The sequence below is a fragment of the Zosterops lateralis genome, assembly GCF_965231275.1.
Source record: "Zosterops lateralis genome assembly, chromosome: 1".
Lineage (NCBI taxonomy): Eukaryota > Metazoa > Chordata > Aves > Passeriformes > Zosteropidae > Zosterops > Zosterops lateralis.
This window is the reverse complement of record NC_139762.1, coordinates 127,420,418-127,485,909: the sequence shown is the minus strand read 5'-3', so window position 1 is coordinate 127,485,909 and position 65,492 is coordinate 127,420,418. Positions and strand designations below refer to the sequence as shown.

The 65,492-nt window shown below is 38.9% G+C and overlaps 1 long non-coding RNA gene across 1 annotated transcript; it reads left to right on the top strand.

Annotated features, from left to right (window-relative positions):
* The first annotated feature begins 7,993 nt into the window (after window positions 1-7,993).
* Window positions 7,994-33,417, top strand: LOC310913345. The gene is made up of 2 exons (XR_014590795.1): window positions 7,994-8,193; window positions 33,106-33,417. It is a non-coding gene; the product is annotated as an uncharacterized lncRNA (long non-coding RNA).
* Window positions 33,418-65,492: the final 32,075 nt, after the last annotated feature.

Here is a 65,492-nt window from a genome sequence, read left to right as displayed (position 1 = left end):
CTAGAGGTATCTACAATAATCCAATTAAGACAAATGTCCAAACACTTGCAAGTAAATGTTTTAAGTACAGTGAAATCACCATGAGTCATTTTCAGGTTTATACTGCCTTGGCAACTGTTTTATTTTTCCTATTTTGTAATGGTAGTGGGTATTTAACAGTGGCAGGGCAACAGTAAATGCTGCCAACACAAGAGAAGGTAATAATTTATCTTCTCAAAGAAGTCCTGTTATATATTATAAGCATTAGATACCCAGAAAGAAGTAGTAGTTTTGTGCCTAAAAGATGTCTGAAGCCATGGGCTAAGGGTCTTCAAAGCATTTCAGCACCCAATTCCACTGAGCACTTCTGATGTTTTCCAGTGCTTTTAAGGGGTGATTTGTGACCTACTGCACCTGCATTACTCAGTCCAGTGCCTAGAGAGGAACAGAAGGATCAGAATAGGAGTGCCATGGTATCTTCTGCAAAGCAGCAATTCCCTCATCCTGATTCCTACTGATTTCTGAACTTGTCAGCTTTTGGGGATCTTCACTGGTGATGAATCAAGATACTGTGATAAATGTATCATGCCTCTTGGAGAAGTACAGTCTCTTGTTAAGTTGCCTCAGGCATGCTTCCCTCTAGTTTGGAACAAAAGAATTAGAATTTTATATACTTGTCTTGAAATCTTGCTGAACCCTAATTTACCTGGATGTTGTCATTTAAATGCAGACTGCAGAACCTGCTCAGAAGTGCACTAAAATAAATCACAAGTGAAGGCTGTGACTGTATTGAAATATTGGACTGTGAACCAGACCTGCTCCCTACTATCATCTTAAATTACGCAACCTAAACCATGTGGAGGTCGTTAGCTGGAGCTGCAATGTAATTCAGAGTAAAAGCACTGTTTGCTATATATGGTTTCACTTTGCTCTAGAGATCACTCAGCATATGTCTGAGATGATCCTGAAGAAAGTAGTGCTGACACATTTTGCTTGTACTCTTTGTACTATGTACAGGAAGAGAGAAGACGCGTGGAACAAAGAGGTCAGGAAACTGGGTGCTCATATATATATATACACACATATATGTATGTATATATATATATATGAGACTGCAGATTAAATAGGCTCACAGCTTTGTGATCTCAGGCACACAGGAATTTTGGACTTCAGAGTCAATTTCTTAATCTGAACAAAGAACCTCAGCAACAGTGCAGTTTTAATCTGTAAACCAATTTTGCACATAGGGTTTTGTGGGGCACCATATCTGTGTGCCTGCAGGTCAAAAACCACATCTCAAAATCTTGTCCTTGCAAAACCAGCCTGAAAGTCTGGTCTCTAAAAGTGATTTTGTGAAACTAACTCTGAGATGCTGCACTAGTTTTTTGCAGGGAGGAACACCAAGAACCCATACTACTTATTCAGAAATCTGCATCTTGCACAAATATTCTTCAGCTGCTCTTTGGAAAGGCTGAAATTTTGCAATAAAAATTAGTAGCAATAAAAAAGGTTTTTGATCTTGTGTCAATATTATTAAAATATTATCTTCATATGGATTCCAAGAACTCTGTGTTATGTTTAGATTTGTGTCCTCTGACGTATGCTTAACAGTTTTGGGATTTAATAATAAATGAAAATACAGATGGCACCCACTCTAGGACTAGATGCATTATCTCATTGTAAGATATTGGAACTGGAGAAGATAAAAGCAAAACCAGTTGTATTTTATAATTACATTATAATTTAATTTTATATAAATTTAAGGTTTATACCATATGTTCATATATAGATGCATTAAATATCTAGCTCTTAATTAAATAATCTCCAACTTTTTTAAAGGCTTAAGAAAATGCTTAGATGAAAAAACCAGTATGCTAAATATTTCAAACTGGAGGGATGAGAGAGAACTTTCCCACTGTATCTGACATCCTCCCCTTGCTCTGGTTAAACCAAAAACCCCCCTCATTTTCCAAGTGTATTCATGGTTTTTTATCGAGGGTTTTAGATCTCAAAAATCTAATAGAATGCAGGAAAACTGCTTAAAAGTTTCCCTTTACAATCATCTTCATAGGTGGCAAATAAAATGAACACATATTTAGTCAATATTAATAGTTAATAAAAAAGAGTAGTAGAAAATAATCCTCTGTCTCTTCCTTCATCTATCCTCTCCTTTGAATACGTGGAGGAAATTCCAGGTAGCATTTCTGGAAAATTTCAAAGTTTTGATTAAAAATAATTGAACTCTTAACACAGCAAAGAGGTCAGTATAGCAAGGTAAGTTCCTGCATCTTCACAGAACAATGGCTTAGTAAAGTAGTTGCAATATCCCCCTAAGAAAAGTATTTTCTTAAATGGTGTGTTAAATCAAATATTTTTACTCATTTTACTATCAGAATAATGTTCACTGGAGAAAGCTGCTTACGAAATTATAAAAATATATGGTGTTACGTTGTAGGGTGCAGAAAGTGCATCCCTCTGTCCATCTCTTGAAGAACAGAATGTTACCATTTCGATCCGAATAAACGAAAGAAAAATGCTCACTGAAAATAAAAGGAAGTTTTTAGGTGGCATGGAAGCAGACAGGCAGCTTTTTGTACAGCACTTATTTTGAACATCTTTTTCTTTCCCCATTTCCTAGTCTCAAAATGGATTCTTTGTATTGGTGAGGTCAATATCTGGTTTTGGTGGGGGTTTTTAAAGGACTTTTTTTTCTTTTAATTTCTGAGGATTAGGAATCTTTTTGAACTCCCATGACAGCAGGAGTTGTTCCCATCTCTCCAGTGGAGCTGCTTCTCCTATGGCAGTTTGTTTTCCTTTTGTAATGCTGTTTGTCTGGCTTTGCACTTGAGGCAGGGGAAAAGGCAAAGATCTGCTCTGCTGCCACATGCACATTTGCCTGTAAGAAAACAACCTGATTCAAGACTGACAGTGGGAGTTTAATAAAGGGGTTCCTTTGGGATAAAAAACTGCTTTATATTCTATCTGTATTCTTTATATTAGCTTGACTTATTTGTGTGCACATCAGTAATCATCTCTCTTTAGAATTAAAAATAAAACTCTTGGCTTGTTAGGCTTGTTAGGAGCTTCCTCGTATTGATAATCAAATTTGGCTAATTGACAGGAGAGATTGATTAGTGTGCTCAGGACAGGGACTTATAGTACACAGTTTCTAATCTCCCTGACCACCTCTTCCCAAAGAGGGATTTGTGCAAGAAAACAAATGATTGTTGACCTTGTAGTCTGTAGCAGGTGCAAGAAGTAAAGGGAATCACAGCAAAATTTTATTTTTCTGCTATTTGATAATTTTCAGAAATTATTTATTACCAACAGAGCTGAAGAGGAGCTGTACAGTTTGTCAAGTAGGCTGATAGGTCATAGTTATAGTCATAGTTAGCTGAGAAACTGCAACTGTAGCTAAAAATTAGAAAGAAAGTAGAGAGAAGTAAAAAAGAAAGAAGTAAGAAGTAAGAACGACAGAAGTAAGAACAAAAGAATTAAGAAATAAGAATAAAGAAAGAAGTAAGAAAAAAGAAAGAAGGAAAAAAGAACTAAGAAAGAAGAATGTAAGAAAAAAGAAGTAGAAAAGATAGAAGTAAGAAAGAAAGAATTAAGAAAGAAAAAAGTAAGAAAAAAAAAACAAAGAAAAAAGTAAGAACGAAAAATAAGAGCTAAGAACAAAAGAAGTAAGAAAGAAGTGAGAAGTGAGAAAAGTGAAAATGAAAGAAGTAAGGAAAAAAGAAGGAAAAAAGAAGTAAGTAAGAAAAGAAAGTGAGAAAGAAGTAAGGAAGAAAGAAGTGAGAAAAAGAAAGAAAGAGTAAGAAAAGAAGAAGAAAGGAGTAAGAAAGAAGTAAAAAAGAAAGAAGGAAGAAGAAAGAAAAAAAGTAAGTAAGAAAGAAGGAAGAAGTAAGAAAGAAAAAAGTAAGAAATAATAAGTAAAAGAATTAAGAATGAAAGAAGTTAAAAAGAAAGGAGAGAAAGAAAGAAAGAAAGAAAGAAAAGAGAAAGAAAGAAGTATAAAAGAAAGAGAGAAGTAAGAAAGAAATCTAAAAGAAAGAAGTAAGAGGTAAGAATGGAAGAAGTAAGAAACAAAAAGAAGGAAGAAAAGAAAGAAAGAAGAAAAAAGTAAGAAATTAAGAAAGAATGAAGTAAGAAAGAAAGATGAAAGGAGAAAGGAAGAAGAAAGGAGAAAGGAAGAAGAAATAAAGAAGAAAGATTTCAGAAAGAAAGAGAAAAGAAAAAAGTAAGAAGAAATAATTAAGAAAGAAGTAATAAGGAAAGAAGCAATAAGAAAGAAAGAAAGAAAGAAAAAGAAAGAAAGAAAGAAAGAAAAAGAAAGAAAGAAAGAAAGAAAAAGAAAGAAAGAAAGAAAAGAAAGAAAGAAAGAAAGAAAGAAAGAAAGAAAGAAAGAAAGAAAGAAAGAAAGAAAGAAAGAAAGAAAGAAAGAAAGAAAGAAAGAAAAGAAAGAGAAAAGAAAGACACTGTCCCTTGCAACCGCGTGGATCTGTTGTATCATTTTGAAGTGCTCCTGTGCAGGGTCTGGGGATCCCTTTGGGTGGGCCTTTGATGGGCCTTGATGTGGATGGAGCTTTTCCTGGGGTGAAGGGGCCCCAGAGCTGAGCTTCTCTGCACAGCAAAGGGAGGTGTTTACTGCCTCTCACCAGAGGCCTTTTCACAACACACCCAAGACTTCTCTTCCTCTCTCCCCACTTTGGTGCCAGACTGTATTCAACCCTGGCAGGTGATAGCCCCAGGGCTGTGGTCTCTAACCTGAAGGTCTAAGCTTGATACCTCTGATACAGGTTGACATGTGGCCAAATTTTTTAAACCACATGTAAATCAATCCCTGAGGGTCCAGCCCTTGCAGACTGCCTTAAAATAATTTGAGTGAGACTGCTCTTCAGAGGTGTTTTGTAAAGTAAAAGATTTAATAAATGAAAATGTCAAAATAACAAACCTTACAGAAAATAAAAGCCGTGCACAGGTGTCCGAGAAAACCTCTGACACCCTGCTAGAGACAGTAAAAAGCCTCTTACTTCTTTGGGCTCCTTCCTAAATACTGAATGTTCTAGGAGGGATAATCTGGATTGCTGCCAAAGAAATTAACAGCAGGTTTTGAGTTACACTCTCCGAGCCCAGTCCATGCTCTTGTGCTGGCGCTGAGCCAATTACAATGATGAAAACACAGAACTTTCTAAACTTCCTAAAATGTCTAAAGGTAAATTGAAACTCTTTCCCTATTTGGAAGCACCTGCTGGGGGTGTGGGGTGCATTACTACACCTCTGTGAATGTATTCTTCTTCCCCCAGCCCAGACCTGAGTCGTTTTGTTATCCTCATAATTCAGGGCCTCAGCCAGATGGCCTATTCAGGGTGTGGTGGTCTTCTCTGTAGCTTTTTTACAGCTCTGCTAGAAACAGCAAATGTCCTTCACAAAGATGTTTAAGCCATAAATTATAACATTCGGTTCCTGACACACTCCCATGATAACTCGCATGATAAAGACACACTCAGATACTTATTTCATTTTAATAAAATTTTACTTATTTTATTTTGAGGTATAACCCTTTATGCCTCAAAAGGTCTTACTGCTCAGGATGCTTCTGAAATTCACATTCCCACAAAACTAAGATGGGTTTATTTACAAGCAAGGAGGCCCATCCTTCTGTGGAAAGAAGGGTGGACCCAGAGTAAATGCTGTACTGAAAGAAGGAAATCTGAGGTTGAGTCTCTCTCGTGTTTTGGGGGAAGTGTCTCTCAGCTTTTGTTCCTCATCTGTAGAGATTAGTTCTGTTTTCTTATGTTCTATGTGCTTATGTTGTCTCCTTGTGGCAGTGTGGTCTTGCTCACAGTGTAAACATCTACAGACCCACTCTGGAGGGATTCTGTAGCTGTGGGAGGACTCCAGGCACTATAAGAATTATGAAAAATAATAACAAGTATACAGAGATCTCTAGATGACAGGGATTTGGTGATTTGCAATTTTTTAGAATAAATAGAGGAAAACTCTCTCTGGAGGAATAAGGATTATCTTTATGTTTCATTCCTTCAGTGTGCAAGGAACCTGCTCTGTTTTTAAGTAAGGAAGGGATTGATGCTAGATGTTAACCTATGACAAAATTGCTTGTAACAGCAGGGCTCTAAACTCATGTAAAAGGATGGGGGAATCCGTGTTTAGTCTAGTATGATTGTGATTTTTCTGTGTTTGTACATAGAATGTAATCACTGGCCTAGAGCTCTGCAGCAGTGCAATCCTGCAGAAATATGGTAATTGTACTGCCTCCAAAAGGAGATACCAGCTCTAAATGCATGCTATGAAATATTCAGCATGCCTCGCTACCGCAGGGAGTTTGAAAGGCTTGCTGCTAACGCTGGGGTAACAGTGTCTGGTTTGATTTCACACTCAATACGGTTTGTGCCAGATGAGGATGCCACATGGACAGCTGATGGCTGTCAGTAGTGGCTTGGGGACCTAGAGTGCTGAGTAAAGGTAATTGAAAGAGTAATTAGATTCTAATTAGTAGCTGTTAAGGCATCTGCTTTCTCTAGCTTGTTTTTCCTTGCAGTATTGTGCAGTCTTCCTGCCTGACAACCCACAAACAGATTTAATAAGTGCTGTGTGTTTCAGAGGACGAAACTTCACAGTTCCACGTTTTGTTGACTTTTTACAAACAAAAGTATTTTGAGGTTTGGCTGTGACACAAAAAGCACATAATGAACAGTGTCAGCCATGTGTACAGCAGGATGCATATTGATGGTACTAACACCTCTTACATAGTGCTAGTTTTTTAGTCACAGGAATATGAAAGGGAAATGCAAACAGCTGCCCTAGCCTGTGTGATTTCCTGCTGTCAAAGGTCATGCTGTGTATGTACTCTGTGGCACAAGGTGCATGTGGTACTATCTGCAGACCTGGTTCTGTATTATCTCTCCAGCCTTTTTCTGACCTTTCTGCACATGCCCAGTAATTATTCCTGTAAGACATTGAGTGGTTTCAAATAGCTCTAGACTTAATGTGGGTGAAGTAACCACTTTGGGAGGTCAGATCCACAGTTACATTATTTATTACCTGGGCATGTTGTGTGGACACACTGCATATTCCAGTGCCTGAAGAAACGGGGTGCCTTTGTGCTCATAGTGAGAAATTTCTTGTGTAAAACACATACCTGATACTCATTAACACCTGGCCAGAGTCTAACAAGCCAGGTGCGAATGTATTAGTCTCTGAGGGACCAGCCATTGCAGAGAAGTGGCTATAATTAATTTGAGTGAGACACTCTGGAGGTGTTTTGTAAATCAAAAGGTTTAATAAGTAAAAATATCAAAAGAACAAACATTACAGAAAACAAATTAAAAAACCACAAACAGGTGTCTGAGAAGTCTCTTGCACCTTGCTACAAACACTCTAAAAAGCTCTTACTTCCTTTTGTGCTCCTTCCTAATTACTGAATGTTCTAGGCTTTGAATTACATTCTCAGAGCTCAATCCATGTTCTTGTCCTGGCGCTGAGCCAATCTCTGCTAACAGAGTATGGAAGTTTCTGGGTTCTTTACCTTAAGGGGTGAGTCTTAAAATTTTCCCTATATGGAAAACACTTGCTGGGTGTGGGAAATGCATCTCTACACATACCCTTCATAAAGCCATGAATATTTTTGTTTTCCAAATGTCCGAAACTGCTTGAGGTTCCTGCAGCTTCCAGTGCTCGTACTGATCAGGATTATCAGACTATCTGCCTAACAGGCTAGGGGCTTTAGGTTAGTACTAGTTAAAGTAAGCCTGTGCTAAGAAGCAATGTGCCTAACTCATGTTGTTTCTGGGCAGTATGTAGCATGTTCTGCCCTGGGCTCAGCTGGGCTGGGGTGTGTGTGTTTGTGTGGTAAGACAGATGGAGATAGTGCTAAAGGCAATCTTGCCTCCAGTATATTGCAGCTGTGTTAATTAGCAAAGAGTGGGACCAGCCTTGCCCTCACAGCTGGGTGTGATAAAAGAGTGACTTAGTTGATAGAGAGTCACTTGGAGTCTGCTGGCTGTGCTGTGAGGAGGAAGGGGCAGGAGGTTGTGTGAGGGACAGATAAGGTAAGATACTGTACAAGGGACAGACAGGGTTAGGCAGCTGTGCCAGGGACAGGAAGCAGCGAGCCAGGACTGCAGAAGGACGAGAGAAGGAGAGAGAGCCAGAGCTGTGGGGAGCTGCCCATAGGATTGCTACATAGAAAAGGTATGAAAGACTTCTACATAACATAGTCCTGAAATTTCAAGCCCCCTGAAATTTTTATTGAAGCGTTCTGAGCACATGGTCCTCTTGACTAGAACACATGTGCCTTCCGTCAGGGTGCACTGGAGTGACCCTCCACACCATTACTCTGGCTGAGCTCACCTAACTTTAATTGTCTGGTTGTCTTGGTTCCCAGCAGAGTCCCACCAGTGGAAATTCAAGTACAGTTTATCTAATTGTATAAAAGGTATCTCCTTCAGGAGGTAATGAGGCAGTCCCTGACCTGTTCCTGCCTAGTTCTCTGCAGGGCTGTGGAAGGATCCTATGGTGACTTGGCCCAGATGTGTGCTAGACATAACTCATACCTGAAACACTGAATCCCATCATTTGCTGTCTGGAGCTTTGAGATCTGTAGAGTAAACTTTTTAATCAACATCAAAGACATGAGATCTTGTTTCTGGGCTCAGCTGCTGACATCACAGAGTAAATGTGCCACTGGAAACGGAACTAGTCCTGTTTCCTCTTTAATCTGACTGATTCAACCTAATTTCTACCTACGTTCCAGAACCCTCTTTTTTCTGCCAATAGCCTTCAGCAATCTGAAAGACAAGGCTAGACTGCCATCATCACAAGCAGGACCTCTTTGATGTTCTAAGTAAATATGTTGTGCTGTTTATGTTTCACTAGTCTACTCTAAATAGAGCCAATGTCTCTAACAGAGGAAGCTGTCCTGAAACTTTACTAAGCAGAGATATTGCTTGGCAATTTGTGCAATTTCATACACACATATTTCCTAGTCACTCAGGATAGAAATTGCTCAGGAATTAAGCACATATGGAAAAAAATATTCCATATGTAAGAAGGAGAGTAGAAATAATACAATAATAATTTAATAAAAGGAAAAATGAGGTATTTTTCTAAGCATTTTCAAGAGCATTGTAGTGCCTTTCTTCCATATGATAAGTACCAAATCACTTTTTGGTCCTTAGGAGACTTTTAATTTTTCCCTTCTATTTCCATAAATACAGCCTTATTCTGTTGCCTTTTAGCTGCAGTGACAAAATGAATATTGTAGGTAAATGTATGCTTTGCCAAGAAGTTGTTCTTGCAGGAGAAAACATTTTTTTAGAGTCCCTCTGCTCTCTTCCATCGCTTGGACAGCTTATCAGTTCATATGCTCCTGTTGTTTATCAGTGGCTTTTAAATCTCTGCAGGTCACATTCTTGTAATAATTTCAGCTTCAGCTACCCATAGCTTGTAATATTTGCTTATGTTGGTATTCATAAAATAAACACGTCTGGGAATGTTCTCTAAGACCAACTAGCACAGAATAGTCCGTGTTCAACTGTTAAACTAGTTTAACTTCCAAAAAAAAGGATGATTGCATCCAATCTATGTACGGGGAATAATCATGGTAGGAGCTAACTTCTGGGAGGTGCTTGTAAATTGTTTGTGAAGGTGTTAGTTGGTCCAAGTCAAAATAATGTTTGTGACTTTCCTAATGGCAAAACATTCAGAAAATTGATTTCTATTTCATAGAAAAATTTCTTGATGCTGTTTAATATTTGCCAGTAGGCATATAACTTGTTACTGTCAGTTTTTTAAATTTATTTTTGTGAGGGTTTGTTTGTTTTCAAACTGCAGCACTTTTTCTTTCTACTAGCAAGGTGGTATCTAGGTTTGGCCTGGATTTTGTTGTTTGTTTTTTTTTTTTTTTTTTTTTTTTTTTTAAACTCAATTGTACATTGCATATTGCTTTGGACAGTATTGTGAGAGCCTTGTCCAGCTCTCATCTGGGAATATTTCTGTCTCTGGGTCATTTTTGTGTGGTTTTGTTTATTTGTGGTGTTTGCTTGTTTGTTTTGGGTTTTTTTGTTGAGGTTTTTTGTTGTTGTTGTTGTGTTGTTGGTTTTTTTGTTGTTGTTGTTTTGTTTTGTTTTACTTGTCTGATTTGTTGCTGTTTGTTTCTTTTTAAGGTCACTTTTAGCACTTCTGATTCAAAGCGGTGTGGGTCAAACCAATATCACTCCTCTTCATTACCTTCTGTTTACATATGAATTATGCTTATTGCTTTGAAAAGCATAAGATAACTTTCACTGTGGATTAAAACTACATATCAGAACTTAATTTCAAGCTCATGAGACTTACTCTCTCAAAAATCTTACCCATTATTTTTTTACACACTGTAGGAATCCAGTGCCCTGATTTGTCCATTTCACAGTTCTTTATGTCAGTAATTTAACTTTTTTTCTCAAATTTAGTCTTTAAGTACATAAGTTTCATCTTTTACTTCAAGATACAACTTTAAAATTGCCTTTTTTCCATTTTGAATGTTTTCTGTTCAGCTCTTGTGAGTCTCCAACAAGTACAGCTTCACTGTTTGCATTCTCCAGTCAGCATGATTTCAGCAAGACTATTACAGCCTTGTTAGAATAAACATCAAAGATTTTCTTGAAGGGAGCAGCAAAACAAAGTACCGTTTCTGTCTTTGGGTGGCTTTTAAAGTCAGAATATCTGTGAGTATTTTTCAGGATGGATATGCCAAATACTTAGGAGAAGGAATAGGGTTTTTTTTAATTACTTCACCTGGAGATCAAAATAAGCATTTCTATCTTGCTTATATAAATTTTAAAAGTTTTTGAACCCAAAATTTCAATTAACAAAGTATCTGCTGTCCTCAGATTTTATTGGTTTATATATGAAGTAGTAAGAGCCCAAGGCTCAGATTTTAAATGGTATCTAGTTTCCAATATGACTCAACTCTTCTGTGAGTCAGGAGCTGGAATACCTGTGAGTATGGATCTTTACCAGGATGATGAAGAAAAAGCTCAAGCATCACTGTAATGTGAATATTTGTCACGGTTTGATGTCAGCAGGCAGCCAAGTCCCATCCAGGAGCTCATGTGCTCCTCCACAATAAGAGTGAGAATCACAGAATAACTGAGTTAGAAGGGACCACAGGGATCCTTGAGTCCAGCTCCTGGCTCTGCAAAGGACTGCCCCAAGAGTCACATCATATTCCCAAGAGCATTGTTTAAATGCTTCTTTTAGTCTGCCAGACTTGGTGCTGTGACCACTTCCCTGGGGAGCCTGATCCAGTGCCCAACCACCCTCTAATACCCAAACTAAACCTCCCCTGAGACAACTTCAGGCCATTTCCTTGGGTCCTGTCACTGGTCACCCCAGAGAACAGATCAGTGTCTGTCCCTCCTCTTTCCCTCACAAAGAAGTTGCAGACTGCAATGAGGTCTTCTCTCAGTCTCCTCCAGGCTGATCAGACCAAGTGACCTCAGCTGCTTCTCTTTAGCCTCCCCTCAAGGACCTTCACCATCTTTATTGCCCTCCTTTGGACACTCTATAGTAGCTTAATATCTTCTATTGTGTTGACCAAAACTACACACCGTATTCAAGGTGAGGTTAAAATGTGAATTGAGGTGAGGACCGACTAAGAGGTAAAGCTAAAGTTATGTCCAAAAGAAAAGAAAAACAAGGAGTTCATTTCCCACTTCCCATGGGCCCTCAGATGTTCAGCCATCTCCAGGAAAGCAGGGCTCCATCATGTGTAACAGTGACTTGGGAAGACAAACCCATAACATCATATATGGTATGGGGTATCCCTTTGGCCAGTCAGGGTCAATTGTTCTGTCTGGATCCTCTCTGACTTGTGCCCACCACCAGCCTGCTCGCTGTCAGGGCAGCATGAGAAGCACAAAAACCTTAGCTCTGTGCAAGCACCATTCAGCCACAGCCAAAGCACTGTGAACACTGCTTTTACCACAAATCCAAAACCCAGCCCCAGACCAGCTGCTTTTCCATCCCAGGAAAACCCAGTAAAATATTTCTTAATATTCTGCACAGGTAAGAGCATGACTGCTCAGGATGTATTTTATATATTAGCAGTAATGCAGAACAAAACTTGTTCGACTGAATTTTTAGCTCTACCTATTTATCAAAGCATTGTGGTGTTACACAGTTTTTTCAATGCCATAATGTAATGGTCATCATCTAGGGAACAAATAAGGATGGGGAATATGACATCTTTTATTACCTCTTAGAATAATCCTTTGGAAGTCTGAACCAAGGAGGCTCAAGAAAAAAACATGGTAGATTTAAGCAGGCTGGGGATTAGGCAGCTCAGTGACATATATTTTTATGTCTATGTAAGTCAGACAAAGGAGAAAGAAATTTTCATATATGAACACTGGTTTGACTTTTGTAGTGTCAAAACAAGAACTGTTTTTCATGTAGTGATTTAGGGAGCCACTGTTTCTGTCAAACTTGGAATGTATGATTGATATATTTTTGCCTGGACACTTTCAGAGTAGCGATTTTTAATTTTTTTATTTTCAGACTGAGAACTTTTGGATGATTATGTAGTAAATTTAAACACATTTGCCTCCTCTTAATTAAAGGTCATGCATTTTTTAGAATGATACTTGGATGTCAAAGAGTCAGAAACTATATTCCAGCTCATTGCCTCTGGAATCAGGGTATTAGTACATATGTCTTTTTTATCTGATCACTCTGGTCCAGTTTCCTTAAACTACAGAGTGTGCAACTTTTAAAAGCAGTTCATTCTGTAAGAGAACTTTTTTAGGTTCTTATAAAATTTCCCCATGATTTTTGAGATAGTGATCAATTTAGGACACCAAGATAAACAAGAAACACAAAGTCTTCTTTTCTCATCTTCTGTAATAAGACTTGGGGAGGAGGGGGGTCGGGTCTAAAAGAGTAGTATTATTTAAGAGTACTTTTAAGTTAATTTTGCTTTTACTCATAAGAACAAAAATTATTTTCTTTCTTGACCTCCAGTGGGAGCATCCTGACTTGGAGCTGTATTGCAATTGGTTTTGTCCCATCTCAGTATCAGCACCTGAGAGAACAGCAAGATGAGCATTGGGAAGGATTCCCATTGTGCAATTTCATTCTACACAGAACTAAGTTGACTAATCAGTGGAACAAGGTGCTTGACCTTAAACATAGTGCAAGTATTTGCAGGATCAGAATCTAATATAGATTTCTGGAATGCATTCTTTGATTAAAGAGTAGAAAACAACAGGTAAAACAAAAAAGTACCCGCCTCATAAGATTGCTTTTTTTAAAAAAAAAAAAAAAAAATCATGTCTCCACTGATTTATGTTTATGCAAGTATTTATGTTGCTGCATTCTCTTCTCTGCTGCATGAATAAATATGGGCAATGTTTAAACACTTTAAACCAACCATTGATGTCTTTCCTGACAGAATAACTCCATCCCTGAGAACAGTCTGTGCTGTCTATATATTCTATAGAATTAAAGCTTGAAGTTATTTTCTAAATATCAATCTCCACAAAATGGAAAAATAGACCTAAAAGGAGCAGAGAATTAGGATGGATAGAAAACTGTCAATAAGAATTGATTTTGTCATTTCCTCTGCACTTGCCATTGTTTCAAAACTTTAATGTACGTTTCTTGTTACCTGAAAGACATACAAAATTAAATTTATCTGTGTAAATGCTTCATAAGCAAAATTTCAAGGTTTGCTTTTCAAGTAGTTTCACAGTCCAGTGAGTTGCAGACTATTTACAATGCATGGCTCTTAACACTCATGCTGCAGAAAAGTGCTGAAGCAATACCTGGTTGGCATTTGTATGAATTGTATTCCTGTTCATCTTTCCAGGTTGAGGTACCTGCTGTCATCTCAAAGAAATATGGGAAAATAGGAGCTGTGTACTGAGGAACGCACATTCTTACCTTTGCAATCGAGCTCTTTCAGCGATCTGCAAAAATGACAAGCTGAAGGTCACTCTTTAGCAGTCCATGTAGGGTGATGCAAATTGACAGTAATTAGAACAATAATATTACAATTGGGGTGTAAAACTGGAGAAAAGATTGTTACCTTAATTGTTATATTTATTCTGAACTGCCTGGTGGAACATATGCAACACTAAATTAAATCTCACCTGGGATAAAATCTTTAGCTTAGTTTAGGATCTCTCTTTAATTTTATTCCTATGTGTTGCCTGAACACCTCTAGCAGAGAAAATTGTAGAAATACATCTCAAAGACAGTTCTTGTGCTGAAAGAGCTAACAGTTCCAAATACCAAGGAATCAAGGAAATAAGCTTGATGACCTCATAAGTTTCTTTCATTTTTACTGTCCGATTCTCTATGATTAATAATTTCTTCAAGACACAAATTATTTTTGAGCAAATATTTTTTTTCTTTCAGTTGTCCAAAAAGGCTTGTCCTTTTTTTTGTCTTACAGAATAGTAATTTTTTGTTTATAATTTGCTCTTTTCTAAAACTGTTGCCTGCTTTAGTTTTGTCCAAAGAATCCTGTCTACTTCCTTTGTTAGATTTTTCTCTAGTCCTCTATTGCAATTAATTTTGCATTGCCTATGGTGCGGCTGGCTGTATAAATCATGAGATGTTTCTGCTGGGAGAGAAGCTAGTGGGAAAACAGAAAAGGGCAGAAGTGAGAAGGTAGGTTTATGCAGGTATTTCTAAGAGCTTACCTTCATTTTTTTGCTAACAAAATAAATTACTTTTTCAGAAATAAAATATCCCACATACCATTAAAAATTAGCTCACTGTCTCTGTGGAAGAATATTTATTTCTTTGGCCAGCTGCTGGAGTTTAGCTACTATTGTTATGCAGATGCATACTTGAAGTTTATGAGGTCGGATCAGGAGATTTGTCAAGGAAACTGGGGGAACAGAATAAAACTCTAAATGCCAAGATAAATGTGTTTTGTTTTCCCATTCTTTAACCTGTATGAATCATATTTCAAAATTGTTACAGCAAGGTTTATGTATTTCAACCTATTTTGACCTTGAGTTCTTTATACAGTCAAATAATCTTCTTGGATAAGGTTTTCATCTCTACTTCTTTAGAGCTTAAAGATGCATGAAACAAAACAACAAACAAAAATCATGAAGGTGCTCCAGAAGCTTTTGTTTGAACTCCAAAGGGGTGAGAGGGAGATGTTTCCCCTCATGTAAGCACTACAGAGGGCAGCTTTTAGGTTGTCTTCCAGGTATCCCTTTGGAAGCCCTTGTGTCTGTGGGGAGACACACACAAGGTGTGTGTCTGGGAGAGCACACCTCCCAGGGCTCTCTGCCTTCTGGGTTAGACTTGTTGTGTCTATTTGTAGGTAATTTAACTCCATGCCTGTGAGAACTGAAATAGCAGCAGCTGTTCTAACTTTTCCTCATGAACAGAGTGTGATCAAAAGTTATATTTGTCATCCTTAAACTAGTCTGGGGAATGCCAAGATTACAGTGTTGAATATTCATCCCACATATATATATATATATGTACATATAGTTATGAGTACTGGAGAATATGAGTGGAAGCATTACATCTGGAGACTTGGATATTTGGATGCAAGGCAGATAAGGCTGGTTTTGGAGGGAATATGCAACTGCAAGATGTTGTTAGAACAAGGGCCTCATTTCATTCCCAAAAAAGGCCAGCACTCTCTCAGAATGACTCAGTGTTACCTCAGACACAAAGGTGTTGGTGAAGGTAAAATACTGTAGACTTCTCTACAAAGTCTACAAACTGGCAGGGGCATAAGCACTTCTATGTATTTAATTTTGGCTCCTCTTCTGGATTGCATTTTGGAAAGATTTGCCCCCTCTATATTAACATTAGGAGAAGACCAGCCTCCTAGAGCAGGCAGTAGGCTCTGAGTTACCTAAAACTGAGCAGTGGCAAGACTCCCTCTCACTTACATTGCCATTATCCATCAACCTGGCAAAAAGACTGTAGGGCCCTTGGCACCGCTGGGACTGTGCAGCAGTCTAAGTACTACGCAGTAATTTTCCTGCTGGCAGAACAAAACTCAACCACTGACAGCAGAGTTTGAAGGTCTAGCACAAAATAACTTTGGAGAGAGAAGCCAGGGGGTACTGAGCATCACTCGTCATTCAGGACAGCATGTCCTGGTCATCACCTCTCAGACAGGCACAGATAGACTGCTGTTATGACGGTCACCAAATCTTTGCATAGCTTATCCTGGAAGCATTAGTGTTGAAACTGGCTTTTTGCCACAAAGGACAAAGCAAGAAATGCATCCTAAACCCCCACAGAGATCTGCAGACCTGTTCTGTGCTGGTGTGAGGAGTGCTCTAGGAGCACCCTGAGGCTGGAAGCACCAGGTGACAGCATCAGTAACTTTGAAACTGCTCTCTAAGCAACTATAATCAGAAATAAAATAGGTCACTGTAAATCACAGAGAAACCGTAACCATTATTGCTTGAATTTCTGGGCATGTTTCTATTCACTGATTGCATTTTGCTTACAGAAATTCCCCTTGCAGCTGTCACTAGATAGGATTCTTTGCATGATACATACTGCTGTGTAAACTTAGTCTCTGTAAATGACTGCTGTGACTGTCTTAGCTGAGTGACTTGACAATGAAAATAGAAGAAAGCAAAAAACTCCATTAGCACAACAAAGGAAAATGCTCAGCAAATGCTGTTATACAACTGCACTCATGTATGCATATTATAACTCTCATAAATTATTCTTTATGTCAACTACTATAACAGAAATTATCCCAGCAACAAGAAAAGCTACACTTGCAGTAATTCTTGTAGAGTGTCTGGGAAATGGTGTTTTCACAAAATCAATAATTTCCATCCTTATTTCCTTAATGTACATGAGAGTTTCTGAACTTTATCTGTGTTATGCTCCAAGTATCAGAGATGCTATGGCAGCAAAAATTAGTAGGATGCTGATGATGCCCAGACCATGTTCCTCTATATTGCTGTGCATGTCTTGCACAGTGTATTCAAGTGCAGTGTGATGGGCTTATTCACTGGGTTTGATTTTGCATTATTTGTATGTAAGTACATTATTTAGTCTTTCAGGCAAAACCCCCAAATTATCTAAGTAAATCAGAGGAGTTTGTTTCTCCAATTTCTTGTAGATACGTGCATGCGATGGTAGACCAGTTTTATCTGACCTCAATAAGCCTGGAATTTCAGTAGTTTTTGTTTGTTCATGGTTTGTGGTCTCCAAAGGGAGTTCTGAGTTCCCTTTAAATTCATCTTCTCTCAGTGAATATGAATAAAAAGTCATGTATCAGAGCATTCCTTCAAATGATTATCTTCTCTTCTTTTTGAGTTTCAAGTGAACACAGTCCATAGCTGCAGGGTGTAACGACTTTGTCACCAAGAAGTCTTCTGGCTTTACAGCTTGTGGATATCTGTAAAAGTCTCTTTGGTTCTCCAGATTTCAGACTGTGCAAGTATTGCCCTCCCCTCTCTGCCTTCCAATGTGCTGTGTCTCCAGTGTACTCAAAACATGGAGGTCCACAGTGGAGCAGAGATGCACCTGCAGGCTGTGGGGGACCCCATGCCACAGCAGGTGGATTCCTGAAGGTGGCTGTGACCCTGTGGGAAGCCTGTGCTGGAACAGGCTTCTGGCAGGATCTGTGGACCCCTTGAGAGAGGAACCCATGTGGAGCAGGTTTGCTGGCAGGACTCGTGATCTCACAGGACCCATTCTTGGAGCAGGCTGTTCTTGAAGGACTGCACCCTGTGGAAAGGGACCCACATGGGGGCAGTTTGTGAAGAGCTGTGGCCTGACAGAAGGGCTCACAGTGGAGAAGTGTGTGGAGGACTGTCAACCATTGGAAAGATCTCATACTGGAGCAGGGGGTGGAGTCCTCTCCCTGAGGAGGAAACAGTGGCAAAACCAAAATGTGATGAACTGACTGTAACACCAATTCCTTCTCTCCCTGCACTGTTGGTAGGGAGCAAGTAGAGAATTGGGAATAAAGTTTAGCCCAGGAAAGAGGGAGGGATGTGGCAAAGGTGCTTCTAAGTTCTATTTTACTGCTCATTATTCTATTCTGATTTTGATTAGTAATAAATGAGACCAATTTCCCTAAATCAAGTGTGTTCTGCCCGTGAGAGTAACTGGTGAGTGATTTCTCCCTGCCCTTTTCTTGACTCATGAACCTTTTGTTATGTATTCTTTTCCCTGTCTGTCTGAGGAGGGAAATGTTAGAGTAGCTTGGTGGGCACACAGAAATCCAGCAAGGGTCAAACCACGCCACAAACTAAAGCAATATGAACTACTGTGAGGATTGAAATAACAAATAGTAGCTGTCAGCATGCATCAGGCTCAAGTAAGAGTGCCAACAAAACCACATTTAAATATGATTCCAGAAACAAACACCTTAAACTTCCTATTAACAGAGAAGGAAAAATAACACAGAGCCAGAAGAAAATCAAATAAGACTTAGCAGGTCAGAGAGTAGGGATAACATTGTTCAAGCAGTTGCAGAGAAACAGAGAGTGATGCCATTCTCTGTTCAAAAAGTTTGGTGTTTTCACCCACAAAGGTCAAATGTTTTTTTGTTCCTTGATTGCTTTACTGGAAATTGTTGATGATTCGCTGTAGAACTATGGCAGGTTTGGGTGTTTGGTTTGGTTTTGTTTTTCTCAGTGGAATTTTAGCTCGTACAGTGGGAGTTGTGCAGCTGATTAAATAAAGTTTATGTGTATTACCTCACAGAATGGCATATCTCTGGAGTAAAGGATAAATTGCAACAAAGATAATCTGTGAGCTTCAAAAGCAAAAAAAAAAGCGCTAATGTGTATTTCAGACAGCACTAATTGCATGTGAGATAGGAGCTTCACATTTCAGCTTGAATTCAGAATGTATAGGTGACTTTTTCTTTTTTTGTCTGTGTTATCCCTCAAGATAAAAATCAAAATATCTGGGTGTTTTTAATTTGGATTAAGGTTGGAAGTGTTTTGTAGTTCCAGCAGTAAGGGTATGTTGCTGTAGATAAAAAAAAAAAGTTCATGTTGCTTGCTAAGCTTACCAGGAAGGCTTGGACTGTAGGGGGTTGAGGCAGCTCACTGGTGCCACTGAGCTGAGGCTGTGAGGCTGGTTTTCTCACAGATATTTGAAGATTTCCAGTAAACTGGAAACAAAAATTCACTTCAAACTATTTTCTCAAACATGGATTATGCCTACAGGAAATTGTTTTCCTGTTCTCTAGAAGAAGTTAAGAGCAGTCTCAAAGCTGTAGACATTTTTATTGCTCTCCAAAGATTCCAGACTAATTTGGGATTTGTTGGTTTGGGTGGGGTGTTTTTTTTTTTTTTTTTTTTTTTTTTTTTTTTTTTTTTTTTTTTTTTTTGTTTTGTTTTGTTTTGTTTTGTTTTTTTGGCAGAGGGTGTTTATGTTAGTTGTAAGAATATATTTCCTGAATATAATTCAACCCATTATTCACAGCCAGTTCCACCGTGCTTGTGCAGCTTGTTAGCATGCTGGGAGTTGTTGAGGGTGTTTTACTGTCTCAGGGCAGTTCAGGCAGTAAGTGTTGAAGGCAGGCCTTGAGGCTGGGTCAGCATCTACTGATGCAGAGGATTGCTGTTCTTGCTTTGGAGATTTGGCCCAAAACGTTGCTCCTGGATGCTGTGGTGGAAACCTTATATTGTCTTTTCAGGTGTGTATTTTCTTAGAAAAGGCCTATGCACTCAAAGCCAACTTCCACCTTCAGCAAAACGATTTTTTTCACTCAGTAGCTACCAGTTTCCCATTATGCTTTCTGCCCTCTACTGGCTCAGATAATGCTCTTCCTCAGAGTAACTGTTAATCATCTATGAATTGATCCAATCAACTCAATGAATGGTATTGTTGTATGTGGTGGAGGACAAGGAGAAGTCTGGAAATGTTGCTGTTTGTATCCCTGATTCCTTCTGATGCCTTCCTTCAGATACTGTATTGAGAATGCCCTGGGTCAGTTGTTGGAGCTGTGGCTTCCCAGCACAGTTCTCCAGGACCTCATTGAGGAGGGCTTCATCTCCTTGCATTCCTACCCTGAATGCATTTTAAAGAATTTTCTGAGTCTCCTGCCCCCAGTCATGATCAATAATACCTACAGGTAGGAGTACTAAATGCTCTCAGAGAAGGTCAGGGTTGAGGGTAGATGTTCTACCATGATTTGGCTTAAAGTCACACTGTGTTCAGTCCAGAACACTGGCTCTAGATGAGTGTGAGTGCTTGTGCTGACTGGATCTGTTTGAGGGCTAGCTCTATGGGCCCACATTAGAATTTTCTCTTTAGTTGTTTGATTGGAAGTTTCAGAGATGATGAGGGAATTCTGCTGAACAAGTTAGGATCATGAGACCAAGACCTGCTGATATCTTCAAGGAAGTTTGTTAAATTATCCTAATACAGAGCCAGGGACTGGGCTAACAGATAATCTGTGGTCTGATGCTTTGGCTTGGACCTAGGGACCTTCTGCACACACAGTGCACAAGCATACCATGAGCCAGACACCTTGTGGCACACAGGGCTGGTAAAGTGAGCTGTTCTTTGCCTCATAGGAGCATTTCACATCAAGGTATGGATGATGTAGCACATGCTAAAAAGAGTAAAGGCCAACTCAGTCTGCAGCTTTGCAAAGTTTATTTGCAGACCTGTAGGGGAAATTCCATACCTCCCACTTTGCACAAGCAGATGAATATTGGCAGATGTGTGATCTTCAGTATTGTGATTTTTTAACCATGATTACACATCAGAAAATGCACACATGGATGCTTAAGGTAGGCTTTTGGGCAATACTATAGTTCTGAAGATCAAAAAAGGAAACAACATATGACTTATGTTCCAACAGCGCTGCCATTCTGGCACATGCAATGCATTTCAATTGCTGAGAATAGAAATGCACCCACAAAATGCTTTCAGCTAAAGAGCAACACTGTATATTTTATGAATTAAATGGTAATATACCAAAGCAGAACACGGAGAGGAGATAAACAACACAGGACTGCAGAGATTCTTCATGACCAAAACAAACAAAATCCTGTGTTATAAATGCAATGGCAAATATCGGATTAACAAAGAAACAATTTATTAATAACACGATATCAATCACCAATAAAAGAGAAAACCACAAAATAGGATATTTGCAGCGCCGCGCCGGGTGGACAAGGGGTCTGCACACCAGGGTACAGGTCACCCAAATCCACACAGAGCAGGTCGCAGCTCGGGGTTTTATAGGGGTTTTCATGTCCCGAGGCGGAACAGGTGCCCAGGATAGTCCAAATAGTCCAAATAATTTTTGGATGGGCTTCCCGGATTTGTCGGACTCTGCAGACCGTGTTCCAGGAAGATCCTTTTCGCATGCGGATGGATCTCGCCTGTGTATTCCTTGGCGGAGAATTCTTCTTTTTCGTTCAGAGAGCAATTTCTCTGTCTGGGTGCGATGCCGATTCTTATCCGGGTTAGCTAGTGTCTTTGTTTCTCGTAATGGTCCTTGTCCTGTTCTCTTTGTCTCAGGACTGAGGACCGTGGAAACCTGGGGGGGAGTAATTTCTACGGACTATACCTTTTTATATTAACACCAATCTAACATATCTTGCTATATTCTTTTATCACGAATTTTTACCCAATGTCACATTTATCACAGTAAGAAATGTTGAAAATCCTGAAAGTAAGAAAGTAAGAGCCAGGAAGCACTAAATAGATTTCTCTGGAAAAACTGCATAGCCCCCATCACTAGTAAGCTTTTTGGGAACATGCTTAGCAAACAACCGGTAGAGTGGATGATAGTTGAAAACTATATTCATGTAACTGTTCCTGCACTGGGCAGAGGAGGAGACTAGTCTAGATTACCTGTGAGAGTTCTACCAGCCCTATTTTTCAGGCCTGTAACAGTGCTTTCTTCAGCATCCACCTTATCAACACTGTAATCAAATCACAATTCAAATTTATTTGTATAACAAACATCTGTGAACAAAGCTGGTTGGCTGTGTAACAATACTTTGAATTGTTTTTGTTGAGCACAGGTTTTTTTACCTAAATGAACCCAATCATGCACCCAGACACCGAAAGAGATTTTGGGTACTGCAGCCTAAGCAGAAAGAAGAGCAGATTTCCCTCCTTTTCTTATTATGTGCTATATGTAATCTGCTCAAACTGAATAATCTGATGTGGCATATCTCATACAGCTGACTTAATATAGCAGTGGAGGGCAAGGTGAGCCACTTTCTGCATGCATGGTTTGGAACTGAATGAGACTAGGACAAAGGAGGAAAAGTCCAACACTGAAATTGTTCTTTTTTCTTCACCTAAAGTGTTAATGTTACCAATGTCATCAGTTTAACTGTTGGTTTCCCAGCTGTTTTATATTATAGAGCATTGGTTCCGAAGTAAAAGAAGCAAAACCAGTAATTGTATCACTTTTTATATATTCATTAATCATTCTCATTCAGCATAATAGCAATTTTATAATTACAAGTGCTTGAAAACTGATGTTTGTATTGCAGCATGTGCTTTTCCAGTGATAGAATGTCCACGTTGTAAAACTGAGTCATGATTTCAAAATTAAATGCACATTCAGTGAGCAGTACCTCAAATTGACACACGATGGCAGGATGATGACATTTTAAAGCAAACATCCTGAAGCACATTGCTGGTAGTCATAGAAACTAGTTTGAAATGTAGTCTTTAAGTATGTTTTCCAGAGGCAAATATTTTTCATTTTCCATTTTGAGATGCAGGTGATAGTACCTTTTCTTTTTTAAGTTAGTCTTCAAATCAGCTACATCTTTCAGGTCTAACATCCTATTTGATGGAGAAAAAAGCAGTAAAGAACATAATACATGGAGTTCTTGTCACAAGCCCTTCAAAACATGCAATGGTAATCACTTGAATATTTTGTTGTGCTTGTGCTTTTGTTTCTTTGTTTGGGGGTTTTGCTCCTGGGGGATATTGTTTGTTTGTTTGTTGTTTCTTGGCTTTTTTTTTTTTTCAGGTCTTTCTTTCCAGGAAGATTTTTCCTTATTATATTGCAACAGGACTTTGCTTCTTCACATAAAACCAGACAGCCTGAGTTCCTCATCAGTGAAGAGGAGTTAGGAATAGTGATAAGAAGTATTTTTCATTTGCTCCTACTGAAACTGTCTTACGCATCCAAAATTGTTGAAATTATTATGCAGAGCCTTTGTTATTTCTGAGTGTCCAGATAGTGGCAAACTACTTTCAGAAATGGGTTCTTGAAACAGTCCAAGAATTTGATGAAAGTCTTTCTATCATGATGTTTGGTTTTCTGATATTTGATTTTGTTTCATTTATTTGGCAGAAAATTATCACGGCACAGAGCGAAGAAAGAGCACAAATTAATTTTGCTTTTGTGCCAAAACCAGTGACAGGTTCCTCAGTGGAACCCAGGTGTCCATCTGCATTTATTCTTGTAGAGAATGGTTCAGGACTGAGATGTCACTCTTCAGAAGCTGAAGCTATTTGAGGAAGGATTCAGTGTCACAGGATACGTTCATCAACTCAAGGGAAAAAAGTTTTGAGCAAGCTTAAAAATATGTGACTCTGGTAAATTCAGACACTTAGTGATGCTGAAACATCATGAAACAATGATCTTGTGATCTCAGACTGCTCCAAAGCACACACTTCTAATGCTTTCATTTGAGATGACTGGAAAGTATTTAAGAGCTGCCCGTCATCATCTGCCACTGCTGATTCTGCTCTTTCAGAAACCTGAAAAACCTTTCAGAAACCTGTACTGCTCTCTCAGTGCATTCAGAATGTTTTGGTTCACATTCAGTTTGAGAGGGGAAGAAAAAGAAGATTCTGAGTGAAGTTCTTAGTTATATCCTCCCCTCCATCTCCCTTTGCCCAGTTGCACTAGCCTCCACCATGTAAGAGTATTAGGCCAAATATTTATGCAGAGAACGATTATCCTTTCCCACATAGGCATATTGATAAAACTTTTAACAAAGCCACACATTTTCTGAAGATGTATTTTGAGATTAAAATGTTATGATTTTGAGTCTAACAAAAGAGGAAAAGCAAATGAAAAAAAAAAAACCAAAAAAAACCCCTCAGCCAGCATGTAAAGAATAGCTAGAGTGGGGAGAAGCATCTTGATTTTTAATGGAAATTTCTTAATTCTGTATATTCAAAACAAGCTGTAACAGTTTCACAGTAAACTTGTTTTGAGGTTTTGTTTTGAAGTTTGCTATTACCATCATACATTTGCATAAGACATTTTTGTTATTCAGATAGTAATTTGCATGAACATCAAGGCTTTATCTCAAATGCTCATGAAGAAGGCTTGTTCTTATGTTGGGTCAACTGGAAGTTATTCTCCTTTACTGTAGGGCTTTCCATTAATTAAATTCAAAGAATCTGTTTGTCTGTTAATGCCTGTTATACTTCAGATAAGAAAAAAACCAGCATTTTTCTTACGAGAGTCAGTAAAAAATTGAGAAAGTGTTGGGTTTCATTTCTTCATTTTTTGTATGTTTTAGGGGGGTTTTTTTTGTTACTTCTGTTTCACTTTTTGATTGCCTCTTTGGTTCTGCTAATTGAAGGAGAAGCCCTAGAGTGGCCACTTTCTGACTTCAATTGTATTGGTATAGGAAATCAGTTGAAAAACTATCTGAAAATCAGGTAATAGTTGGTCCAGCCATTTGAAACTGATACCAGCCAGGAATCCCTAAGTGTCTGATAGTTGTGTACAAATCAGAGCTGATAAATGGGTACATAGCTTAATAACAGTGGAGATGCTTTTATTCTATGGTGTTGTTACTACATATACATTAATGATCCACTTTGTCTCACATGCATCTTCCATAAATCATGAGATTCCCTAAAAGGAGCCAAGCTAGACCTTGTAAGACAAGACAGCTACTCAGTTTAAGAAAAAGAGTAGCAGAAACCCTACTCTTTAAGATATTTAGTAATGCTGACTCTATCATTGGCAAATATCTTTATTTTGATTCTATGATTCATAGAGTCATGGAATCATAAAATAAATTCTCATGAGAGAGAGGTAGAGGGGGAAAATCATTGCTTATCTAGATACAGCTCAGGGGATGAATTGCTTTCTGGGTTGCTATCACATATTGCTAATTTATGTCTAATTTTTAATCCACCAGTATCCCAGGCAGGGCTGCTATCAAAAATAAGTCTTTAGTTTTTCTTAGGGTTTTTAGCATTCATATTTGCTTTGCTTAGACCTTCCAAAAATACCGTAATATTTACCATTTAAACTAATTTTATACACCTTGAAATCTTTTGCAAATTGAATGATAACACAAAAGATACCCAGGGTCAGGGAGTGAATTTGTACAGATTTTCATCGACCTGAGGACTTGAAAAGATTGAATTGCTGTCTTTTTTTCAAAGACAGAATTTGAGACATTGGGTAGGTAAAAGAGATTGATGGGTTTAGATAGAGATATGATCTTGAAAGCCTGAGGAGGAGAAAATTTGGAGAACAAAAATATGATACAATCCAATTGAGCAGAAATAGAGAACAAAAAATCATCAAGAGACTTCCCTTAAAAGAGACAGTAGAATGGAGATATATTTTATGGGATGCTATATTGGATTAAAGGAAGCCTAAAATGAAAAGCTTTATGCAACAAAAACATCTGTCAGATAGGTTTCTCCTTATTCTTTTTGTGGCTGAGGGCTTCCAGCCCTTTTCACATTTGGTTGATTGCAAAGTGTGAAATCTCAGAGGGTCACGCTTGTCTTTGGCTTTTGTTGGTGAGAAGTACAGAGCAGAACCCTTTGCATGTTGCTCCTGTTATAATAAAACACCTTTCCCTCACAAAAAGTTGGCAGAAAGCAATACAGCGCGATTTTATCCAGGTAAATGGTAGAAATTCAGGTCAGAGTGCAGACCACTTTTTATCCAATGGGCCAAATGCACACTGGAGTTACACTGCAGATTTTAGCCACTGTGAAGTCTGATTCAAAGCTGATGCTCCTCTTTCCTGTTACTTGTGGTTTTCTGTGGCAAACTTCAGCTTTTCCCTCCACATTTCTACCACATCACTAGGCCTGATCTTTTGAAATGTTAAAATATCAAAAGCATTACATCTAAGTGATGCTCCAGGCACAGTTGTGTCATGGCCCTTTAGAAAGCCAAGGCTATTGGGCAACCTGACATGGCTGGTTCCACCCAGTCAGTCAGATCCTCAGAGAGTGCTTGCTGCCTGATGTGGGCAGCAATGTGCTGTGGCTGCAGCTGAAAAGACATCACAGGGAGAGCCTGAGCCATGGGCAAGGCACAAAAGAAGTAAATAAGCTATTCCAAATCACTTCTGCCAATAACATGAGGTTGTAAATCATTTCCTAACAAGAGTTTCCCTGTATCAGGAGCCAACTTCATGCAGAGGCTGATGGACACAGCATTCAGAAATCTATTTTTAAGGAGTAAGAGCAGTGTGGCTAGCAAAATACAAAGATCTTTTGCTTTTTTTAACCTGTTGTACAAAAAGTGAAGTCAGGACAACCCAGAAATATTTACTCATATCCCAAAAACTAGCCATATCCTGGGCTGCATCCAAAGCAGTGTTGCCAGCAGGTAGAGGGAGAAGTTTCTGCCTCTCCTCTCTGCCTTTGTGAGACCCCACCTGGAGTGCTGCATCCTGCCCTGACATAACAAGGATATCAATCTGTTGGACGAGGTACAGAGGAAGGCCACATGGGTGCTCCTGGGGCTGGGGCACCTGAGGAAGACTTCTTCCTTCCTCTGAGGAAGACTGAGAGAGCTGGGGTTGTTCAGCCTTGGGAAAAGGACAGTCCAGGGAGACCTTAGAGCAGCCTTCCAGTTCCAAAAGGGAGCTTACAAGAAATCTGCAGAGGGGGCATTTTACAAGGACAAGGGTAATGGTTTTAAATTTTAAAAGAGTGTAGGTTGAGACTAGATGTTAGAAAAAAATTCTATACTATGAGAGTGGTGAGGGAGTGGAACAGGCTGCCCAAAGAACTCATGGCTGTCCCATCCCTGGAAGTGTTCGAGTCCAGGCTGGATGGGGCTGTGAGCAACCTGATCTAGTGCAAAGTGTCCATGCCCATCACAGAAGGGTTTAAACTAAATGGTCTTCAAGGTCTTTTCCAACCAAGACACTCTGTGATTCTAAAGTCTTTTTTTTTTTTTTTTTTTTTTTTTTTTTTTTTTTTTTTTCTAGAAAGCATGGAATTTGGGCCAATATAGTTGCAATCTTTCTGAGCTAACTTCTAAAATCTTTGTTCTACCTTTCATCCTCTCATTTCAATTATTGTAATCCTCTCTTTACCATGGCTGCTTACTTTGAACTTCCACTTGCAATCTGCACAATCAGCTGAAACTTGACTGAGCTGTACTTCACCTCTACCTCATTTCTGCTCTTCTGTCTCTCCCCTGACTACTCAATCCCCATGTTTTTGCACATTTGCAGGGAAGCTCAATGCTTTTTTCAGTACCTCTGTCCTCATTCTGTTTCTTGACCTCTTTTGTGTTGCTCTGTACTATAGGATAGGTGAGACAAAAAGGCTGGGACAGAGTATATCTCCTTCACTCTCTTGCTGGGGAACTTTTTATTCCAGGAAACCTGTTCTATTAGTCTCATGTATCTTTGTTGTGTTGTTTAATATCAAGCACTTATCCAACAGTGTGAATTGCAATTAACATGAATTATACAAATGACAGGTTTTGCCCTGATTTTCTCACATTTTCATAAGTGCTGAGCTGTAAACGCACTTTGTCTTATAAATTTTTTCCAACCTTGAGAGCAGGTGCTTTTGAAAGCCTTTCATGACTAAGGACATCAGACTTTTGAAGAGGGATATCAGTGCATGAGTAAAATTTACAGATTCTTAAAATCTATCTCTCACATTTTTATGTTCTGCTGTGACTTAGATGGGTTGATGAGGTGCTAGAAAAGGTGTGGATAATTAAAGAAGAGCATATGGAACATGCTGGTTCACAAAGTTGAAACACCGGTGCAATTGTGATTTTTCTTTCTTCTTGCATTAGTCAGAAAAAGTTGTAGGTAATGTAAATATGTCAGGACACATATCTTGCCTGAGTTGTAAATCATGTCTCTGTCTAAGCATCGCTTCCTCTACTGTGCATTACCACATATCCTATCTCTTTAAGCAGCTTGATTCCAGTATCTGAAATTCACTTTCAAGCACCCATTTTCAAATCCTAAGCTGGAGCAGTATTTTCCTTGCTTTCTTTTTTTGAGGAGTACACATTTAATAGAACACACATTGCAGTTCAAAATCTCCCCTTTGTTCCTGCAAAGCTGAGATAGTGGTGCTGTTCATAGTCCCAAAAGCCATTACTGATGTAAGAAATGTGCTCAGCCTTGGCTAAATGATGTTGCTATTTCATCTGAAGGCATCTTCCTCTCCAAGCCATATAAACGCAGACTTCTAATGCTATTGCTCTCTTCAGTCCTTAGCCTAACACTTATGACTAAAATGTCTCTTGTATGTTGTCTGTGAAACCAGTTTGTGCAGCAATTGGTCTCCTTTCAGGAGAGTACTATAAAAATGTAAGTCATTAATGCTGTCTTTACCCAAGGACAGAACAGAGTGAAAATATGCATATATAGTTTTTAGTGCTGGTGTAGCTACACCATTCTGTAAACCTATTTAAATATTATCAGTTTGACATAATGGTTGTTAGTTTTAAGCAAGAACAGATACACATGGCTTATGCTTCCATTAATTCCATTTTGAGTATGCTATTAAATTCAAGAAAATTTTAGATTGGAGGGAGTGAAATAACAGATTGACTTTAAAAAGAACAATGATATAGATAAAAATTTGAAATAATAGAATCACAGAATGGCTGAGGTTGGAAAGGGCCTTCAGGATCATCCAGTTCCAACTCTCCTCCTACAGACAGAGAAACCTTCCACTAGAACATGTTGTTCAGAGCTCCATCCAATCTAGTCTTAAACACCCCTCCTCATGAGGGGAAGTGGAGGGGTAAGCACTGGTCTCTGCTTTTGTGACAAGAGATGGGACTTCAGGGAATGGCATGAAAGTGAGTCAGGGGAGGTCTAGGTTGGATATCAGGAAAAGGTTTATCACCCAGAGAGTGTTTGGGCACTTGGACAGGCTCCACAGGTGTCTTGGTTTGGAAGGACAGGTGTCTGCCAGGGAAAGCTGGAGCCTCCCTTGGACTGGAGAATGCAAATCCCCTCCCTCCAAATTATTATAATTTTGCATTTAGAGGCTTTCAGGCAAAGATATGGGAATAGGAATAACAGTTCCTTACTAGGAATATTAAAACTACAAATGTAGTAGTACAGAAAAACCAAACAAAAATCCTAGAAATCCTGACAGAGTCTGAATACTCTGACCTGAGACCTGACACCCTGTTGGTGTTAACAGATAAATCCTCCTGGAGTAACAGATGTGGTTCTGTTGGAGTAACAGATGATGCTGTAGAAGAGGTCCAGTAGCGGTGAGATGGGTTCAGTCTTCACCTGGAATCCAGTGGAAAACCAGAACACCTGTTGTTCCAGTTTTTATCTGGGTAGGAACGGTTGGTTCCTTCCACTGGGTGGAGCATCTCACAATGGGATGATGTAATTGTATCAGTCATGTGGTGAGCCTTAATGGCCCATTAACAGAAGATAGCCCCCTGGAGGGAGGATGAGTTGTGGAAGAGCTAAAGAACACTGCTCCACCTGGTTTTAACAAGCCCATTAGCAGAAGGCACCTGCCCCCTCCCACCCAGAGTTATAAGGAATGGGTTATACAAGAGATACAGAAAAAACACCTCCCCAAAAGGTTTCAACAGATTGAAAATAGAATACACACTTTTGGTTACATATTGCAACTCAAGACAGCAGGGAAGTGGTCACAGCACCAAACCTGACAGTTTAAAAAGCATTTGGACAATGCTCTTGGGCACATGGCATGACTCTTGGGGTATCCTGCACAGGGCTAAGACTTGGATACAGTGATCCTGATGGGTCCCTTCCAATTTAGTATTCTATGGTTCTATGATCCTATGGTTCTATGTTTCTATTTCTAGGGATGGGATATTCACAGCTTCTCTGGGAAAGCAGTCCCGTTGCCTCAATACCCTCACAGTAAAGATTTTTCTTAATGTCTAATCTAAACCTAATCTCTTTCAGTTTGAAACCATTCCCCCTTGTCCTGTCACTACATGCCTTTGTAAAATCTCCCTCTCCACCTTTCTTGTAGGCTCCCTTCAGGTACTGGAAGGCTGCTATTAGATCTCCCCGAAGACTTCTCTTCCCAGGTGGAAAAAAACTAATTCTCTCAGTTTTTCCTCACAGCAGAGGTGGTCCATCCTTCCAATCATCTTGGTGGCTCCCTCTGAATTTGCTCCAACAGGTCAATGCCCTTTCTATGCTGAGAGCATAGAAAGAGCTGATGCAGCACTGCAGGTAGGGTCTCACCAGAGCAGAGCAGAGGGGCAGAATCCCTTCTCTCCTCTGCTGCTTTGGATGCATCCCAGGACACAATTGCCTTTCTGGGCTGTGAGTGCACATTGCTGGGTCATGTCCAGCCTCTCATTCACCAGCACCCCCAAGTGCTCCTCAACAGGGCTGCTCTTAATCTCTCCAGGCCTCATACTGGAAGTTGTCCCAACCAATAACTGATTAAATAGAGATACTACTTTCTTAAAGTAACAAACAGCAGTAAAAATGTACCTGCCTCTACCTTTTTCATCTGCTTCTACATTTTCCATCCTGAGATCCCAGAAACTTGAAGCCATAATAGAAACAATTAATAAAAAAGTCTGTCAAGTCTATCTATTCCTGTAATAGGATTATTCATCACCACGTGGATTCCCCATCTGGCAGTAAGTGACCAAAATGCTGAGACCACCACCATCTCACTTGCAAATTGTTTCACAGTTTAACCAGTCATACTATTGAGAAAATATGCCTCCAGCTCAATCCAAATTGTCTGCAATCATATTGCTTCCTTTCCCTTGTTATCCTGAGTAGTTCCTCCCCACCCACGTGTTTAACCTCTCTGAAATATCTGAGGATGGCAATCAGATTCCTCTGAGTCACTGCTTAGCTAAGCTGTATGCATTTTGAGCTTCCTTCATTTCCCACGTACGTCTTTTCAGACATTTAACCATTTTTCTCCTCTTTCTTGTGAAATCCTCAACATTTACTGAAGTCATTAGAAAAATTGTCACTGGCTGAGCATGGGAATCACTGGCGCCTCTTACACAGATGGTCTCTTCAGTGGCCTGTGTGTAGCTGGAGCTATGCTATGAAGACAATGTTTTAGCTACATAACAAAGTGGCGTCTCAGCCCCATTAAAAACCAATGCCTACATTCTTACTAGCTGCAGCATGGCCCAATTTAACAACCCAGGGCATCACAAACAGTGAACAGGGAATAATGTTTTTCAGACTTCAGTGGTTGAACGATAACTTTATTTAGATTACTGGTCTGAGGAACTGTGTGTGATTAGATACACAAAGAACCTTTTCTATTTTCAACTTATTTACATTTTGATTTGGATCAACACTTAGAAAATTATAAATATTCTATGGAATAGAACAGTTTTAGCATTTTGCCTTAGGAGAACTAATGTCAACCAAGATTTTTGAAAACTTTTGTGAGCAGGAAACTGAATCTTGGCCAAAGAAGGAGCCTAGGAAGCCAGACAGCTTGTCAGTGCTTTTGACTGCTCCCTTCCCAATGAGGCTGGTAACCAAAAAGCTGTCCATCCTTAGACCTAAGGAGCCTGGAAGGTAAGACAGGTCACACCAGCCTCCCTGCCTGCTTTCCATCAACAGTTTTGTCAGGTCCCCACAGAGTGTTGTTATTAAATCAAGTCAGTATTAACAGCCAGAAAATATCTGTCACAATATATTTTTTACAGTTTGAACTTTAATTCTTCAGCTGTCCTTTACAGGCAATTTTTCATTGCTCTTTCCATTAAAATTTTTTCAGTTTGACATGCCAAAATAATCCTTTCTCAAAAAACAAACTAAACCCAAACAAAAAACAACAAAAAACAAAAATCCCAGCCCAAAACCTGTAATATAACAAATATAAAATCACTTATTAACTTTTGCTCCTTAAAAAGTAATTTTAAAGGAAGAGCCAATAATGCTGAAGTGCTTAAACAAATTAGAGAGCTTATAGAACAGTGTAACCCAGTCAGATTAAAACAAAACAGCAAAATTATAAAACAAAAAGAAGCCCACAAAACCACAACAGAAACAACCACCAAGCAGAAAAAAACCAACCAACCAAACAACAACAACCCACAAAAAAACCCACCAAAAAAGCCAAAGCCAAAACAAAAAACCCCATCCAAAATATCACAAACAAACAACTCAAAAAATCCCCCAAACAAACCAGCAAAAAATAAAATACATAACCCAACTGCTTTGTTATCTATGATTGTTATTGAAGCTGAATAAAGTGAAATAACACTGCCAAGACTGTGTCAGGTAAAGTAACTGCAGGAAACTGCAGTTGTGCACATTTAGACCCTCTGGCTCCACTATCCTTGCAAAGTAGAAGCACCAGGTAAACACTTGAAGAAGGTTTAAGTACAAATTAGCACATCTAATTGGGCTACATTCCACAGCAGTCCTAACTCTCATAAAAGAAACAAATGTCTTTTATATTTCTGCCTTGCTTTTGTTAAGGGACATCGATGAAGTTCTTTTTCTCAGAAGTTCTCATTTTGCTCAGAATTTCTCATAGATCTGGGGTGAGAGTCCTGCCCGTGACTGGTTGGGACTAAGGGTAATTGTTGTTGCAGGAAGCCAAGAGGAAGAGCACAGTGTCCCAGTGTAATGGGGCCAACACTTCTAAACAGAGAGATGGGGGAAATCTCCTATTTGTTTTCTTGATCATGAGTCAACAGAATTTAATTTTTCTTTATAGTGTTATATAGTGAATATAGCATTGATGAAATATTGTAGCCATGGCATTTTATGTATGTCTAGATTTGTTTCCATGCTACTTTCCCTATGTAGCTTACAATATTCTGACTCCTTGTGCTGTTGTCACTGGGATAGAGGCTACATCTGGGGCTGTGGATATGGTGCCTTAAGTTTTATCTTTCATGTTTTTCAGATTCTGTGCTGCCTATATGTGTAGTTCTGAGCCTCATATTGTTTGCTGTCTTCACAGACCAGGTAGAAAAAACAAATCCTTTTCCTACTGAAGACCAAGGACAGCAGTTACAACTTTCAGGCCCAAAAGCAAAAACAAGAGTGGACTGAAGAGAGAAACAAGAAGGATGAGACTTCACAACCAGCAGCTATAACTGGACAGTTAAACTCCACTATCCAAATGGACCAAAACTTAAGTGTAAGACCTCGTGACTGGTTGTCCATTTTTGTGACCATTATAAGTCCATCTTGGGTGTAGCCTTGGTCAGGCTCTTGTCCTGCCCAAGGTGTACCCTAGAGGCTTTTCAATAAATATCTACTTTATTCTCGAGCTCTGTCCAGTCTCTGTTTCAGGTCAGCCTTTCTAAGGCATCAGATAGGTCCACACCAGAGCAGGTACATCTCAAAGCACCTGTGGCCATGGTTACATTTGTGCTACAGCAGATGTACCTCCAGAGGGATTGTGGCCCAAGGATAAGTGTGTGCTGAGGAACAGATACCTTGCTGCAGCATGGGTTTATCCATGCCTTGAGGCATCAGTGTCTGTGCAGGAATCAAGGCTGGAGCACCTCAAAACACCTGAGCTGCATGTTACAGAATTTGGAGTGGCAGGAACCACCTGAACCAATGGAGCACAAGGCTTACAAGGAGGTGCAAGTGCAGCAGTGACCTGACCTGAGCTGCTTTGGTACCCAGTAACTCCACATAACACCCCACCTCTCCTGCCCTGAGTCCTCTCAGAACATATGGAGCACAAAGTCAGGGACTAAATTAACTCAATGGGCATTTTGTGGATATGAGTGGACATTTTGAGGTGGCCCACAGAGTGAAGCAATGTTGTCTGCATATTAATCAAAGGATGGGAAGGAAAGTGGTGGTTGATGAGGATGTGTGGGACCTGAACATCATGTAAATGGTACAGAATAAGGGGTGGAGAATGTGCTGGTTTTGTCTGGGACAGAGTTTCCATATTAGCTTATATGGAGTAATGTTTTGGATTTTTGCTGAGAACAGTGTTGATCATGGAGGGACATTTTAGCTATGGTGGATCAATGTTTACACAAAATCAAGGCCTTTTCTTCTTCTTACACTGCCCTGCCACTGAGGAGGCTGGGGATGTGCATGGAGCTGGAGGGGACACAGCTGGGACAGCCGACACAACTGACCAAACCTATATCCCAGACCATGTGATGTCATGCTCAGAAATAAAAGCTGGGGAAATGTCCTAGGGTGACATTATGATGTTTGTATCCCCAACCATCTGTTGGGTTTGTGCAGAATATTGTGCTTTGTACCTTTGGTATTGGGTCTGAGAGCAAAGGGGAGGGAGAAGCACAGAGTTTGTTTTCAGAAACCCTCCTCCACCGGCTGCCCTTGAGAGTTGGAGTCAGCCAACACACAGCACAGGATGGAGAGACTTTCTTTTTTTCTCCCTTTATTTTAGTTAGTTTGTGTGTAGCTAGATGAGGGGGAGAAGTTTCATTTTTCTTTCCTCCTGTGGTTTTTTTGGGTTTTTGTTGTTGTTGTTTTTTTTTGTTTTTGTTTTTGTTTTTGTTTTTGTTTTTGTTTTTGTTTTCCTTCCCTTGGAACTGTTAAAATCTCTCTGGACTGAGGCCCCGGGGCAGCGCCGTGGGGGCTTGTACCTGGAACCCACCAAGATCTACCCTGTGCAGCAACTTTTCCCAAAGGGACTGAGACAGAGCAACCACCCCCAGGAGGGCTTCTTTTCTAAATCTGTAATCTCTTCAGAGCAGCGTGAAGTCCTTGTCATCGGGTATTGTTCAATTTATTGTGCTGGGGAGTGCTTTGCCTGTTTAATAAACAGGGTTATTTCCACTTCTCTCTGAGGAGGTTTTGTTTTTTTCCCAAAATGGTTGGGGGAGGGGAGAGAGGGCCCCTTAGGAGGTTTCCTCCCAAATTTGCCCTAAACCACTACAGGAAAGAAGAGGGGAAATTCAGAATTAGCAGCATTTTGCCTTCCCAAGTCACAGTTTTAAGTAATTGAACCCTGCTGTCTTTAGAGACAGCTGAATGCCTGTCTGCTGATGGAAAAGCAGTGAATGAATTCCCTATTTTGCTTGATTTGTGTGCACAAATTTTGCTTTACCCATTAAACTGTCTTTATTTCAACCCATAAGTTTTCTCACTATTACTCTTCCAATTCTCTCCTCCATACCACTGGGTGAGAGTGAGTGACTGGCTGGGTGGTACTTAGTTGCCAGCTGCAGTTAAACCATGACAGTTCCACCTACTTCCATCACCCCAATTTAGAAATCTCTTAATTAGTGAGAGTAGCAGGAAAGCTATTGGAGTGCGCTCAAAGGAGAGGACAGGTGCTGTTGTCAAAAGGCAAAACTGGAGGATGCAGCTGTGGAAAGACAACTGCATCCGGAGGAGTGTAGTCATTTCAACTCCACTAATGGGAGGAGGGACAAATGGAAAGGGAAGACCAGAGGAAGTCCAAGGTTATGTGTGTTTGTGAGCCTTTGTGGAGGCTGCAGCCTAAGAAACCCTCCATCAGAGCCTTTGCCACACATGTTGTTACTAGATAATTTTGTGTCTTTTATGATGCTTCAGTGAAGTGGTCTCCAAATTGGCAAACAAGTGAAAACTGATACTGACACTGCTGTCAAAAGCATCAGTAAATTATCTGGCCTAAATCTTCACAAAGCTCTTTGTCTAAGGAGCAGCAGTTTGAGGCTGTGGAAGAGTTGGGTCTTGGTGTCATCTATGGGTGGGAACAGAAAGAGGAGTGCTCTGTCCATCAGTTAGGTATAGCATGTAAAAATTTCAAACATGTCAACACAGAAATGTGTATTTAAATAATACTCACTTCCAAAGAAATATTTCCTGCACTGGCAGAACTTTCTGTGGGTGTGAATTATCTCTCAGTAATGGTCTTCAGTGCTTCAGGCATCACCCATATGAAAGAGGTCTGCTTATGTGGAACAGTTACTGTGAATAAAGTCAGGAAACAGAGGTCCTGCCCTTGGTTGTTGATGGCAGAGTGAAAGTGGTAGGTCCTTCTAGAGTGTGTGTATTGTAGAATCACTCCTTCAAAGGCAGGAAGCTCTGCCAAACCCAGGACTGTGATCACTTTGGGGTTATCCTGGTGGAAAGTGAGGTTACTGTTGGCCTCAGGCTATTCAGTTAAGTATGAGCTGGCTGGCCTTGGGTATAGAGTGGCAGTCAGGGAGCCTGACCCTTCCATTATTCCAGTTGCAAGTCCACAGACCATATATCTACCTCTGAGTTTCTAAAGTTCAGTTTGATTCCTATGTTTTGATACAAAGTATGAAAGTCATCTGGAGAAAAAGAAAATAGAGGCTAAGAATGTGGAAAGTACAAAAGCTTATGCCAAATTCCTGAAGTCTGGCTGGTTTTAGGAAGTGAAGACACATTGCTGTTTATTTTACTCTTCTCCTCACTGCATGTGAGGTGTTTTTTTTTTTTTGGGTTTTTTTTTTTTTTTTTTTTTTTTTTTTCCTATTCTGTAAAATAGGTGATACAGCCTATACATAAGCTCATTTAGAGATTGTTTGTCTTGTTTGCTTACCCAGGGCTGCAATAATGGGGATCCAGCTGTGCATGGACCTCAGTATGACACTCTCATTCAAATGATTCCTAATTGTAATATCAGTGAATGTCCTCAGGGCACAAATGCCATTTCCTCAGAATGGATACTTAGTGCCCATAAACTCTGGACATCTTTAAACTGTTGAATTCTACTGCTATAAAATCCCCTAACTGCTATAAACACATCTCCCTAAATCAGTTGAGATTGGATTCAGATTAACAGATACTTCCATTTATAAAAACGTGTTAAGGACACCCTAATTTCAGAAGCAGATGAATACTGCTCCTGAACTTTCCCGCTTTTTTCTTTTCTGAATAAAGAGCTTGAAGTACCTAATGAACATAGGGAAAATTGGAAATTAATTGTAATCTGTATATATTTTTGAGATAACCAATATAAAACAGTATGAGTTTGTGTCCATTAGCAAAACTATCTTCCTTTTCTTATACTTTCAGAATATCATAGTTACTGAAGTATGCCTACTTACTCTGAATAATCTAAGCAAGACTTTTTCTACATGTTCATACAGATATTCAAGAAATACCAGCAGCTGTGTATGCAGATAGCTGAGTAAAGCTGACATTTAAAGTACTGCAAATTACATAACAGCTACTAATACAAAAAAAAAGATTATAACCATGATGAATGAAGAGCTGTGAATTAACATTTAGAAATTCAACAAAGCTGAGGTTTCTATGTGAATGAGTATGAAAGGTGAGCGAGATATTTTTAAAAGCTTTTATTGTACGTCAGTAGAGTGTGTGTCAGAAAGAAATTATTTTGAGAATGCTTTAATATCACAGTTGCAGTAATTAGCCTTTATGTAGGTAGAAAGGACTGAGGTAGTTTTTTGTTTTGTTTGTTTTTCCTTTTTTTTTTTTCTTAATTGGAAAGTTTTCAGAGCTTCCTTTTTGCTGCTTCTAGAAACATACCCTGAAGACAAGAGACGGGAAGATCATGGATCACTTGAATAATTTTATGAACCACTCAGTTTCTCGAAATCTTTTAATGAATAATCAAGGCTGTAACGTGCCACGCAATTTTAAGTTTTTGTGAGGTAACCATGGGTGGTTGTAGTAGAGAACCACATATTTTGAAAGGGCAGAGTCAAGAACTACTTCTGAAGGTAGAAGTTATGGTGGCTTACAGAAATACAAGATACTATAAAATAAAATTAATATAAAATAAAGCTTAACATAGAAGACTAAACGAGTGAAGTTATATCTACTGTGCTGATTGTTATAGCTTCAAGCTTTGTCCTGGAGGACCTGGTCAGAAGTATTTTGATGAAGCCAAGGAATGCTGCCTCAGCTTATGTGGGGATAAGCCCAAAAGTCACTCAGCCTTTGGTTTCTAGCTTCAATTCCAAAGCAATACTTACAGCGGCTCATGGTGGTTAAGGGGCAACCATGAAGCAGACTGAGCTCCATCTTTAAACTATAAATCACTACAGCTGAGGTGAGCCAGAATGAGTGGGCACAGATGTTTATGTAATGCTGTGTTGGGTGCAAATCATAACTGGAGAAGCACACAGTCTTTACTTACTTTTTATAAATAGAGTAGAAAAAATCCCTTTTGCATCTCCATAGGTGCACAGCAGCAATGGGGTGACCATGGGCCACCTCTTCCAGCTGAAGACTTTGAAAGGATTACTCTAGTTATCATTCACAGATCCTCTTTTTTGGGGTTAATGGATGTAGGTTAGTGTTATCTCCTCATTGGTACTTTCCTGTAAAAAACCCAATTCTATCCTTTTCTTTAACTTAGTCGATAGTGAAGTGCTCATTAGTAGAGGAGATTCCTCATTATTAGGCTGACTTGTATCTGAGGATTTTATATTTCTCATGTGGCAAAATAAGTTGGAAAAGAAAGAGTGGACCAACTCTGATATACTGTGCAGTTTCATTGTCTAAGCTATGTTTAATACCTCTTACGTGAGAATCTGTCTTTGAAAAATCAGAAGCGTTGCCATCCACATAGAGTTTCTCTCCTCTCCACTCTACTGCAATGATAACAAAGTCTAAATAATGCTGAAGGAGGCCTCCAGGGCAACAGATAGGAAAGTTTCAAATATTACTATGCAGTTGGGAAAAAAAAAAAATCTATCTCTAAAGAAAAAAAAAACAACTGGAAAAGCAGAGTGACTAAGAAAAAGTATGTCCTGCTCACAAGCCATGAATGGAGAAATAGAAATGTCTTCAGTTGTAGTCCTAGAGAGATAATAAGTGAACCAGTGTGCGTATTCACTCCTTGTTACATAAGATGAACTTATGGCTGGAGGAAATGGATATGTTGGTATTATTGATATTCCTTTGGTAAGGGAGAGAGAGGGTGAACTGGGAGACTGAGGAGATACCAGTGGGAAAAGTTCCCTGGTCTTTGTGTGGTTCTGAGTGCATGTGCAACCTGCCTGAACATAAAAGTGAGACCTGAAGCAGTCATGTCCAGATGCCAGTCCATCAGACTAGTAGGTGTTCAAGAAGGGACACTCCTCAAGGATGATGATACAAGAAATTTAAGAGAAAAGAATTCCACAACCTAAATTTTTGTCACCCTTCAAAGCTTAGTGATACTAAGTGCTATCAGTCAGTGATTCACTTAATCTCAGTGGAAAAGGCAACCTGTTATATGTTAATATTGATAATTAACATATTCTTCCATCGAGGCAGGGGGGATGTGCTGGATGTGGGGTTTTTTTCATACTGAGTACTCTGAATTCCTTGAAAAGAGTCCATAGGAAGTATTCTCTTCATTCAACTATTGTCTTTGGCTGAGAAATTACTAACTTGCACTAAACTGAAACCAAACAACAGCAAGACAGCTATTCTCTTTCAGCTAAAAGCAGAGTCCTGGCAGGTTCACTGCAGCTTCTTTCTCCTATTAAATGGAAAAAAAAATCATAAACGGCTTCAAGTGTGCCATCATCCTGTGCTGCCATTGCCTAATTTGACATATTTAATATAACATTTCTGAAGGAGATTGGATGTCTCTTACTGGTAGTTTATCATTCCTGCAGTATATTTCCATACCCTTCTTCAGATTCTTAGGGTTGTCTGTGATGTAGTAATATGCTTAGAAATGTGACTTCCCTTCTCTGTGTTAGGCAAAGGGTCCTTTGCAAATTCATGTGGGTGATTCCAGCCTAGAACACAATATTCTCTCCTAGTGCAGGCCTTTCACAGCAGGAAGAGCAGCAGAGGGGAAATAAGAATGGCTCTTGCCTGGTCAGAGGGTGTGTAGGAGCAACACCCAGTACTTGGCTTTTGGGGTGTGTGGAATGCCTCCTTCAGATATTCTTCAGAAAGGGTCTATACCACAAGAATGACCCTAATGCTTAAATGTAACCTGTGATACATGACTTGTTCTGAGAAGGCTATGAATGTAGTAGTTTTTGTGAGGAGATAACAACAATATTTAGAGGATATTTGTTCCCACTTTACTTTCCTCCCTTTCTACCAAACATCAGTTTCTCAGCATTTGGTATTTAGAGAAGTAACTTAGTAAAGAGAGTTTCTTTTCTCATTCTCTCTTGAGCCATTTATATTCAGTTTCTTGCTGGTTCTTTAATGTCAGGTGCACACACCCTGGAGACATTTTTAGTTCCTTGGGGTTTTTTAAGAATTGACAGACATAATTACTTCCCCTTCATAAACCAAGCCATGCCAAGCCAAACCAAACCAAACCAAACCAAACCAAACCAAACCAAACCAAACCAAACCAAACCAAACCAAACCAAACATTCTTTCCTCACCAATTTCCCCTAAAACTCAGTTATCCATTGTAGCAGCAGCGGCAACCACAAAAGAATGAATCTAATTTGAGAAAATTGAGAAAGAATTCAGTTCTGTTTACTTCAGGAATGTTCAATAACATTTCAGAATCTTCTCATGTGGAAAGTTTCTGAAGAGCAAAGTCACAATGAATATTCTACCTGAGGGAAATAGTCTTTTGAGCTAATTGCAATGGCAGTGCCTAAAATAGGTGATTGTTTAATAAATGATCTGGAAAGCAGATCTGTATCAGAAAGAGCTGATCCCTTCTCTGTTCTTGAAAACCATACAGGTAACTGGTAAGAAGCTGACTAAACTTTTGAGGAACCCTGCTGAAAACAAACCATGATAAAGAATGGTTTTTCATCATGGTTCTCATTGGATAAACCATGACAGAGTAGATAAGGTGTGATTGAGAGACTATTAAATATGCAGAATGGAAGGAATTCCTGTCTTATATCATCAAAAAAACCCTTAAATTATCAGTGTGCTAAATTGAAATTATTGCAAGCATCCAATACATTCTAAAAAGAAACTTGTGTGTGCTTAGATGATAATGAGGCAAGAACTATTCAATAAACAGCCTATGAGAGAAGCTAAACCACAGGCTCTGTGAGGAACAGGGAATTATTCAAAGGCACTGGCCCCAGTTATTCTGCAGGGGTATAGAAAAAAATAGTTGCCAATCTAGATCAATAAAGAAAATATGGATCCATGGAGGGTGCTTATAGGTTGAGGTTGTACTCTTTCATGGATATAGGTTATTACTAAAGTTATGACAAGAGAGATCATTTTGAAAGACATTTCCTCTAAGGCATGGGGAAAAAAAATTGCGGCCTTCCTTGATTCTTATCATAAACTGATTACCAAGAATAGAAATTTAACCTGACATGTTTTGAAAGTGATTGTATTTATAGGTCAGTGATTTAAAGACTTAAAAAGCTAAGTCCCAAATGCTAAAGATATGGAGCTAGATGCCTAAGTACCCTTGAGGACGTTGATTCTATTGTTCAATAAAGCTAAAAAGACTCATGTAAACTTAGCGAAAATGCACATATGACATACATGTTCCTTGTAGTATTTTTAACTGAATGAACATTTCTTCAAAAGAAAGTCCTTCAGAGTTCATATTCCAAGATTAATTTAATCTTTCAACTTCAATCAATAAGGTTGTGGGGATAAAAAAGTGGTCATATTAGTTTTTCTTAACTAAGAATTGTAATTTCATTCTCATATTGTCGTTCTGTGGCTGGTTTTTTAATCTACTTACCAAAGAAAATAGCAGCTCACTCTGGATGAAATTAAAGCTTGAAAGAGGTTAGCCTCCTTAGAGAGAATGTCATAAAGCTACAGAATTTAGAAATGTAAGGATTATGAGGGATATGAACAATATTAATTGAGCAGATCATACCAGAGCTGGATTTATTACAGCCATCAGAATTTCTTCCATGAATTGAAGGTATGTCTCAATGACATGTATACATTTAGGCAGTTTCCATGCACTTCCAACCTTCGTTCCCTGTGGTTGTTTGGATGAGAAAGCAATATACATTGCTTGTGATGTTCTTATGTTTCCCTGGTTGAATAGGACAGACTCTGCATTAACAGCTAGAACTATATCTTCCATGTCACTGTAATTCCAGTTCCCAATATTGAGTAGTTTTCATGCAGTGCACACAAAGAGATGGCAACCATTTCCAGTTTTATGTTTCCTTTCTGTGAACTGGGATCTCATTTTGTGACAAAAGAAGTGACTAAAAGCAGCCAGAGTGGTTTAAGGAAGCCAGTCTGTTAATGATATCGCTCAAAACATTTTCTCTCAGCTGCTAGCTGGAGGGATGCTCATTAATCCCCATCAAAGCCCAAGGAAGTCCCCAGGCTGCTGCTGTCTGTTCAGAGGCAGGCAGTCACCACGGCCACTGGAGCACCAAGCTGCTTCTCCCCAGGGACACCTTCCCCTACATCAGATTGTCCAAAGTCCCATCCAGCCTGGCCTTGAACATTCCTGAGCATGGGGCACCCACAGCCTCTCTGGACAATCTCTTCCAGTGCCTCATCACCCTCACAGCAAAGAGTGTCTCCCTAATACCTATTCTGAACCTCAATTTGAGGCCATCCTCCCTTGCCCTACCACTACATGCTCTCATTAAAAGTCCCTCTCCAACCTTCTTGTAGGCCCCCTTTAAGTACTGTAAGTCTGCTATAAGATCTCCCTAGGGTTTATTCTTCTTCAGACTGAACAATCCCAAGTCTTTACAGCTTTTTGGTTTTTTTTACTAAAGCAAGTGGCATTATTCTGGAACCTGAAGACATTCACTCCTTGATTAAACCAATAATTTAAGAATACCTACAATATGCCATAAAATGAATTATGCCGATTTACTCAAATGTTGGAATCTGGCAACATTCTAGTTTCCAATTATCATCCAGATATCCCAGTCTATTAAATCTAAATTTAAATTTCATATTTTATGTACCATACACCATATTTCATTGCTTCCATGCTGTGGTATTGCAAACTGTTTCTGTACTTAGATAATGTTTTGGGGCAGCCATTTCAAAATCACCCCAAGTCGATTTTATGAAATCACTATTGCATTTTCCTCCAGTGAGTAGAAACACCTGCATAACTTTATTCAGACTTCAGGAATGTGTATGAAGTGTAAAAAAAACCCTGTGCATGCTCTGGTTGTTGGTGTTATTCATGCAGTTCCAGATGTTCAGAAAACTTCCTAGCTTTGTGAAATCCTGCCCTCAGAAGTTTATTACCTTTAGAGGAACAGTATGTTAATGTTGCAATTTTATCTGTTTTATGAATGGTTTAAAATATTTGTAACTATTGCTGAGCTGCATACCAAATTTTCCATGTTGCTCTACAACACTGTCCTGTTCATATACAACTCAATATTTTAAAAGCAGTGCACAATCAACAGAAAGCCTATAAAGTGTTAGTTTATGCGAAGGATATTATTTTCCACTTTTTTTTTTTTTTTTTTTTTTTCAGTTAGGCAGATAATTAACTGAGTTTGGTACAAGTGGGAGATTAATAAAGAAAAACAGTAAAAACATGCTTCAAAAAAGACTGAGAAAAATTTCAGGTAGGGATTTGGGTTTAATTAATAGAAGAGCTGCAAAAGAGGTCATCACATCAAACACAAGTTTTTAGGTTTTCATTCGTGTGATGAACACCTGTGTTTCTTAGCCAAAAGAAATTTCAATTTTTTTAATTTCAAAAAATTGAAAATCCTCTCAGAATAGAGGAAATAGCTTACAGAGTTATTTCAGGGCCACTCCAGGCAAGAGAATAATATTGAGCTTAGAAATAGTTGCATGATAACAAGAGACATCTGTGTCTACAGATTTATGTATGTTTGCCTTCTGTTTTCATACGATCAGACAAAAATGGGGACTGTATAGAACTAGTTTAGTATTGATGTAGTATTATTTTTGTGACTTCTTTAAGATTTAAAGAAGAAAATTTGCAGGGTATAAAATATTAGTTTAAATGATTTTATAGGAAAAGAGAAAAATATGTTAAAATTCAAAGAAAGCTGTAGTCTTAGAATGGGGATCATGCTACTTAACTCAAGGGGAGTGCAAACAGAGCCATCCAATGCCACTGAACACCTTGGCATCCCCAGGACTCCTACACAGCTTTGGAAATATTTTGCAGGACTTACAGTAGGGCTCCACACTTCTGAGGGTGTAGTTGGAAGCCAAATTACATAGTTGGTAGTGTCAAATGTGCTTGTAGAGAGCCCTGCTGAGATTGCTTTGATGCCTTGGAGTTAGATGTCTCAGTCTTACATTGTCAGTTTTAGGGTCCTAGGTCCCTTCAGGGTCCATATGGAGAAAATGAGATATCCTGAGCTCATATTTTCTAATCCTAAAGTAGGTCAGTTGTATTTCCATCTGAAGCTGCCTGTTTGATGATAAGGACAATCCTAGAGGGACTAACTCAGACACTTAAGACCTGTGGAGCACCATTAATTTCCCTGCCCTGAATCAGTGAGTGATGTGAAGTGTCCCAGAAGCCCAACTGCTACCCTAGAAGAACCCCTCCCTTGGCCCTGCCAGCCACCCCCAGTGGCCCTTGGCCCTATAGCAACTTTAAACCTTTAATTTAAGTGAAATCTTTCCTGGCCCTAAGAGGTTCTCTTAACAAAGAGAAGTATTTTATAGCCCTAATTCCTCACTCCCAACATAGTTAATGCCCCTGCTCAAAAGAGACAGGATCCAGAATGGAAGATACTGCAATGACTTCTTGAAATGTTTTAAAGTGAGTGAGAACTTGTTGATGCTCTAAACAGCCCTGGACTTCAAAATGGGGGTGTCTATAGCTGCCACACTGAGAGAAAAGAAATGTTGAGAAAGATGTTAGCAAGGAAGAGGCAAGGCAAGTGAAGAAAGTGTTGTGACACAGCTTGTCTTGGCTGAACCTGTATTTTCATCAAGGCTGAGCTCTGGAGGCTGGACAGTTCAGCCAAGTTTTATGCAGTGTGAGCCATATAAAGCTGTCACCTTGGTATGACTATTCACTCACTCTAAGGTAAATAGTGAACTGTGAACATTTCTTCCCGTACAGTTAGATGTGTCTCCTCTTGAGTGCTTCCTTGAGCCTTTTGAAAGTGAAGGCAGCATGGAGAAAATGGGTCAAAATTGTGAATTAACTGGGATGGCAGGCTGTATTTGACTTATTGGCCATTTTTTATCTATCTCTGGTCTAATGTACATTTACAAAGCTATCACAGCTGTTTCAGTCCCTGTCTTGGTTTGGGAAGACAGGTATCTGCCAGGGAAAGCTGGAGTTTCCCTTGGAATGGGGAATGTAAATCCCCTCACTTCCAAATTATTATAATTTTGCAATTAAAGGATTTCTGACAAAAATTTGGGAATAGGAATAACAGTTCTTTATTAGAAATATTAAGAATACAAATGTACAAAGTTCTTCTGCAAATGTACAAAGAACAAGCAAACAAAACAAACAGAAAATCCTAGAAACCCTGACATAGTCAGAAATACAACCTGACACCCTGTTGGCCAGGGTGTTGGAAGCAGTCCAAAGTAAGCCCTCCTGGAGTAGCAGATGTGGTTCTGTTGGAATAGAGATGATTCTGTAGAAAGGGTGCAGTAATAGCAAGACGGGTCCAGTCTTCCTCCTGGAATCCAGTGGAAAAACCCAGAGTCTGGTGTTCCTACGTCTCAGTTTTCATCTGGGTAGGAATGGTTTGGCTCTCCCCAGTGGGTGGAGCATCTCACAGTGGGATGATGTAATGTGTCATGTCATTGGTGAGCCTTAATGGCCCATTAACAGCAGATATCCCCCAGAGGGTGGAAAGAGATAAGGAACACTGCCCCACCCGGTTTTAACAACTGGCCCATTATCAGAAGGCAGCCGCCCCTTCCCCCCTGGAGTTACAAGAGATAAAGAAATCACCTCCCCAGTCGGTTTCAACAGATGGAATAGAATAAACTTTTTTTTTATTGCATAACCCAAGACAGTCCCCTTGCTGAAAATGTTCCAATTCTCACCCTTTATTTAGGAGAGATTTATAGGGTTTATTACAAATGAATGCTCATTCATTCCAAATCTGTTGCTTAGGAAGGGAGCATATGGAATTGGACAGGAGCACTTCCTGCTTAATGCCTCAATACAGGAAGAAAGTTAAGAACAATAAAATTTGAAAGATAAACTTCAGATCAGGTGATTTCTAATTATTTAGTTCATTTTTTTTATGGTCGTTCTCTCTTCTGCAGAATCTTATACGTAGCTTCAGCAGGATGCACACACTCTCCTTTTGGGGACTAGTTGTGGTTTCACTACCTGTTTTGGCTTGTTACCCTGACAGTCTCAACTATAGGATATACTTATGAGCTTTCTCTAGGGAACTATGGCCAGGAACCAGTAACTTACTAGAGCCCTGCTATCAAAACAACACATTACACAGTCTTTGCCCTGATGGCACTAAATATTCGCACCAAAGGATAAAACCAAACTATTCTAAAGGACTGTGAGTCTTGGGCCAGATTTTTTAACTTGTCCTGGTGGGGAGAAAGAGATTGTGCAAATCATAGCTGGCTCAGTATAATACTGGACTGAGTTCCATCCAACAGTCCCCAGCAGACAAGAAGAACACTTGCAGGTAAATATTTTTGCTCCCACACACATATCACACCCCTAAGGCACAACACACTGTCGCTCTGTGGGAATGATACATGGCATGTCTGGCTGGCTTGTAGAAGCTGGGAATGGATGAAACATAATTAGAGCAGATGGTGTCTCTGGAAACTGTCAGCATGTAAGAAATCTCTAATGACCACACTAAGATTTTTCAAAATCCTCTGGTTTAGCCTAAATTGGGTGGATTTTCATGGGATTAAAAAAGAGCACATTCCTGACACCACGAGGATTCTTGTCAAATCTCAAGTACTTCAATCTAAAGACAACCTTGATATTTTCAGTAAACAGTCATGAATTTTAAAAACCTAACCTAAGCCTAACATATCTCATCTAGCTACAGCAACAATTCCATCCTTTTAATGGAAACCTTTCCAACAAAATCAAGACTGAGGCAGGACCCGGTACAAAACTTTTGAGTCTGAACAGTTAAAGTGTCACATGCTCAAGATATGAAGAAAATCAGGTGAAAAAAATAAAATATTCGATTATGGGATTCACTATCAGCAGCATTTATAAAAGTATTTCATAGCTGCTTTAAAAATGTACAGTGATATATTTTTTAATTTGGAAAACAAACATATTTCAGCATCTGGGAAAACATTAAAGACTTTAGAAAACAACTAGCAAAATACAGATGAGTTTATTACTGCTGAATTCCCTTCCTTTCTTCAGCAAATTATATCTATTAGCAGTAAGACCTGAAATGCCCAGTAGCCACTTCTCATTCAAACTTCCAATATTCTTGCACACAAAACTTTATGAGGCTAAATAATAGAAAAATGTTCCTATTATTAAAAAAGTCACTTTCATCTCATCTGCAGAGTTTTTGATTGTTCTCCATATAGGCTGTTACAAGGTTAACCTTGGGTAAACCTTTGGGATTTAAAACAAATTATATTCAGAAGTTATCAGGAATAATTTCTGTAGATATCAAATCAAGAAAATAAATTAATTATTTGATTTCATCAGGAAGCAATATGTCTGCACCACCTGCAGAGCATGAAATGTCTTTGTCTCTTATCTCTTCAAGGTTCTCCTTTCATTGGCTGCTGATTACATGACCTCTGGCAGTAAAGTATTTAATAGTATTATTTCCATCTGTCCACCTGGATCAGATTTGTAGTGACATGTTGGAGTTTGGGATGTTTTTGGCCACAACTTAAATAATGATCTAATTTTTCATACAGTGCACACTAAATTTTAACTATTTGGAAATCTCAAATATAATTTAAATAATTGATCTTGCTTTATTGCTTCTACTAAAAGTCAACATAAGGTCAACATAAATAATAACATTTGATAACATTTTTACTTTCTTATCAAAAGGACTATAGGGTACAGAATAGGGATTATCTTATATCTTCTTTTCTGTTAATTTGTTTTGCAGAAAAGAAGCAACACTTCTGAGTAATTCTGGAGCAATAAAAATTCAGACCTGCAAAGAGCCTTAAAAGATGTACTATCCCACCTTTTTTCCCAAGGACAGTTCATTTATCTCTGAATTAGTGGCAGGCAGATGGCTGTGCAACACTTTATTAAAAATACTCGTGATGGAGATTTCACAGGCTCTGCAAGCCATAATTCCAGCATTTCACCATTTCAAAAATTGGAAAGTTTTTTGCTGTGGTTTGTCTAAATACATTGATTGATATCAACTGATAAATACAGTCAGCCTTTATTTTGTTAGGATGGGTATTTTTTTGGTAGTATTTTAATTAATATCTTAGCTAGAGTGCAGTTCTGATAGTAGCTAAAGGGGTTTCAGGGGGCCTTTTTGTTAATGCCTTCTTCTAGGAAAATGATCTTTTCTTAATAGACTTGAAATTTGTAACTTTTCTTCTATGAAACTGTTTGCATTGTGTTGCTGTGATAAGAATTGAAGGAAATAATGCCCATATTTGTCAGATAGCTGCACATAGTAGGTCAAGTAACAATTCTGAGTTTTTGTGATCCAGGGCATGTATTAACTGTGCCTGGTAATGTATCAGTCTTCTCTTTACTGTCCTGTAACTGTTTAGTGTCCTGCAAAAAGCACTCTTATCTCAGTCAAGGTAAGGTCCGAGAGATTCATGTAGCTAATCTGATCATATCACAAAACGTAATTTTTCTAAGTACTGAGGGGAAAAATTTTACTTGCAGCACTGTAATTATAACTGGGTTTTTTTCACTACTTATTAATATAAAATATGGCTACTCAGTCAAAGCATTGTCTCTATACACACACTTGCCATTTTCACTATTTTTGTCTTTAAACACCTTCTAAGTTTTCGTGACAGTGGGGTTGCTCATGTGCTTGGGAAACTTTTCTAGACCGATCATTTTCTCACCAACAATTTGCATGTGTCTGTCATGGTTTGACCCCAGCTGGGAACTAAAAGCCACTTGCTCAATTCTCCTTGGTGGAATGGGTGAGAAAATTAGAAGAGTAAAAGTGAGAAAACCTGTGGGTTGAGATATATTGGCAGTTTAATAGGTAGAGCAAAAGTCACATGCACAAGCTATTTGCCATTTCCCATGGGCAGCCATGTCCAGGAAAGCAGAGCTCCTTCAAGCATAGCAGTGATTTTGGGGAGGCAAACACCATCACTCTGAATGTCCCCCTCTTCCTTCTTGCCCAGCTTTTGCTGCTGAGCATGGTGCCATATCCCTTTGGTCAGTTGGGATCAGCTGTCCTGATTGTGTCCCCTCCCAAGTCCTTGTGTACCCCCATCCTCCTCGCTGGTGGGGTGGTGTAAGAAGAAGAAAAGGCTCTGATTCTGTCTAAGAACCACTTAAAAATGATGAAAACTCCCCTGGATTATCAACTCTATTTTCAACATAAATCCCAAACATAGCCCTGTACCAGCTACTGTGAAGAAAATTTGATCTGTGTTGATCAAAACCAGCACAGTGATTTACTGGTTTCTTAGCTTATAAGGCTTCTTGGCAAAGTTAATTGAAGGGAAGGAACTAAGTGTGTGGTTATAGAGTAAAGCTCGTATATTCTAGGTGGGATGTCCTTTAACCTGATTTCTGACATGTACATGAAACATTCCAAGTAGGCCTACTTTTTTTCCTTAAACCTAAGAAGTTCTGCTGAAAGCCTATCATTCTGTCCTGAAATAATGTGTTTTATATTCAGATGGAGAGGGACAGGATACACAATATTATTTTCCACCTTCCTTCTTTAAATACTCTGTTGCTTTGCACCTTGACCCTCTCTGAGAAGTGGAGTTCTGACACAAAAGTATTAGCTTTTGAAGATAATCATGGTGTTTCTATCAATGCCTGTTTCTACCAATGTATGCTTTCATGGATTGTGCTGTTCTTAAGGGAAGAATTTCAGGAACACTATGAGGATTTTTTTCACTCAAAGACTGGTGATATTATTTAAGAACAGAAGAGTTGCCATACAAAGCCACGTAGTTGCCATAACGAGCAATTATTCTGGTGTCAGTCATAGGTGTTTCAAAGGAAAACATACAAGTTCTGTCATAAACAGAGGTAAATCCTGCTTTGTCCTTATCTAGCAGAATTAAAAGTTTGTTTAAGAGCTGCATCATGAAGGCTAATATTTCTTCCAGAAGTGCATTGGTATGAGCTGTTAAAACTGTCCATTAGCAACACAAAATGTTCAAACTTCTTCCAAATTCAATTAAATTCCTGCATTGAGCAGCTTCCTTCAGGTGCAGGTTTCATGGATTATGCTTTTACTGTGGGTAAAAGTATTTTCTCATACCAGTTTTGATTATGCCACAGTGGAAAGTGATTTCCAAATACAGAAAAAAATGCAGCTCTAAAGAGCTCACATCCTCAGCTAATAAAAGAGATGATAAACAAGACACTGCAAATTTCCATTGTCTGAGCAAAAGTGAATCACTCTGAAAAGGTTGCAGTTATGTAGAGGAGTGGAGGACAGGAACAGGCCAATACATTGACTCAGAAAATGCAAAATTAGTAATTATATGGAAAGACAGTGGAAATATGAAAGGTGAGCTGCTGTTTGATGTGAAATTGCAGAAGTTAAAGCTTGCTTTCTTGTTCTTGAAACAATTAAAAGGTGTCCTTGAGTATGTGGTCAGGAGAACTGAGAAGAGAATTATTATGGCTGACCAGCATGCCTCTTTTATATTTCGCCAGAATTTGTTATTATGTCCTTAAGACTGTGGCTGACAGAAGGTAATTTGACAACAGGATTTAATGTTATACGAAAGGTTTGGAAACCACAGCATGATTATCTGTAACCAGCAGACTGCAGGAGCTCCTGCAGATTGACAGCAATGCAGTTAAGTATCAGAATCTAGCCTGGTTCACCTGGTTCTCTGTATGAACAATGTTGCTTTAAAAATGTAACACAGTGATGGTTTGTAAGGAAGGCAATAGTTGGTTTTTTCCTCCTTGATGCTTAAAAAAGACAAAAGAATGGTAACTTAAGAGACAAAAGCAAAATGAGTAAATGCAAACCACCAGTATAAGTACATTTAAGAATATATGTTGTGTTCTTCTTGCATTTGTGGGAGAAACCAGAAATAATTATTTCAAGTGAAGTGTGGGAGTATCATGAATTATCCAACATTTCACAACAGTTAGTTATGCTTTCTCTTAATAACAGTTAACAAAGTTTGTGTCAATGAGGCTTTTCATGTGGAATCAGAGTTGAGAGTACCATATAAAGGGTTCACAATGTGTTTTAAGAGACTGGATTTCAGGTAACTACTGTGATATTAAATATTTTTTCACCAACTTTTACATTACAGATTATGTATGAGAGTAAAGTCAATGATACTTCATATGCCAAAGAGATCCATGACCACAAACCTCGGGGAAAGATGGAAAGATCAATTGAAAATAAGAGGAACCAGGAATATAAGTATTTTTGTGTTTTCTGAGCTTTCTTTAACATACCAGATCTCATAGTTGACCCTGCTTTGAACAAGTGCCCACTGAACAAACGGTTGGATTAAAGACCTCATGAGATCCTTTCTAATTTGAACGACCTAAGAATTGATGAGCCCAAAAATTTTTCTTTTCATATGTGCTAGTTTACATCAGACAGAAATGTTGTCTTATGTTACTCTGAAATGTCATTTTTCAGTAAGATGCACACGGAAAATTGTTAACTCATACCCGCTGTTTATTTTTTAACCGATTGCAAATATATGTAATCATGTACAATATGTTGTGGATTATGACCAAGACCAGCTGGATGATGCATTGCTTCTACATAACACTATTACATATTCAACTAATATGCTTAGAGTGCAATCTACTTATGTCATTACATCTTTTAATTAATATTTCTATTTATAGGGAGATCACAGATAATGTATGAATGTTTCAGTCTCCATGAATGGCTCTCTGGGATGATGTAACCTGGTGATAAATGAAAACACAGATAGTCAGACGCTGTGCTGACCTTTATTCAGCTCTTCTTGCATGCTGGCTAGTTCTGTTAAATTTTTGTGGAATGCTACTTCTATCAGGTACTACTTCTGTGAAAGAACACGGTGAGTACCACTTGCCACTCAAACACAGCACCTTGGAGAGTGTTCTGAATAATGTACTACATTTTAAACTCAAAATCCAAAACAGCTCTCAGGAAAGTTGATTTCCATTTCTTAGCTTCTTAAAATTCCACAACTCTAAAAATTCCAAGAGAGCACTGATCTTTGAAATCTACAAGTATAATTTCAGATTTTCTGCATTATTTAACCTTATTTATCTGTTATGCCCCAAAGAATGCTAGTTCTGGCTTCCACGCTCACAAGGTATATTGAAAGTGTAGCTGATTTTGCTTTTGTGATATCTGGACCTACAGTCATTTACCCTAAGTGGAGCTGCAACTTGTTTTTCATAGTGAAGATTTTAGCTTTTTTAATTTGATGCCTTATTTCAAGTCTTCACCGTGACATATATATAAACACTGCTTTTTGCCTCTGGGGAGCTACTCTAATTGATGCTGTCTGAAATTTTAATCTTTCAAAAGCTACAGAAGTTCAAAGTTATTTTAGTGCGGTAAACAACTGCTAAAAGAATTATTGAGAAATTAAAGTGACCACAGTAATAGATAGTATTAGTTTCTTAATTGCATAAATTACTTCTTGCTCAATTATTTTTTACACTGTTTTTACAACTCTTTATAATAATATAATAAAAAGAAACTCCAAAATTAAGAAATAAGAAACAAAATAAAATCTATGAAATACTGTGGTTCATCCCCATGGCAGGTCATTTTCATGTGAGAAATCTTTATAAAATTAAATAATTTCTACGTGAAAGATGTTCCAGCCTCATAGTCACTAAAATGTTCTTTTGATTATTTAATTTCTTTTTATGCAGTGTAGAAAAAAAAATGCAGAAGTAGATATGTTTTCTTATAAGAGTTTCTCTTCACAGCAACTACTACTGCAACTCCACTGGGCATATTCTGGGGGGTGAATATAAGTCTGTACAAAGGTACTGAAAAGGAAATTAATAAGCTCTATTGATTTGTCCTATTGCTCTGAGAAATGAAACTGGAAACCTAAAAAGTTTCCAGTCCTTCTCAGCTACAATAAATAAATCTCTGGTCTCCAGAAAAAAAGCCAAAGATTTTATTCTAGTAATTCTTGTCTGTGAATAGAAGCCAGTTTTGAAGAAAACCACAAATAATACCATTATTTATAATAATGCTAAGAGTAAAGTAGAAAAAACACTCTTTATCAAGGACTTGGTTTCATTCTTTTTCAGTACTTTTAATTCTGTTTTTATACTATTCAGTATTCAAGAACAAGTTCTTGACTTTTTTAGGCATTTTCTATCACAATTCAGGTCACATTGAGGACGAGGATTGGCACTAGTAAGACATACTTTAACTGATATAGTGAGTCAGACAACTCCCACTATTCTGTGTGCAAGGAATTGCTAACCTACCATGTTAGAAATATCTGTTTAGCTACATTTTTAACACAGTTTCAGTGCTTAAGGGGAAAAATTCTTGGAAGTAACTGTTGCCTTTTGTTAGCCTTAAAAAAAGCTGACAAACTACAAAGACCCCAACACACACATGCAGAGAAAACAAAGGGAGAAAGAAGGAAAGGTTTTTCTATTTCAGGTTTTTCTTCTTGTAGGAAGAAAAACCTGAAATAGAGCTGGGTCACAAAAAGAAACAAGAGAGCATTAGATAACTCTTTCCCAGAGAGTCCCCATGGAAAGCACCAATAAATTCTGAATTCTCATCTGCGTTTTTTGACACAGCTTTGTGGGAAAGCCAGTAACTCTGCTTAATTCAGACAGTGGAATACTTTCTCTCTGGGTGTTAAAGGTGCTTACCAGAATGGTTAAACTGCATCTTGAAATTCTCTTGGGGACAGGAAAGAAATGAGTCAGGCTTACGCTTTTTTGGGAAGTTTGCTACAACCCAGCAGACTATTATATAAGAGAAAACCATATATACCTCACTTAAAAAAAATAAATATTGTACACCTATGTGTTAATAATATATTGTCTACATCTATATTTAATACAATCAAAATCAACAGAGTTCAGTTTGGCTCTTTAAATGAATGATCTAGCCCTCTCTTGAAGGGATTCACCTCTGTAATCATTAAAGGAACAGAAGTGTTTATTCCTTGAACTGAAGGACTTGAAGGCTGCAACATCATCCTGGCACTATGTGATCATTTTGAATTAGAGTTCTTCTGGTTCAGGGTACTCGATGTTTGGGGTCCTATGCTGAGCTAACTTTCTCCAAATATATCATGTTCCATGGGAAAATCTATAAGGTTAGCGCTTTTTTTTTTTTTTTTTTTTTTTTTTTTTTTTTTTTTTTTTTTTTTTTTTTTTTTGTCTGGGACAGCTTTGCCTGCTTACCAAATGGATGATGGTATGGTCAAGTGGTTTTGTGGCTTTGATTACCTGCTTCTCAGGAAGCCCCTTCTTAGGGGCTCAGAGGCTCTGAGAAGGAGCTTCCTGAGAAGCAAAGCAGATATTTTCAGCAGACTGCCATTTGTGTATCATTTTGCTTCACAGTGAGAAGAGAGCTATTGCTGAACAAAACACTTCTGGCCGCCTAATGGAGTGACTGATTTGCTGTCTGTCATTACTCACAGGGTAACGGGCTTTGGAATAGGGTAATGGGGTTGCTGTTCTCCCGGGCAAGATAAATGACTCTGAAGGATGAGCTAATATCTGCACTGCAAAATTGATTTTTTTCTTGTTCCATAACTGTCCAAAAGTAGGCAGTGTCACACTGCTGGGAAAGCTTCTAGCCCCACCTATTGTCACTCTCGCTGGATATGCTGTGTAAGAATAAAATCAGACAAGTTGTAGTCAAACTTTCCCTTGGGCTGAAGTTTCTTGCTGTGTGACTCCTCAGGTTGATTATATTTTCTTTTAAATTTCAGCCAAAATACTTAAATTTTTTTAGTGATTTAAATATTAAAAAAAAAAAAAAAAAAGCAAAAAGCAAAAACCAAAAAACATGAGGGGAGTTATCACAAGTGAAAAAAAGAGAGAGGCATTCTATATTCTTTCTGTTGTAGAACCAGGGAATAAGATTTGGGAGAACAGTACCTGCTTTGGAGATCTTTCAGCCAGCACTCCAGTTGAGCTGAAGCTACGAAGAGAAGCACCAGAACCTGTGATGTCAAAAAAAAAAAAAAAAAAAAAAAAAAAGTTAATTTTCTTGCTTGCTGTAATAGCAGGTTGGAGATACATTAAGGTGGTTACCTTGGGTCCACTGATAATTTTCTATTTGATCTCTGGGCCTGTATGGAGTCTGGCTGAGATAGAGTTGATTTTCCTCACAGCAGCCCTCGCAGTGCTGTGCTTTCCACTGGTTGCTGGAAAGATGTTGATAACACAGCAATGTTTTGGCTATTGCTGGCACAGTGTAAGTGCTGTCTCCCCAACATCTCACTCCCCATCAGTAGGCTAGGGGTGGGCAAGATCTTGGGAAGGGACACAGCTGTGATAGCTGACACCTGCTGACCAAAAGGAAAAATGTTTGTCTGCCCAAGCAACCACCACATGTGCTGAAATCCTGCTTCTTGGGAAGTGGCTGGACATTGTTTGCTGATGAGAAGCAGGGAACAAAAACTGTAGTTTTCCTCTGCTTGTGCATGCAGAACATTTCAGTTTTGCTCAACCTGCTTCCAGCTGAGGAGGGGGACTGATAGAGTGGCATGGTGGGATCTGCAGTCTTTGTCATTAGTGGGATGAACCCGAACTGAGCTAATAACTCTTTCATCTGTCATAGGGGATGGATAACTGGGCTCTCTCATCTCTTGAAAATCCCTTTATTTCTGGAAGAGAGAAGAGGAGGGGGAAGATAGGAGAGCAGAGTGTGTTTATGTTACATTCTCTTACGTAAGCATAAGCACAGTGGGGCAAATTTTAATCCTGGTATTTCCGCGGCTTTTAATAACTGATTTGCAAAGTTAATAATGTGGTTTCTGTATGTGGGGTTTTGTGTGATTTTGTGCTGACAAACCCAGAACATCACAGGAGCTAAGTGTGTGCAAGGGCAGCAGTAAAGCCCCATACACCTCATATAAAGCCACAGCAGTGACTGATGAAAATGTGAGGAAATGCTTGTATAATGGGAAGAAAAGTGGAGTGTTCAGCTTCAGGGCATGATAGGTTTTCTGTCAAGGATAAATAAAAGAAAATTGTTTACTTCCTATATTGTTTCTTTAGAAGTTAATTTTCTTTCAGTTTTGGATTAATTAAAAATTGCCATAAAAATGTTGACAAAAGAAGCTTCAACAGATAGCAACATCTGCTTAGTACAGATGCACTACTAATAAACTGGCTTCAGGCAGCCACAAAGTAAATTTTGAAGGTTTGAATAGGGAGGTAACCATTGTTCTGAGCTCCTATTCAATCAGTTTTGAAGGACCTCTTCACTGAAAGCAAGCCTGCTTTCCAGGGGATACTGTGGCTTACTTACAGCTCCAACTACTCCATAATCTTCCATATCAAACCTCTCAACAGCAGCTTTGAACTGTCTACCTCCTTGGAGAAGATTTTGTTATCTCTGAAAGACCACCTGTCCTTAATGCAATCAGCTGCACTCCTTACTCCAGACCTGGATAAAAGTGCAAACCTTCATCAACTGACAGAAAATTTTCCTTTATTCCTAAAGGCAAAATGACCCAATGATTCAGAGAGGACACTGCTGATAGGCACAGGGCTAAAATGTTTGTGGTGTGGAGCATCAGACAATGTTGCTATGAAGCCAAATGTTACCTTCCTTTTCACCACAAGAAAACATTCATCCTATCACCTGAAGTAAAAGCAAATGGCAATCTATTGTCTCTATTTCTTTGCCTTCATATTTTCTTCTTTTACACTCCTCTAAATGTCTGATTAAAATCTCTAAAACCTGAACACTTCTAACTCTTTGCTCCCAACTTTGTACATAATGAATCTTTCTTACCCATGATGTCCAAATGTGTGCTAGGCATGTAATCAAATGTATGTTTCCTCTGCTTGGGAAAAATTCAGCCTGGAAGACTGAGCACAGAGCATATGCTGTGAGAATTTGTTCACACCTTCAAGGCGTGGTGGGGCCCAAGCTAGAAATTCCCAACACAAGCAATGGAGTAATGTGGCTTCCTGCCCTAGAGTAAGATTTATCAGCTTGTCTGCACTTCACTACTTGTAGAATGGCTGTTATTCTTGCAATGAAGACAATATAAGCATTCTTGAAGTTGCAACACTATAATTAATGTTCTGTCTTTGTAAATGCTGAAATGGGTTTAACAAAAGTTTTCTTAAAAGAATAACCAGGGAGAAAACCTTCTGATGCAGTGTAATACTTCATGCTGATCTTTCCTATCATCAGATTACCTTTCTCTAGCAAGTTTTCATTTCATATAATTTGAGTCAGTCAAAATCAGAACAAAACAAGTGATTTCTGGTGAAATGCAATATTTTCATTCACCCAATATAGTGTTTCCTGATTATTATTTTGTTTACAAGGCACATTTTGTTTGTGGTTTTATTTATTGCTTTCATTCTCTTTAAGAACACAAAGTATTTTCTCAGTCTAGGGCACAAAATGAAAAAAACTTGCATTAGCAGAGCAGGAACTATGCTTTTCATTTTGCAGGTTGTACTCAAACCATATTCTGTTCCAAAAGGACACAGAAGGAGAGGTGCCTGGGAATCATCTGACCGCCCAGGAGGCTATGGGGGCAAGGTTAAGTTGCCTTAGGGACTAGGGCAGCAGCTGTGGCATGATCAGAGGAGGTGGCTGCCAGAGCTGTAACCTGTGGGATGTGTCACTGGGCCTGGTGTGCCCCAGTGGCACCTGCAGGGACCTCTGTGCACAGGTGAGATGCAGGTCTTCCTGCAGCAGTAGACCTCTGGGCTTGTGCCCAGAGTCAAGGTTCATGTGTGGGCTACAACAATCACAAATTGGTGTCCTGTGTGATCTTGCCACTTATTGACCTGCTCCTTCTCCCCATCTGTCTTGGTTTAGGAAGACAGGTATCTGCCAGGAAAAGCTGGAGTTTCCCTTAGAATGGAGAAGGTAAACCACCCTCCTCTTTCCAAATTATTATAAATTTGCAATTAGAGGCTTTCAGACAAAGATTTGTGAATAGGAATAAGGAATATTCCTTTACTAGGAATATTAAGAATACAAATGCAGTAGTACAGAAAAACAAACCACCAAACAAACAAACAAAAATTCTAGAAACCCTGACAGAATCAGAAATACAACCTGACACCCTTTTGTCAGGGTGTTGGAAGCAGTCCAAAGTAAGCCCTTCTGGGGGGGCAGATGTAGCTTTGTTGGAGTAGAGATGATCCTGTAGAAAGGGTCTAGTAATGGTGAGATGGGTCCAGTCTTCCTCCTGGAATCCACTGGAAAATCAGAATACCTGGTATTCCTGGGCCTCAGTTTTTATCTGGGTAGGAATGGTTTGGCTCCCCCCACTGGGTGGAGCAGCTCACAAATGGGATGATGTAATGTGTCGTGTAATTGGTGAGCCTTAATGACCCATTAACAGCAGATATCCCCTGGAGGGAGGATGGGTCATGGAAGAGATAAGGAACACTGCCCCACAGCTTAACCTTAACCAGAAGGCAGCTGCCCCCTCCCCTCTGGAGTTACAAGAGATAAGGAAAACACTTCCTCAGCTGGTTTCAACAGACAGAATAGAATAAACATTTTTTGGTTACATAAGACACCATCTTACTACAACTAATTAACATAAGCTGAAAATCGGTCCTTCTTTGTGGTCTGACACACAGGTCTCAGCTGGCTGGGCACAATAAAGTCCCAGAGCAGTCAAGAAGCTGAAACAGAGCCCCAAGGCAGCAAGGAGCAGGAGTGAAATCTGCCACCCCTGAATGTCATCACCCATGTCTTGACCTCATCCTGCTTCTCCACAAACACCATGATGTAACTGCCTAGCAGAGGGGTGTAAAGCATCATGATGTCAGCACAGTGGCCTCCTCAGCTGTGGTTTTGTGGTGCACACTGCATCACAAGACTATTCTGGGGACTGAAACAGGCTTTCAGAACTGCCCCTCTAATCCCAGTGCCTCTGTCAGACTCCCTGAGCTTGCAGTTCTACATTGTCACCTCATTATTTATAGTTTTCAGTGCTACAGCCCTCTTCCCTAATTCTGTTTTCCTTCTCATTCTTCCACTACAGAATTCCATGGGATTTTTCATGCTACACAAACTCATTTTTCCCACTTGAAACTACTCTGTAACTCCTCTTTTTTGACAATTAGTCTCTAAAATTGCAGAGTCTCTCACCTTGCAGGTGTAAGAGTGTTTGAACAGTCAGTAAACCAATCTAAAGTACTGCTTATACAAAACCGCGGTTGTAACTCAGCACTTCATGGATCACCCTCTGAACTCTGGTGTTGGCCATACAAAAGGAGGGATGTCATTCCCTCCTTCCTCCCCTCCCTGCTGTGGAGGGCACTGGGGCACATGGGCCAGTTTATGTGCTCCATGTCACCGGAAAAACCACGTCCCTTTGTGAATGGGAATAAGGTCTTCCAGCACAGACCAGTACTACCCTCATCACACACCACAGCAAGGAGTAATGGTTGGGCTTGAGAACTTGACATGAAGCAGAGATTGCTTAAAAGTGAAGAGTGGATCTGGGTTTTGGTTTGGGCTTTGGTGTTACTGACTCAATGTGATGAAAAGTTGTGCTTATACTGTGCATACAAAGACATTTTGAAGTATCTTTAGAAGAAACATGGAGTTTTTTAGCCTGGAAATGGGAGGGCTCTGGGGGTATCTTATTGTGGTCTTTCAGTACATAAAGAGGACTTAAAATAAAGATGAAGAGAGAGTTTCTTCCATGTCTTGTGGTGACAGGACCGGGGACAACATATTTAAAGTAAAAAATGGCAGGTTTAGAAAGGAAATGAGGAAATTCTTCACTATAAGAATGATGAGGCACTGACACAGGTTGAGGAGAAACTGTGGATGTCTCAATGCTAGAAGTGTTCAGGGTTGGATGAGGCTTTGAGCAACCTGGTGTAGTGGAAGATATCCTTGCCAATGATAAGAAATTTGGAACTAGAAAGATCTTTAAGATATCTTTCAACTCAAACCATTCTATAATTCTGATATTGCAAAACAACTTAGTTCACCTCTGTAGCACATTTGGGAAATATCTTATTATTGTCTTGAATTCTTTGTGGCATTTCAGCAATCCAGGGAGAGAAGTTTTACCTAGACTTTCTGACTTACTGACCTACTCTAACTCAATTTTGTCTTTTTTCCTTTTAGGGCCCAATGTCTTCAGCTGGCACAACTGAAGACTTATTTTCTCTGAGGTTTAATCTAATCAGAGCTTTGCATGTAAAGGGTGAAGTGTGAGAAAAAGAAAGTTTGAAGATGTATGTGGATGTATTGGAAGACAAAAATTACTAAAATATAAAACCTATTAAAAACCCCAGAAAGGTCTCACCTACACAGCCATGGGTTTAGGATTGTGTTTCTAGAATTTATGGTTTGGTTTATGAGACTAACAGAGACTGTTTTGGAATTAAGGGAGCAATGAGTCTTGGTTTGCTGTTAGATTTCCACTGGAGAATCTTACTTCTGCTATTGATTGCCCCAGATATTCAGCCTTTATTTTCAAGCTAGATATTATACAGCAGCATTTGCAGGCTGCCTGTTAGATAAAAATCCCTTAAGATCACTGAAACTTTTCTTCAAAACACAGCCACAGTTAGGCCTGGGAGATGTGCTGTCTACAGGGAGTTTCTTGCCTCTCAACACAGATCCATTCAACTGCTAGAGTGACTCTGTGAAACCAATTGTATAATTATTTACATAAAGCATCTTTCAAATAAACTATTCCAGGATCCTCTGCAGCATTAAATAGTACAACTACATGTGAGGAAGCTCTGCTGTCAGACAGTCTTGTGAACCAGGTATTGATTTCACTGGTGAATTGTTTGCAGTCCAAAAAATATCAATACATAAAAAGGTTAAAAACACAGGGTAGAGTTTTGGTGTCTGTCTGTCTTTCCATCTACAAGATGGAAAGTTGCAACACTGAAGCCCAGTGTTAGAAAGACATGGCTTGTGGTCAACAAATTTAGCAACATGCATTTCAGATCACCCCTAATTTCTACTGGTCTTGTTCTCCCAAGTCAGTGTAGTTCACTCTTCCACCTGCCAGCACAATCATCGAATCATAAAATGGTTTGAGTTGGAAGAGATTTCAAGATCATCCAGTTCCAACCTCCCTGCCATGGGCAGGGACACCTTTCACTAGACCAGGTTGCTCAGAGCTCCATCCAAGAACACTTGAGGGATGGGACATCTGTAGCAACCTGTTCCAGTGCCTCACCATGCTCACAGTAAAGTATTTCTTCCTAATGTTTATGCTAAACCTACTGCCTTTCAGTTTAAAGCCATTCCCCAATGCACAATATCATGATACACCATTGCTTAAAAGTTATTCAGTACATCTGAATAAATTAAAATTTATTCAGTACTGCATTTCAGTATGTCTTTGACTTCGCCTCTCCTACTTCCCTATTGATTATTATTAATTTCTTTCCATTTATGCAAAGGCTTGCTGTGTTCACTTCTCCAGCCCTGTCTCCTACTTTGCTATTGAAGACTGTTTATGACATAACTTTTTTTAGTGTTCTCATAGTCTTTCTGTTGTGATGCTCCCTGTAATGTTTTTGTTTTTTTCATTTTTGGTGGGGGTTTTTTTGCCTTTTTTTGTTTGTTTGTTTTTGTTTTTGTTTTTTTGCTTGTTTGTTTGAAAACTGGAATTATTATTTATTTGCTTCAAAATTACTTTTCCGTGAAGCATTCTTAATATCCAGCATCCTGAAAAACATGTTCCAGATGAGGATGGTAGGTTGCAAACGTGCATTCAAACCAACTTCCATGGGGTCTTCTGAGCCTTCAGTGGTTCATGAGGAAATTTTATGAGTTTGAACACTTAAGTTACATTTGAGTAATACCTTAGACTCCTATGTGTACTTCCAGAGGGAATGTTCCACATGTTTACAGTCTATAGGGGAACTATTTGGTGACTGAGAAAGAACAGAGCAAAGACTCCACTTCTGCTCATGACTCTGCCCTATCCTGTTCATTTGGCCTATTCCTTGAACGTCCTGTGAGTGTGATAGTGATTTAGAAATGTACTGTATGATTAAATTCAGTAACCTACGTGAATGATCATGTTTTAGAGTGGAAGGAGTAGTAAATCAGATATGCTGATTGCTGTGGATTTGTTTAGAGACTGAAATCAAAGACTACCCTGCCTGGTGAAATAACAGCTCCTTTTAATCAAAACTGTTGAAGAAGCAAGACATAGTAATGTGAAGAATTTTTGCAGTGATTGCTTAAGATGCCAAATAGTTTTCGTGAAGATCTATTCTCTGGGATGTTTATTATGACTATATATTTAAAAAAAATCACAATTAAGGTGTGACTGTCTTTTCAGTGTGACGGTATTGTAATGACCAGTAGAAGAGCCACTGTCATCTAACAGGAAATATATTCCTTAAGCACAGCATTTACAGAATGGAAGCAATGTCAAATGAAAAGGCAACTTACCAAACTTCATAGAGTTTTTCACGAAATAATTAATTAAATGATCAGTAGATCATAAATATGTAGATTAGATTAATAAAAAAGTCAAAACAATTCAAAAAAGCAAAAGCAAACAAAAGACTAAGGAAAAGATTTTGAGTTTCAGCTTATTTTTAAAAAATAAATATCTCTTATTCTTTAATTTTCTTTCTCTTTCTGGAAGGAAATTCAATTTTTTCTCTAATTAAAGATACATCTGTTGAGAGTAGAACTTCATTGGTGAATGTGTGCTAAAAGGTACTTTGGGTAAGGATGATTTTGGAAGGGTTTAATGAGGACTCCTACCTGGAGGTTATTTGCCTCACCTCTCCTGAAGCCATGTAGTCTGAGCTTTTTCCCCAGGCTTAATATCATGTTTATGATAGAAACATAAAACTCTGTTGGAAAGTATGTTATTAATCTTTGGGATTGCATAGCATTTCCGGAAATTTCAATGCATTTTCAAAGGCTTTTAAGAGTCCTGGCAGTCCTTCCAGAAAATACTACTAAAGGCAGGAGCACAATCCTGTCCCAACAGAGGAGGATAAAAAATGTACTAGGAGATCAGGCTAGTTAAACTCTGAACTCTTCATTGACATCTAAAGCAAGAAGAGAGACTAGAGAGTGGAAACTGTATCAGAGCACTAAGGATGGATATAAAAAGACAAACTGAGCAAGTAAAAACAACACCAGAAGGACAAAGTATGAGCAGTGCCATGAAGAAGCATCGGGGATGACTTGGAATTCTCAGAACTTTCAATCATTGTATTAAAAGGAAGAGGAAGACAGATCAAAGTCCATACTTTTCTGCTAGCTAATGGGCAGGAAAAGTGAATAACAAAGAATGTCAAGAAGGTAAATTGTATCTATCTATGTCATCACCGAAAAGGTCAGCTGTGACCTAATACAGCTATGGACAAAAAACAAGGGGTAAGACCTCTGAGTGCAATATGGAAATTAAAAATTAGAGTGTAAGCTAGCTAAATTAGAGGTTTTTAACTCACCTGTTCTGACAAACTTTATCGTAAGATAATGCATGAAGACCTAAAGGAAGGAAATTGCTTGGAATTAGTAACAACTTTGTGCCTCTGGAGAGAATGGATTATGTCTCTAGTAAAGAGAACAAAAAAAAAGATACAAGATATAACACAGTAATTATTCTATTGTCAGTTTTACTTCAATCGCCATGGAAAAAAAAAAGGAAAAAAACAAACAGAAAATGAAATTATTAGAAGCTGTGGAAAAGTAACTAGAGATGAGAAGCAGCAGCAGCAGACTTGAATTTCCTGAGAGCAAAACATGTCAGACCAGTATAATTTTCTTTGGTAGCAGCAGCTGTCTTTTTGGATAGAACAACAAAAATAAAATCAAATATTTAGGCTTCTGTGTGATGATCGCCTAAGAAAGTTACTGATATCTGTTTCCTATTTCAGAAACTGACAGGCCTAACAGATTGCTGGTTTGTTTATACCTAATTTATGCAGTTCTTTGAAAAACAGCTGTTTGTCTGTTTGATTTTCTTGGACTTTTAATGTTGCCCACAGAGAAAAAAAAAGCATTATCAGTTTGTACCAATAAAAGTAGTGATCCAAAAACTTTGAAAATATTTAAATCCACATTTCAAAACCATTACAGGCAGGGGGACTCAGGCTAGCTTTAGAGGATGTGCAACAGGTGAAGAAGCTCAGGATTGGGCTTGAGAAATACTGAAGAAGTCACAAAAATCACATTACATAAAAAAATGTATGAGGGTTAGTTTCTATGCAAACAAAGAAGTTAATTGCCTTAAAACAGAAACTAAAAATTTCCTTCTGAAGAAAAAAAACTCCTCTGTATCCCATTTGTCTGGATTCAAGATGCACATTTTTGCCCTTTACGGCCATTTCCTTTTTTAAGCCTTATTGCTTGGTGTTTCCATGGCTACCAACCATGAACTGAAATCGCTGTCTAAAACAGCTTATTTCCAGCCAGAATTGTGCTCTACCAGTCAGGTTTGAGCAATTAAAGGAGACAGGCTATGAGGTCGACTTGATAAAAGCCTCTAAACCTATGGATGGTAAAATGTGCTGGTCTTTATTGGCTGGTTGTTTTTTACTTACCAGGTGCATTAGCATCATTACAGATATAGCCTAATGTGTAGTGTGTCTGATTAGGAATGACATCAATTCTTGGTGTTAAATTTGGTACTTGTGAAGACAAGGGGCAGAGAGACAACCCCCATCCAGGTCTGAAAAAATTAACTTGTCTTTCCTATTTTCTTAAATTGTGTTTCCTATTTTGTTTGAGTGGAAGTCCTTCATCTGTTTTGGCATGTGAATAAAGTATTTTCTGCTTCCTCAAATATTAAGTCTAGCCTCCACACACCAGTTGCAACCTGCCAAGTGAATGGTACCAGGCCAACAGGAAATCTAGAAAAAAAGAGAACGAACACACTGACAGACAAGTAATTTTTGTGTTTCAAGGAGGCAGAATTTATTTTTAATTCTGATTATTTCCCATTGCACAGGTCCAAATTAAATCATTATTCCTAATATATTTGCAGTGATACAGATAGGCTAGGTTCAAATGAGGAAGACATTACTACTTAGTGCTGCCTGATGGCTTAAAAGGTTACCTAATTCTTACCTTCTTGTTTGCCTGCTTTGGTAATAACAGTCCCAGGCAAAAGGCTTCATAGCAGATCATCCTGTGCTCTGCTCTGAGAATAATCATTGTCAAGCTAAAATAAGTCTGTTATGGGACACCATTGAGTCAGCAATGTTCCTTCTGGGTAGGAAACGTGTCAAGGCCTCACCATAACCTGTTAATACAGTGGGAGATGCTGTTTTCTAAG